General features: G+C 37.4%; 2 protein-coding genes across 2 annotated transcripts in view; one reads left to right on the forward strand and one right to left on the reverse strand.

Annotated features, from left to right (window-relative positions):
* spon1b (spondin 1b) overlaps positions 1-19,046 on the forward strand; it is a 40,593-nt gene extending 21,547 nt beyond the window's left edge. Inside the window, exons 7-16 of the mRNA XM_061036809.1 lie at positions 5,421-5,485; positions 7,344-7,545; positions 8,816-8,956; positions 9,111-9,186; positions 10,399-10,581; positions 12,308-12,478; positions 13,071-13,238; positions 13,427-13,585; positions 15,773-16,036; positions 16,866-19,046. Coding sequence (XP_060892792.1) covers positions 5,421-5,485; positions 7,344-7,545; positions 8,816-8,956; positions 9,111-9,186; positions 10,399-10,581; positions 12,308-12,478; positions 13,071-13,238; positions 13,427-13,585; positions 15,773-16,036; positions 16,866-17,029 — 1,593 coding nt within the window. The 3' untranslated portion in view covers positions 17,030-19,046. The remainder of the gene's footprint in view (positions 1-5,420; positions 5,486-7,343; positions 7,546-8,815; positions 8,957-9,110; positions 9,187-10,398; positions 10,582-12,307; positions 12,479-13,070; positions 13,239-13,426; positions 13,586-15,772; positions 16,037-16,865) is intronic.
* A 6,890-nt stretch (positions 19,047-25,936) lies between these two features.
* syt9b (synaptotagmin IXb) lies at positions 25,937-60,301 on the reverse strand. Its single transcript, XM_061036806.1, has 8 exons — positions 59,584-60,301; positions 43,161-43,336; positions 42,142-42,359; positions 41,418-41,958; positions 31,592-31,712; positions 31,248-31,419; positions 31,029-31,158; positions 25,937-26,794 (listed from the first exon to the last, which is right to left on the reverse strand). Exons 1-8 carry the CDS (start codon positions 59,729-59,731, stop codon positions 26,729-26,731), a joined length of 1,572 nt encoding a protein of 523 aa, XP_060892789.1. The 5' UTR covers positions 59,732-60,301; the 3' UTR covers positions 25,937-26,728.
* Positions 60,302-70,635: the final 10,334 nt, after the last annotated feature.

Here is a 70,635-nt window from a genome sequence, read left to right on the forward strand (position 1 = left end):
AAATGTAAATATCGAAAGTGAGCTGATAGAACACCAATGTAATGGCACACTCAAGTCAAAGTACAAGTTCCTGGGCACTGAACCATTTCCACACTTTATCCCCTAACGATGCCCTAACTCTGCCTAAAAAAGTGTTGCGATGTGATGTAAGTTTGGAAGCACATACCTGTGTGAGCAACTTTTCTGTGAAGAAGATGAACAAAACTCATACTAAGGTCGTCTCACTAATGCACAACTTCAAACCTCAAATATTAAAGAACCTGCAGCTTAAATGTCAGGAATATGGTTCAGGACAGACAAAGCAAAGTGCACTTAAATAGGTGGGTTATGTAATCACCAAGTAGACTACTTCAATACTGCACATTCTCACCAGGTATATCACATTAAAATGATCTTATTTTGCTTTATTGAGTTGAAAATGAAAAACAAATATTAATGTCTGACTGTTATCGATTGCCTTTTTTAAAACCTTTGTCATTGGAAGTGAAAAACTGCTGATAGAGATTGTACTGACATGTCTGTTAAATTTGATCATTCATTTTTCCCTTGGTTTGTTCTGTTCTTTTTGACATGTTTTGGGGTCAGTTATGTTCATATTTCTGATTAAAACATGGTCAGTTTACATCTGTTGTTCAATAAATGTTTACCCTGTTGGCCCCCCTGAGTTAGACACAGTTTCAAATGTGCTAACCCTGTGTGCTATGTAAAGTATACTATGTTATCCTATACAACTAAACCTACTGATGATGGACATGGAGGCACATCCTCAGTTATGGAGCCCTCAGTGGAATATTATCTCCAACCCAACTGCAGCTCTTTTGCTTTTCTCTAGCAGTTCCCTGAGTAGAAAATAGGAAGTACCTTGCCGCTGCAGTTTTTCCAGATGATTTTCAAATATGCAGAACAGGCTGTGACATGCAGGAGATGGGTGGTAAAAATAATCCTGGACTCCTCCCGCAGCTAATGGGGCTTGCATGCAACGTTTCATGCCTGAATAATACAAACAAGTCAGAGGCACAATATTAAGCAAAGATGAAACATTTTACCTTGAAATACATCCCACTCTGGCTGGCTTTGGTGCTGCAGTTGAAGCAGCATGGGGTAAAGTTGGGACACCAACCAGCAGAGACAGTTAGCTTGTTGAAAAACTCAACAAGCAGCCGTGCTGTGAAACACACAAGGCCATGGGGCAAGCACTTTTGCTGCAACAGTCACAACTAGGAACAGTCACCTCAGTGATGGGTAGAAGAGGCATGCATTAGGGCTGCAGATAAAATCCCATTTGAATTTGTATGCTTTATCATTTTTAACATTTGAATATATTCTATTTTTAATGGTAAAATTTAGCAGGCTACTATTTACCCTATACAATAGCTTAAGGCAATTTTACCAATTACTACGGCAAACCTTGCGCCCATACTGCATGTCATTTTCGATATCATGAAGCTTTGACACAGAATAACATTCACTTGGATGTATGCATTGCCCATTTCTATTTCCCTCTCTGTCGCTCACGTCGACGGAAGAGGAACAAGGATGGCGGAGCTCTACAAGGCACTGACACTCGCTTTTCTCACTCAGCACAGATGGTTGGCTTGTTGTAGAAAGTGGCGATAATGATGTATTGATAATATCCACATCCGTGATTGAAATGTTGTGCTTTGACAGCGGAGAAAAACTTTTTTTCTCCGCTGTCAAAGCACAATAATTTTTTTATTTTATTTACAAAGACCAAACATAACCACCATGTAAAGCGTCCTTGGGTCCCCTAAATCTATTATTATTTGTTGTTTTTATTAAAATTAATACACCATGAGCACAGCACTAAGCCATATTTAGCAAAGTTAAAGTTCAAGGACAAAGTGCCTTTAAGAGGCAGAAACTGCTTGTGTTTCTGTGTTCCAGGTAAACTTTGCTGACTCATTTTAATCAGATACAGCCAGATCAAGTCAGTTAAACCAGTATTGCTGTACGTCTTAACCACAGCAAAGTGTGAAGGTGAATAACATGCTTTGTCGCTTTGTGCCTGAAGTTTTGCCTGTGGCCTAATTTGTCCTCTGTGTTTAAGGTGGTGAAGTTTGCCAACAGGTGTCCTACAGTTAAGTTTTCGGTTTGTAAGCCATATCCATTCCTCTGAAGAAGCACAGCATTAAACCCAATGAAGTATGTACATGTGCATAAGGCCCTGATCACACCAAGACGCGTCGCTCGAAGCGCGTCGCCAGAAAAAACATTATTTTCAGATGGCGTGCGCTCTTTTCTTGTGCCGCGTGTCATGTTTTTCTAGCGGTTTTTAGACGTGCTTTAAAGTTTAAATATTCTCAACTTTTCAGCACAAGGCACAGAGTCGCACCGCTCGTCAATGTTACAGGTGGCACAGGCAGCCAATCAAATTAGTCAACAGGCAGGCCTTACTACTTTACCTCTTTCTCTCCCACGAAGAAGAAGAATGAGTAGCGTGTAGACTCACTAAAGAGATGGTGGTCTTCACCATACTGTTTCCTTTTTTTCAGAACCCGAAATCTCTGCTTATATTTTGTTTCCCCCTCCTCATCCAATATTACAGCAACGGCAAGAGCTCGGAGTCTGCGCGCTTTTGAGGCATTTTATGAGCGGCCGCGTCTGTAGCGGCACGTCTCAGTGTGATCTGACACCAGGATTCTAAAAAGAGTATCAGCTATACAGTATGTGTCAGGGGCTGATCCTCATAAAGACAACTTACTGTTCCACCATTCAACTTTAGTGGAAGCTATATACCGCATATCCTAACTATAGATATACAAGTTTGCAACATCTCAAGGATTTTGGGCTAATTCCACAAGGATTCATTTTTACATTTCTGCAAAAGCAAGCGTAGCTTTGCTGCTTAGGATAGTGAGGCATTACAGGATGTCCAAGAGCTTTGGATTAAAAATCTTGATCGGCAGTTATTTGTTAACAGAGTTCTGTGTTTCAGCAGAGCTTCCATAGTTGGCCATGACAGGTGAATGCCAGAGTCAAACATGTAAAACTGTTGTAAAAACAGTAAGTAAAAATATATATCATGAATAAATTGTGATGTAACAGCCTGGCGTGTTTAGTTGTACGGGGTTTTATCATCTCTTTCTTGTTCTCGGGACTTTAACCTTGCAATTACACCATTCAATAAGTTATCCTGGTAAGCATGTGGCCTAAATACCTACTGGACAAGACCTGACCTGCAAGCTTGCTGAAATATGTGTAATCATGCTGATTTTGAAAGACTTCAGGTGCAGATGTGTTCACGGCTCAGCACACACAGCACATCCTTGCATAGTAGCAGAGACCATACTTTTTGTTTGTTTTATTTGGCCTGTACTCTTTTATTTCATGTTGTCTCTCCTTCTGCTTTCAGCAAGCAAAATAATTGATATACATGTTCTTATTTTTGATTAAAGTAATGTATTCAAACTCAACATCAAATGAAATTAAAGCATTCTACTTGTTGATCTCACTTTGGACAAATGAGTCAGAAATGATATATTACCTAAAATACAACTCAACAGCTCACACTCAAGATTCTGGTGTGTATTAGGTTCCTGCTAAAGAATCCTTCCTTCTAACTGAACAGGCCCAGATCTTTTTTCTTTCATAAGTATTTTGAGGGTTTCTTCCCCACTTTTAGAAGATACATTAGGGGGTCCAGTAACTGTGTTACATCTGTATAGGAAAGGAGCCATCTTCTAATATTCTTAACTACAAATGACTCAGATGTTCTGTAAATGGATACAACATATTCAATCCTAGTCTTTACCAAAGCAATGATAGTAATCTTTTCTCATGTCAGTAAAAAGACAGAGTATAATGTCATCAGCGTTTATACTGAAGGAACAAAATAACATGGTGAGTTGTCTTACTAGAATTATCAACTGCAACCAAGAGTGTCTAAGTGTCATGCTTCCTCAACTCTGTAAATACAAAATATATATGTGAGCTACCTAATTATTCTTCCCTGTATATTCTACACGTAACAGAAAGCCAAAGTGGAATGGCTGTCTTAAAAGTGATTTGTATAAACTTAGAGAACTTCACACAGCTACATGATGAATGCAAGTGCCTCCATACTTATTTCTCATCCAAAATGTAAAAGTGTAGAAGCTTGCTTCAGGGTGCACTCTTTCAGACGTCTTAATGGAATTCTCAGTGGAGTTCCTCCTTTTTCATGCACGCATCACTTAGTAGTTGCTTTGTGAACTGCCTGTCATGGCTAACTGTTGTGTTAACCCATTTGACATTCTTTGTGCCCTAAAGTGTCTTAAAAACTTGAACAACTTTCAGCACAGCAGGGAACGGTCAATACCTTTTTCCTTCCTAAAAGACAAAAAGGTGATAAAAGGTCTGAGTCTTGCAAAACTGAAGATGCTAAGCACCGTATGCAGAGTAAGCAGCAACATTTCACTAAACTGAGTCATAACTTAATTGGGCCTTCAGCCCGCTCATTTGAGGGGTACCTGTACCCAATATAAACATTAGAATTAGAACGTATTGGGATCAGTGAATCTTTACAACGCTGGGAAATGTGGTTGCACCTGATGATAGTTTTCTCTACCATCAAATCTAAAGGACATATTTAACTAAAATTGGTCATCACATTTTTAATCTTCCAACACCAACAAATACAAAAATATTCCTACACACATCATCTAATTTGCACTAAGCGCTAATTTGCAATGGAGTGTTATTTGTAACCATGTTGCTCTGTTACTAAGAACTGCTGTGCTCAGGTTCAGCTTCACTGAGCAGAAACCACAGCTGTAGGTTCTTATGAAGCGTAAGAACACAGTCACTTTTTACGTTTTTTGAATTAAACTACTAATCCTTCATGCACTTTTTATAGTTGTGGTAAGGTTTGGATTTTAATCATTTGGAATTGAGGGGCTAAATTAATAAGAAAAAGATAGAAATATAGGGACATACGGATAAAAAAAGGAGCCATGAGGGATAAAGGGAGAAGAAAGGAATCTCTCATTAAGGAAAGCCAAAGCTGTAATATCTTTCAAAATGTAAGAAAGAATTGCCAATAGTTCGGTTTCGAGGCCTCTAAATAATTAAATGTTTTTGTTTTTTGTCTATGGGCTAACACAGACCTGAACATTACTTAAACTTTCTTTTGCCATAATCTATTGTTTTATGGCCACAGCAAAGCTAGTGCATGTACTATTTGCACTCTTTGCTGTGTTTCAGTGTTATTCTTATGTGGATTCAAGACACTTTTCTTAATGGGATCAAGACATCTGAAAATGAAGATGTCTGGACTTCACGTTAGTGTCCTTGGGAGTATGGCAGTATTGTCAAATTTAAAATCTGGCATTTACCTATTTACCTTTCCTTATTCCTTATTTCACTGACATCCACTTCTGTGACACAATGCTATCTTTCCCCCCTCTCTCTCTCTCTCTCAGGCAAATGATGTACTGACTGTCATTAAAACGAAGGCTCAGTGGCCAGCATGGCAACCCCTCAACCTGTAAGTATCACTAGTCATCTGTTTCACTAAAGGGGAAAGGCTTCTGGGGAAACATCTGATTGGAAATTAAACAGATAAACTTCTGATGGTAGGGGTCACGATGTAGTATCATCCATTCATACACCACCACCGAAGCAGCAATTTAGGGTTGAGTGTCTTGCCCAAGGACACGTTGCCCAGCTGGGGATTGAACCCTTGACCTTCCGGTTGAGAGGCAACAACTCTACAAACTGAGCCACAGCCGCCCACAATTCATACCCATTCACACACTGATGGTAGATGTTGCTATCAGAAGTAACAACAATCCCATTCCTTCACATTCATATGCTGCATATGCATATGAGGCAGTGGTAGCAACTTGGGGTCAAGTGTCTTGCACAAAGACACATCAGACATGTGGCTGCAGGAGGTGGAGATCACACCTCGACCCAACTCTCCGTTTGAGAGATGACCAACTCTACCAACTGAGCCGAAGCCGCCCACAACACATCAACATTTACACCTGTACAAATACACCTGTATTATTGTTACCGAAGCACCCCCTGTGGGTCAAATGGTATAAAATCTTTAAACACCTAATACACACTCTTACCACTACAGGAAAACATTTCCAATTAAATCAGATACCCCGTTATTGATTGGTGATTGATTGGTTTTCTGTCTTTCAGGCCATGATCAGTAACAAACTGTTCTTATATACATCAGATTCTATTGATCTCAGATACACACCAGGAGAGAGTTTCATGCCATGCAGACAGCAACACACTGACTCGACAGCCATACACAAGTTTGCTCTTCCCCTCCCGCTTCAGTTCTCTGATGCAGACACACACAATGTGTGGAAAATCAGTCTTACTACTCCCCTTATGCACTCTTTCTGTTTTGACCTGTCCTGTTAAATGTAAATTGTGTTGTTGTGTAAGAAGTGTAGTAGTAGTGTAGAATCGGCCAATATCGAAAGGCCTACTAAAGTTAACACTATCTAAGGAACCTGTTTTTTGGCTGGACTGCAGCAAAGCTAGGCACAAACTGTGTAAACCCTATTGTAGAGTTTCAAATTCAATAGAACTTGAACTTGTACTTAAACTCTGTATACTATGAGAATAGGCAAGCCCTCTCTCGTTGGCACATCTCCCCCTAACACTCCGCTAACACTGAGGACTTTTACAACATAACCTTACCTTCACTTTATGTAAAGTTTACAGAGACTGAATTATAGCATCCTGAAAATGTCCTAATAACTTTTTTTTTTGCTGTTGGCCTCATAACAAAATGTCCAAAGTAAACGCGTGCTGTATTGCCGTGGGGTTCATGGATGATCTGAACTCGATGCTAATACAAACAATGGAATGATCAGAAATTAAACTGTATTTTCATATGAATACAAATCCACAGTAAGTAATCCTGTTATCGACCAAAAAGTAATATATGTGAATGAACGTATGGTGCACATAAAAAGGAGAAAGCTTTACCCTTGGGATTGGAAAAAGGGATCTTACATTGCAAACTCAGTCATTTACGCTTTAATTGCCAAAGCAGATTTTGAGGTCGCAGCAATTTTTGTGCAAGTGCAAGGGAAATTAGAAAAAAAAAGTTGTTTAAAGAAATCTATATTTCACTTTATTGCCACTATGGATTTTTTTGCGATTCATTGCTATTAATTTTGATATTTGGAAAGACATAATATATAAAGGAAAATCTTAAACATGCTGTAAATTACTTTGTTGAGATTGGACCCACTAAACATGCCTTACAAATCACTACATACAAATAGCCGATCATTTTAGATTATGATGGGATTTGTCATCTTGTAAAATGTCTACATGGATTTGTTCCATTATTCTTTTTTTTTTTTTAGGAGAGCAGCTCCATCAGCAGAGTTTTCGGTGGACAAGACCCGTCATCTGATGTCGTTCCTCACCATGCTCGGGCCAAGCCCAGACTGGAATGTGGGGCTGTCAGGAGAGGACCTCTGTACCAAAGAGTGTGGGTGGGTCCAGAGGCTTGTGACAGACCTCATTCCCTGGGATGCAGGCACTGATAGCGGTGTCACATATGAGGTAATGTATCTGAAGTTTGATATTCTATGGTAGCACAGTCTTAAATAAGACAAATTTCTAGTCCATCATATTGAACACTCTACAAAGGGCTGTGGCAGAGCTTTGAGACCATCAAATAAACAAAATCAACCAATGAAATCAATCCTTTATATAAATTAAGTTAATCAAATCAATCCAACAAATTACATCAATATACTAAATCTATAAAATCAATCAATAAAATCAATCGGTGAAATCCGTCAAATTAAGCAAAGAAATCATTTAAATATATTAGATAAATCTTTTTGATAAACAATGTATGTAGGGATGAAATCCAGCTCTATCAAATCTATCAAGTTATATCAATAACTGAAATCAAAGAATGAAAATAATGCTATGAAGAAATCACTTAATTCAGTCAAACCAGACAATGAATTCAATCAAATCAAACTAATAACTGAAATAAATGGAATCAAAGAAATGAATCAACACAATCAATCAATGAAAACAAAATCGATGAATTCATTCAATCAAATCAAGTACTGATATGAAGCAAAGCAGTAAATCCAATAATAATAATATATTTGAAATGAAATTACAATGAAATGTATTAAATGAATCATATCAATGAATAAAATCAATAAGTCAATCAAATCAATCACCAAATATATCAAATCAGTCAGCGAAATAAGTCAAACATTTCTATTATGAAATCAGTGAAATTCAATCTCTAATATCTCTAATCCATATATCTCTAATCCATACATCGCTTTATCTCTAATCCATATATATATCTATATCTCTAATCCATATATCTATATATCTGTATCTCTAATCCATATATATATCTATATCTCTAATCCATACATCGCTTTATCTCTAATCCATATATATATCTATATCTCTAATCCATATATCTATATATCTGTATCTCTAATCCATATATCTATATATCTGTATCTCTAATCCATATATATATATATCTGTATCTCTAATCCATATATATATATATATCTCTAATCCATATATCTCTATATATCTAATCCATATATGTATGTATAAATGTTTTATGTCTGATGTCTAATCTTTAATGTCATCCTATATCCAGCACAGTGGGGGAACTATACAAACACCTGTCTGACTCCTCCAGATAAAAATAGTCAAGCTGAAACAGAATTATCAGTCTTTAATTAACATTTTAATCAGACTTCATTTATGTACATACAATAAAAACAACAACAACAACAAGGTACCTAACTTGTTTACAAATCCTACTTTGTTTTCCCTAAAGTCACCAAACAGGCCAACCATTCCTCAGGAGAAGATCCGCCCCTTAACCAGTTTGGACCACGTTCAGAGCCCGTTCTACGACCCTGAGGGAGGGGCTATTGCCTCTATAGCAAGGGTGGTGTTGGAACGCATTGCTAGAAAGGTAAAATATAATATACAGCGTGTGTGTGTGTGTGTGTGTGTGTGTGTGTGTGTGTGTGTGTGTGTGTGTGTGTGTGTGTGTGTGTGTGTGTGTGTGTGTGTGTGTGTGTGGTTGTTTCTCTTGTAACTGACCCTTGTTTTCCTTATGTATGCAGGGAGAGCAGTGTAATATGGTACCAGACACAGTCGATGACATAGTTGCTGATATTGGACAGGAAGAGAATGAAGAAGGTAAACAAAATGAACAGTCCTCACAGACACTCTCTATGATTGTTTATGAACCCTTTCACCAAGAAGACTTTTGATGATTTAAGGCGTGTTGGAGTTCTCAAATTATTTTGTCATGTCCTTGAAACTTACCTGCTTATGCCTTTCACTCCATGTTTGCCAAACATTAACTTTAACTATCTATTACAGCCCCAGTCTCATACAAATATCACTGCTCTACTTCACTATGGGAATCAAAGCATTACATTTCCACCATGTGCCATGTAGACCCTTTTAGGGCCTAAGTCACAATGTACTTACATTTGAAGGATCTATACGGCTGCTGTGAAGATCTTTATTTTAGACAAAGCTCTGTAAACTGGGTATTTGTCCTGATCATTCTAGAGAATTGATGCATGTGGCTAGAGGGAAATATGGGACCCTTTGAAACCATTCTTCATTCAAGCTTTCCCCTTGGTCCAACAGGAGCTTTCTTTTTTACTTACACATCAGCACAAGTCTCGTTTTACATTCCCCTTTATGTCTCCAGCTACTTTCTTTCCCTGTTTTCTCTGTCATCGCCAGTTTGTATTCCCCTAGTGCCTGACAATATACATGATCTTTTATAACCACATATTTGTCTGCCCCCTTTGACCCCAGGAATAGCAAAGTAATTGAAGCCAGTGCATCTTTTAAGGCTTGTAGCTCTAGGTTATGTACGTGTGGCTCCTTGCCGTGAGTCCAAAAACAAACTAACAAACACAAAATCTTGCAGTAGGATATGCCAATATATTTAATGATTCAACACAATAAAGAATAATAAATAAAAGAAAAGGCTTGTTTCTTGCCTCGGTATGCAACGTTTGCCACAGTGTGCCACGGTCAAAAACCATCGACCTCAGTGCTAATCGGCATCCTGCCAACAAAGTTTGGCTCCCTGGGTTAACGGTGCCACCCAGTGGTCAGCACAATATACAAAAACAAACACCCTAAAAAAGTCACTCTGTATATATACATCATCAATGTATAATTTGATCATTTTATAATGCAACGTTGTATAGTAATATACTGTATGTCCCTCATCATCTTATTAGTTACTGTGATTAAGTGAAATGAAAGACTAAAGGAATATGGCAGAAGTACATGTATCTGGTAACAGTGATCATTTTATGAATTATATATATTATTTTGGTTTATCCTCCCTAATCCAAATATTGCTGTGTATTTCTTTTTCAGATGACACACCAGAGACATGTATCTACTCACCTTGGTCCCCCTGGTCGGCATGCAGCAGTGCTACGTGTGAAAAAGGACGTAGGATGAGGCAGAGGATGCTGAAGGCCCAGCTTGACCGCAGCATTCCATGTCCACATACTCAAGACTTTCAGCCCTGCATGGGACCAGGATGCAGTATGGAGGGTAAAAATTAATGTAAAAAAAAACAGAGCTGCAGCTGCTGTCGGTTGGTCGGTCACATTTTACTCACTGACAGGAATTTAGGACAAAAAAGCATCAATACTCTTCAGACCTACTTCACAGACATGACACTTTTTATGTCTTCACCAGATCTTGATGATTGGTGATGAAGGCCACGACTCAGCCAATCATTCTTGCACTTTTATGAGTGTAGGAGCCAGGGTTTGATCTGCCCAATCTTTGATTGAGGATTACCCAATTCCTCCCTAAACTGTCAAAACACTCTCTGTGAGTGATCATTTAAAGTTATGACTGAGGAAAGAGTAGACCAACTAATCAACTATAAGCATGTCTTTCTTAAGTGTATAGTACACATGGATAATGTAAACCCTTAGCAAAGGGGTCTCATCATCTATTTATGAAATAAATAAATATTGACACAAAATATTGATGAGATATTCATTTGGTTGTTCTTCTGCTAAAAACACTCTGTAACATTCTTCAATTAGTCAGCTTAGCACCTTTAACAAACCCTGAACTGAACATTTCTAATGATGATGACGTAAGATTACCAGAAAAGGTCTGGGGGAATCAGTGCCGCACTTAATGGAGGTTTTACACCTCAATTGTCTGTGATTAGATCAGTAGTCTGTTCTTCTTAGAAACTGACTGAGAGAAAGAGCAGACATTCAGAAAGGTAACTGAGGGGCTAACCTGCCACACTGGGGAGATTAAATAATCTTAAACCCGATAGGAAATTACACTTGCAAAACTCATGTGACCAGTTGATTACAGAGATGCGGACTCGGCTCCGAGTTGCTCTTAGAGGAAGAATATGCAATTTTTTGATCCAGCAGATGTCGCACCCTTGAGCACGAGCATGAAACCAAAACAACTTGCGCTGCATTGTTGTGTTAGCATGCTAATGCTAGTGATCTTTATTATGCTCGTATCTTCACACTGCATGTAAATTTACCTGAAATGAGCGTGATCTAGAAACACAGTTAAGCAATGAGTACAGTATGTTATTCTTCTTTTCTCTAGTCCCTCAATTAAACAACTTTTATATGTGAGGGGAGGAGTCAGCCGGCCGTCCTGGCGATGTAAACAAAGTGAAGATAGGACTCTGAAAACTCTGAAAACATCACAGACAGTGGGACTCGGGTGTTACACCCATTGTAGACAGTCATGACTCACAGAGTTATTTTCAGAGGATATACTTGATTTATATTACATTTAAGTGTGAAAAATTGTGATCAAATTCACACAGTCCATCAGTATTAACTAACCCATTCATACACATTCACATGCAGCCTACCCAGCAGTGGGACACATTGACATGTGGCTGCAGGAGCTGGGGATCAAATGACTCTACCACTGAGCCACAGCTGCTCAGTGGGGCTTGTACTGTATCAAATTATCTAAACTGAAGCTCCTGAACTTAATCGTTCAACTGTCAAGTCATTTTGTTTCTCTTCTCTATAAATCTCTGCCCCTCTTTCCAAGGAAGACAACAAAACTAGCACAGCCCTTTATTTAGATTTATCCTGATAACTGAGGTCTTGGTATTAGTACACAGAACAAAACAGTTATATGACCAAAATGAGCTTGATTTTATAGTTCATTTTATAGTGCAGATGCAGAATTTTCTTATCCTAATATAACAAAGAGAGAAAAAAGTCAGAAAATCTCAAAATATTTCAATCATACTTTCTTTCTTGCTGGCCAGAGCAATCGACGTGTATGATGTCGGAGTGGATCAGCTGGTCAGCCTGCAGTGTGTCCTGTGGTATGGGGATGAGGTCTAGGGAGCGATACGTCAAACAGTATCCTGAGGATGGTTCGCTTTGCCAGCTCAACTCTGAGGAGACAGAGAAGTGTGTGGTCAATGATGAATGCTGTGAGTTCTTCCTTTTCCACTTTATCTTTTACGTGTTTGAAGATGTATAGCTCTGAAATTATGAACTCTGTAAAACTGTATTATGTTGAAGAGTAGGTTGTCATTAGATTGCCAGAACTACAGACAATTTTCTTATTTTCATTGAAGACTATAGGTATGGAAATGAACAAAGTACATCAACCCAATTGATTTTTTTTGGAAACTAGTATTTGATATATATTTGTTAATAATTTAATTTGGTTCTACTTAATGTACTGCTAATACCCTTACTAAAAAAAACTTTTTGTGAACGTCTTTAATACTAAATTAGTAAAGTGGAATTTCACACAAGTTAGGAAATGCATTTCCCTTTTCAGCCGTAGAGAAATCTCTTCAGTCATGGACAAACCCTTGTAACTTGAGACATGATTTGGTGGAAAATGACTCCTTTGATATCTACAATGAAGAAGATTGACAATTATGATTGTTATGAATGTTCTAAAATTGAGCTCTAACTTGAAGCCGCCAAGCTAAAAGTAGATCGCCCTGTAATGGAATGACTGAGAGAGAGTTTTCTTTTAAATAGCGTTCTTGGTATTTGTCCTTTCCACAGCACCCAGTAGCTGTGTGGTGACTGAGTGGGGCGAGTGGGACCCCTGCAGTGTCACCTGTGGGCTAGGTATGAAGAGACGTGAGCGCATGGTGAAGATGCCACCTATAGATGGATCCATGTGTAAGACAGAGGTAGCTGAAGTGGAGAAGTGCATGATGCCAGAATGTCGTAAGTTACCAAATATTTATGTCCTTTTATTTAAATAGTGGTAATACATACCACACATTGTTCTACATTATACACTGAGTAGACTGATGAGAGAGATTTGGAGTATGAAGTCAGATTAATAATCATTTATAACTCCAAACTAACAGTTAAAGTTGGTAATAATGACTATCTGTGTTTATCTCCTGCAGATACCATCCCTTGCATGCTGTCACCCTGGTCCGACTGGAGTGTGTGTAGTGTTACTTGTGGGCGGGGCATACGAACACGTCAGAGGATGTTGAAGTCTGATCCTGCAGGATGCACAGAGGAGCTGGAGCAGACAGAGAAATGCATGCTGCCCGAGTGCCGTAAGTAGGACAAATCCGCTGCTGTTCATTACCAGAAGAGCTGTAGACCAACCTCTGTCTGAATAGTTTAGTCCAGTGGTTCTCAAACTTTTTAGACTGCGTACCACCTCCGAAAATATTTGGCTCTCCAAGTACCACCATTATGGTAGACGTTAAAATACACTGTAGGCCTATTTCTACACACATCTTACACAGGAGGCAAATATTATTTATTATTGACTGTTGGCAGCCACACTATAGGACTACTAAGGGCTAGCGCTAGAACTGGCACTTAAACTAACACAACTCTGACATTTGCCCAAATCAAAAAAAAAGTGCAGCACAATAAAAATGACAACTTAATACCAACAACCTGTTTGACAATATTGAATCTCCAGTGTTTCCCACACAAAGACGATACCTGGGCCCATGTATATTTCCGACCTGTTCTTATTTAATTTTTAATTTATTCATAAAATTGCTGCGTGAGAGAGAGAGAGAGAGAGAGAGAGAGAGAGAGAGAGAAAGACAGAGCAGGGGAGAGAGAGAGAGAGAGAGAGAGAGAAAGATAGAGCAGGGGAGAGAGAGAGAGAAAGACAGAGCAGGGGAGAGAGAGAGAGAAAGACAGAGCAGGGGAGAGAGAGAGAGAAAGACAGAGCAGGGGAGAGAGAGAGAGAGAAAGACAGAGCAGGGGAGAGAGAGAGATACAGAGCAGGGGAGAGAGAGTGAGCGTGTGAGAGTGAGCGTGTGAGAGAGTGCAGGCTCCGTGCAACCAGAGCCTCTGTATTATAAGGCTCTGCGTTCAACATAACAAAACTCCTCGACTCCTGTGCATAGTTAAGACAGCAAAATAGAGCAGAATCACATCAGCTTCAGAGCAAGAGAGAGAGAGAGGGTGAGCGACTGTCCATACACTCTTGTAAATGCATCACAACAAAAGCTTCTCCTGGCTGCGTTTTAAAAATGTAAATGTACAGCTGCTTGCCACCGATTGTGTGCTGAACTCCAATAAATAACAGAATATCTGTTAATGTAGACCTACAGCTGCTTTCTGTTGATTCAGGACTGAACTATAACAGAATAGAGTGGAACTTTTCAAAACGCGAGGCGTACTCCTGTTGTTGTTCATGTCTGTGCGTGTGCGAACATAAATTGAGAAGATTAAAGTTGTTTGTTGCCAAAACTAGATTAATTTAGAGGGAAAAGACATTTGGAATACAACCCAATAGATACAAGACAGATAAGATAAGAGTACGACAAAAAATATATTTGGAGATTTGCGTACCACCACAGGGAGCCCGCGTACCACCGTACCATAGTTTGAGAACCACTGGTTTAGTATACCCTTTCACTCATCATCACACCTTAGTTATATGAGGCTCTATACTCTTCTATACCGAGTAGCTACTGTTTAGAAAAGAAGCTAATGGGTATCTTAAAAAACAAACAAATTAAAAAAAAAACAATAATAATAATACAAAACCAGTTGGTAAGCAAAGTGCACAGAAACTTCAAATTCAAACAATGAAACAACCTGAAAGACTCTGATGTTCACATTTCAATTGAATTGATATTGACTTAAAAAAGTGTTCAGCGTGCCTAATCAAAAATCCTGTGGGAGACTCCTCCTGACCCTTTTCTCAGAAGAGAAAAACACATGATGTTTAATATGTTAGCACATAAGTATCACGTCTAGATTTCTTCGGATTTCTTCGGATTTCTGTTTTGCATTATAGTATGTAATATGTATGTAAGTGTGAAAAATCACAAAACTACCATCAGTCATGTTTTTTTACATTTTACATTTTTACGTTTATGTTATATAATAATAATAATAATAATAATTTGATACAGCATCTTTCCTTTGACTACGTAACAAAATCATTATTTCAGATTAATTACTGGAACTAGGAATATGCACTTTTGTGAATTATGGCCCCTGTCCTTCTAAAATCTGCGTGCTAGTGTCTGTTTTGATCATCTGTGTTTAGGCCGGTCAATTAATTTCTATTCTGCTTTCATAAAGTTACACATTCATGTCATTCAGAAAAGCTTTGAATGTATTACATCATAGATTTAATAAACAGACAAGAATCTGTGTTTAAAAGAACTGATAAATATCTGTACTGCACTTTGTCTATCAAGCTCAAATGTAATTGTCTGTCACTGCTTTCCTCTTTGTTTCTAAACTTCTGTGTATCCTTTCAGCGATTGACTGCATGGTGTCAGAGTGGTCCGAGTGGTCAGAGTGCAACAAGTCCTGTGGAAAAGGACACACGATTCGAACCCGTATGGTCAAACTGGAGCCCCAGCTTGGGGGGAGTGTTTGTCCTGAGACAATCCAGAGGAAGAAATGCAAGATCAGAAAGTGCCGAACAAAAACGAGGGAGGAGAAAGGAGGTGGAGCTGGAGGAGGAAATAGAAGGAGGCGTGGAAAACAGGGAAGAGATGCAGCTGTTGAGGAGCAGCTAGGTTGGCTAAAAGTTTTAAAATCATTATTATTACAGCTTATAAATGAGACTAAAACTGACTGTCCATTGTTTTAATATCTTTATTATTATTACAGCTGATAAATGAGACTAAAACTGACTGTCCATTGTTTTAATATCTTTATTATTACAGCTGATAAATGAGACTAAAACTGACTGTCCATTGTTTTAATATCATTATTATTATTACAGCTGATAAATGAGACTAAAACTGACTGTCCATTGTTTTAATATCTTTATTATTACAGCTGATAAATGAGACTAAAACTGACTGTCCATTGTTTTAATATCTTTATTATTATTACAGCTGATAAATGAGACTAAAACTGACTGTCCATTGTTTTAATATCATTATTATTATTACAGCTGATAAATGAGACTAAAACTGACTGTCCATTGTTTTAATATCTTTATTATTACAGCTGATAAATGAGACTAAAACTGACTGTCCATTGTTTTAATATCTTTATTATTACAGCTGATAAATGAGACTAAAACTGACTGTCCATTGTTTTAATATCATTATTATTATTACAGCTGATAAATGAGACTAAAACTGACTGTCCATTGTTTTAATATCTTTATTATTACAGCTGATAAATGAGACTTAAACTGACTGTCCATTGTTTTAATATCATTATTATTATTACAGCTGATAAATGAGACTAAAACTGACTGTCCATTGTTTTAATATCTTTATTATTACATCTGATAAATGAGGCTTAAACTGACTGTCCATTGTTTTAATATCTTTATTATTACATCTGATAAATGAGACTTAAACTGACTGTCCATTGTTTTTTTGCCATTAGGTTGTAGGCTACATCCGTGGACCAGCTGGACGGACTGCACCAAACCATGTGGAGGGGGAATCCAGGAACGTTTCATGATGGTGAAGAAAAGAGGTAAAGGTACCGTGATGGCAAGCTGTAAGGACCGAAAGGAGATCCGCGCGTGTAACGTTCATCCCTGCTAGCAACAGGACTTTGAGAGGAGGAGAGGCAACAGCTGGATAAGTCCATGAGGTTTAAATATGTTTGTTTTTTGTTTTTTAAATGACCTCTATGTGCAGGGAGGTGAGATGTGCGGAAGGAATATGGGTTTGTTTGGAACTTTGGAAAATCAATCTGTGTTTAGGTAACTAAAAAGGAAGAGAGAAAGATTTATATTGTACTGTTTAGTGAAGCAACCAAGGTTTTTGTTACAGATTTTGCTGTAGATAATAATGGTCGAATTTAAGTGGAAGTTAAATTTTAAAGAAAAAAAAAAGTTTAGAGGAATGTTCCATTAAATAGTCTAACTACAGATGGTTTGTCATCAAGCTTGGTTGCATTTCTTTGTTTTTCAGAGGTTTTGTCCATGGGGTTTGAAATACGGTGTAGGCTTGAGATCTCCTCCTGAGAATTCTCACAAAAATCTTCAATTATTTTCCCAGAAAAATAGCCACACAGGAGCCTGAGATATTTGCACGTGATTACTTCTTACTGTACTGACTCAAAGATGCCTACGATACATTATTTTTACCCTTTAAATACCATTACTGCATTAAATATCCTTATCTAGGTAAGAAGTATTCTTCTAATCTTATTCAGAATAGTTTGGCAGCCTGCAGGGCTTTGGAAAATATTTTGGAGCCAGCTCAACAATCTTTGTTCAGACAAGCAGGGGGAAAACTCAGAGTTCAAGTTTGGTTTATTCAATGATATAAATCATATTGTAGGTCTGTTAAATGCTCAGAGATGTTCATAACCTGTAGAGCAGAACTGAAGTCAAACATGGTCAGATCTTCTGTGTTCATTTGGTGTAACAGCCCTTTTGGGTTATGGTCTCCTTACTTTAAGCTTTAAGACAGGCAATATGAGTATTATATAAAAGGAAAACATAACACTCAAAAGAGAGAAGATGGATCTGTATGGATGATTGGTGGAGCAAAAAGGGTAGTTAGTACTGCAGGTTATTCCCAGCAGCTTTGTATATGTGTTAGAAAGTCTATTACACTAATACTTATACATTTATGCTGATACACTTCATAGCCACATACCACTAAAAAACTAAACCATTACCTGTATTTTAGTATGTTGCTCTTCTTAATAAGTGGAGCAGTAATTGCAGAAAATCACTCCACAATTCCAGCCTAATGTTATCCAACAATCCACTTTGTATCCTTTAAGACGCTCAACATTCAAAAAGAGGATAAACTTTGAACACATTGAAAAAACTCCTCACTTACAAAAAAAGAGCTTTGGAAAAATAGTTGCAGTTCTATTACTGCATTAATGAAATCATATATAATAGAATAGAATTATGATTTTGGAGAACAGAAACATTTTGCCAAAGTAATTATTAAAGAAACGAGGATTAACTGTCAACCCAGAAGTAATACTTAAAACTGGCAAGTTTTTAAAAAGGCATCAACAGTCTGTTCTTTTTGCAAGGCAAAACCCAGAGAGTCTTTAAAGATGTATTGATAAAATGTCTATTTAGTATCTAACCAACACTTAATTACAACTACAACTAGTACTAAAAACCACTTAAGATAGAAGAGATCAATTTTAAGGGACATTTTTTATACTGTTAAGATTAGTCTTTATGTACCCTACTGCTTTGTGTCATGTCTTTACATATCTGCTGTGCAGCACTGCTGCAACGGAAGCTCCATGGAAACCTTTGCAGATTAAAAAACTGTACTGTCGCCTGTTACTGGGACCTTTCTACCAATATAGCTTTTCTTATAATTGTTGTTGTGTTTTTCTTTGTACTGTCATTAAGAGAGATTTGTAGTATAGCTTGTTTGTTAGAATTAGCAGTGTGTTTCTACTCTCTTTCTTTCTACTGTTTCATCACCAAAGTTATATTTCCTTGACTTTATAGCCTTTGCTCTTTGTAATTTTGGACATCTGTTTTTTTTCATTACCTCTGTTTCACTGACTAGTTTCTTAGATCGCTTAGTGGAATCACTTTTCCAATAAAAAATAATATAAGTGTAAAAATCATGACTTCAGTTGACTCACTTTAACCCTTTTCACACATACAGAAATCTCCTGAAAGTCCCCCCCCCACCCCGACAGGGATAGTCCCCCCCACCCCTCCCCTATGACAGGGATAGGATAGGCTTTTGAAGTGGGGCCTTACCTAACATGTCAAAGAACAGGCTGTTTAATGATGATAATACTTCATATAAAGTATGTTGGTACATATTATTATCATTAGTATCATTTCCAAGCAGGTGAAAGGATCATGTAATATATCCATCATCCAGAACTGAAATCAAGTTGACCTCTTACTGGCTCATGGCTTTCAGTTTGTAGCCTCAGCTTCCATACAGTATGTCTCATCATGTACTTACACATTCACTCCACAAGATGGAGATAGAAGAACAGAATACAGGTAACCCAAATGAAATCAAGATTTTACAGGGAGCGACACAAAGAGATAGAACTGTTTAAAGTAGTTTTCTAGTCACAGCCTGCTCTTAACAGTCCTTCATGCTGTTCATCTACGTCTACATGTCAATTGATATGCCTCCCAAGTAATGTTTGATTTCCTGGATTTGTTTATCTTTCACACACACCACACACACACACACACACACACACACACACACACACACACACACACACACACACACTATGTTCACAATGCTGTCTCAAACTTACTCTCACTCAACATAGCAACAGACAAAGAGGTGCAGCTGAGGCAGGCCTTATTTCTCTTGGCACACAGCACCCTCTTTTTATTCAGAAGAGTTCGAAGCCAAAAGCAGAACTCTGAGCCGTGAAGTCAAAGACGAGTTACAAAGCAATTCAAAAACCCTTCAGATATTAATGAGCTCTTCAGACCAAAACATTTTTTTAACCAGGCTAGAAACTTCTTTATTCGGTTGTCAAAATGGGAATTTTAACATGGATGTTGATGGTGAACGATCAAGGAACTTCTGCATTGGCTCCACTTTTCAACATTGGATCTTGCTGCTTGGTTGAACTCCTGAGTTGTATGCATCATCAATAGTGCAACATTACTGTATGTTACACCTTTTTGCTGATGTAAAATCTCAATCCGTGTTTAAGTGAACTGTTCAATAGGCGTACAACGGAAGCTGTTATGAAGTCAGCCCACATATTATGAGCAAAGGATTCCAATGAATTATAAATAATGGATAAAGTACAATAGCTTTTTATCTACTAACAATCAATATTGAATGATGTTTGTAGCAGATGAGCTGTGTGCATGGAGTTACAGCTCACACAGTGAGAGAAACAATTAGACATGCTTTTAGCTTCAGAGTATCAGGCAGAAGCACTTTGTGACAGTTCCCATTATCATGACTGAAGTCTTCCCTTTAAAATCCTCTGACAGAGAAAGGGTTAACTGAGGATGTGCGTGCATCCCTAAGTAGTGCAGGAAAGAAGGTCACTTTAGATTTGTAAACTCAACATCTTTTAATTCAGAGTTGTATTGCTCAATCTGGCAAAAATCTAATTTATAATATAAAGTAGAATATAAGGATACCAAAAAATATACTAAAATGAGTCTATACTGTGTGTGTAATATATATATACTGTATATATATATATATATTTATATATAAACAGTATATACTGTATATATATACTGTATATATATATATGAATATATTAAGGGCTGTCTGTATTAATGCGTTAATCGACATTAAGGTCCCAAATTAATGAATGAGTGGGCTAGAAACGTTTAAAATACATCAACGTGTGTAGGCTTGCGCATTTTTTTAGTGTGTACATGTTGGTGTATTTTAAATGTTTCTATCTCTATGAATAAAAGCCTTTTTTTAAACCATCCTGAGTGCCTGGATCTGGATTATTTATACCAGACAGCTCAGTTGACCAGCCAAAATTAATATCCACCTTGTGACAGCATGATCCCATCCTAACTTTTCATAGTTTCATCATCACCTTCAAACTACATGAAGTTCCTTATTGTATTTCAAAATAAATGCAGGTTTGTATTCAAACAGGAAGTAAATTACCCTCAGTCATAAGACAGTACAAAAATTTAAAAAGCCTAACAACTTATTTTGAAAAATAGTAAGGACCTTCTGGTAAATCGAAGGTGATGACATTAACTTGACTTAGGAAAAAGAGACTCATCACAGATAAAAAAAAAACTAAATGAAAACAGCCAAAATGAATGTTGAAAAAAGATGAATGTTTAATGTCAAAAGGTGGATATTACTTTTGACCTGTCAGCTGAGCTCTCTGAGTCTTTTAAAGTGAAATGAGACATTGAACGCTGCTGCAGCGTCGTTCTAGTCCATCACTACAGGGAAACACTGCAGAGGCTTATCCAAGGTGTTGCCATAGGGACAAAATAGCACGCCATTAATTGCAATTTAAAAAAATGATGTATTCATTTCAGACCTTAATTAATCACAGGCCATCAACTAGTAAATGCTGACAGCCCTGATATATATATTACTTTATTACATTTTACAGTTTCTTTTATATTTTTGTTGTCTATTGTTGTTTCCGATTGTTAAATATCACAGTTGATCATCAGGCAGTCCATTTTTAAATGTATAAAGTATCCACAGCACAAGAAGACCCTAACTATACATAACATAATACGCTGATTAAGTGCTGACACAGTCTCACAATAATCTATCATTTATTTAAAATCCTAGATTGTACATTTATCTCCCTGCCTCGTTCTTTTCTTGTCTTCTGTAAGTTAATTCTCTTAAAGAGCGGACTTTAGGGCTCTCTTGATGTTTGAAGGAGGTAAGTCACTTTTCAGGTCTATGGTCAGGTGTTTGGTCGATTCATCTGCTGACTGGTATTTTGATACCGAACAGTTGTTTTTATTGGTGTGTACAGACTTTGTTTTTGTTAAACTATTGCTGAGTAATCTCTATTAAAATCAATCTGGCTGCCTCTGAGAGTCGTATCTTTGCTCAGGAAGCCTGTAGCACATTTCAGTAAGTCTACCTTACAGACTACCCAACACAACATGATTATATGATTATGTTAGAACATTATTAGAAGATTTAAGATTATTGTTCCAGTTAATATTTAAAACCTGCAAACACATATATGTCCAACCAAATATTTAAGCCTTTAAACACAAACACACATAACAGGCCAACAAACAGTCACATTCCTGAAATCTGGTTAAAAGTCATGTACCTTTTTGTTACACACCCTTTGTCCTGTTTGAGACAAATATCACTCTGTTGAAAGCAGACTGAGTGGTTTGAGAAAACAAGAACATCTGAGTCAGAGGAAACAGCTGGATGAGTATTTGTGTCCAGAAGAGCAAGTTAAGAGTTGTGAATGTTGTTAATAATGTAAGTGTTGCATGTTTTTGTGAGATTGTTTGGAGCTTAAGCTTTAATCCACTAAAGGCATAGCAGTTTCATTCTGTTTAGTTATGGGTGACATTTCTTTTTGCTGACCATAAGATTGTAGTCAAAAATGGACATGGGTCATATTTGACACATTTTCTGCATTACAGTTTTTTGAATATGTACAATAAACACTAAAAAACAATGTTAACACGGGTCCCAGTAATAAATACATTCAAGTAGACACTGTGCGAACCATTGTGGAAAGATGTGACAGTTCACTTCTCTTGTACTGCTGAGGTGCCCTTGAGCAACCCTTACCGGCTCAGGTGCAGCAGCCATTAATGCATGTCCACAAATCCTGTTTAAATGCGTGTGTGTATTTCAGGTCTATGTGTGTCAGTAGCACGTCTCTAAATAACACCCAAAAATCCCCATGGGGATTTATAAAGTCTATGAAATTAAAACAGTCATAAGAGTCAGTCAGTTCTTATTGGCCTAACGTTGGATATGTGTTTGTTTATGTGTCTCATTAATCCTTTATTTCACTGATTTCTGTATCTCACAATCCTCATAAATGAAACCATTATGTCTGTAGAAATATTTATTAACATCTGAATGAACAGTTTAAACAGTCTCTCTTAGGATCATAATACATTGTGTGTTTACAGTTTCATTAGTAACTCACAACAGAAGTTTTTAATAATTACTCAAAAAAATAATGCATGCATTGTACCTACAAACATAGAAAGAAGTTATTTGTGACAGTGTCAAATACAAAGACATAAACAGTACTGTAATCAATCCAAATTTCAATAAACACTGGCTTATTAAAGCAACCAAAGGGTGTGGTCTAAATCAAAGGGAAAAACAAACCAGTAGGATTTGGCTGATGCACTATTTCACTCAATTCACGGCGAAAGAAAGACTAAATCCAAAAGACAAAACTGATGAGTGACTATTATTTGTTAGATTTGATGTGAAAAAGGAGCCCATTGAAGTATTGGCCATTTGAAGGGTAGACACGTGTATTGTCACAGTACCTGCTCCTTGACTCCAGACTCACTCTGCTCACCAGCATTGGATCTTCAATCAACACATCTGCCAGCAATCAACTTCACCTACAACAACCCTGCACCAACACTCATCAGTCTTTGCCGGATTGTTGTGCCAAGCATGGACTTTCTACTGACCAACTCCAAACCAACCGCCAACCACCTCCAGCTCAACGCCCAGCTTGACACCTTATCTGTCTGGTCTGTGGTCTGCATTTGGGTTCAGCTTCATTTGTGACACTGTGACTATCTGTTATTGTCTTGCAATCATCAAGCAGATTTCTTTTGTTTTGTTCATTTTGTTGTTTACATTTTTTTATACATTTTCTGTGCATGAACAAATTCCTCTCCCATCAGCAGATAGTAATGTTTTATAGACTAATGCTGGAAGACTGTGTGGTCACTTTTCATCAATTAACCTGTTGCACAGATGAATTCTTGTGGCATGTTTGATCATTCAAGATGTGTTATCTCAGCTGAAGCCCTGTTGTGATCAAACAAAGATGTGTGCAAATCTTAAAAAATAACGTGAAAACATAAGCAAATGCACTCAGTACACTTCATTTGATATCTTAAAGTCAAATCAGTGCGAGGCTTTGGTGCATTTATCAGTCTCTAATGTAGTATGATATCAGTTTAACACTCTCTAAACAACCTCCTCCTTCTCCCCTCAAACCATCACCTTATATGCCTCCATCCTAAAGATTGTGATGGTCAATGATCTCTTATCCTGAACAAAACCTGCTCAGGACCATTTATGACCCCATCAGTCTTATAGGCCAGGGGTTCCCTGCCTTTTCAGCTTGGGACCCCCAAAATAAGGGTGCCATAGACTATGGACCCCCACTGTCCCTGGAGGAGGTTAAGGTATGTAACGTGGTACACAGCCACAACCAAGAACTAATACTGTAGGCCTATCCAAACACTAACACAAAAGAATACAACAACCTAAAAGCCATATCATTATTATTTATTGTAAAAAAAAAAAGCTTGAAGCAGAATACAAGACTTAAATACTGAGTGTTCATAAAAAACGTAATAAAAAGACACTGAGGTGTGTGCATCTTTATGTTTAATGAGGAGCAGACACCTACAACGTTGCTGTCATGCGAAAACTTACATTTTAAGTATTTTTACACATTAATTACATTTTTATTTCACTTAATGATTTGTTTTTTGTATTTGAAGATAAACTTTTTTGTCTGATATATTTTAAAATAATGTCTAAAATATACAATTTTAAATTATGAAAAATTTTCAACAGTTTTATGGGAAGGCCGCTTCCCCCCCTCTTGGTGGCTCCCCACTTTGGAAACCAGTGCCCTGCAGTCACTGGTCCAATGCCACAGCCCACCCTAAAGCCTCAGCACTAACTCCTCATTATTTATACTCAGGTGTGCAGTGAGAGAGTCGTAGAAAAATAATGAATGGAACACTTTCATGACATAACTCATCTGGGAGCAAGATTGTTTCTATATATTTTAGCAAACCACCATAGGTCAATAGGAATCCTTTTTGACTGAAAAACACAACCAACCATAACACTTTAAATAAATAATCACTAGTAATTAACTGCATGTTGTCACTTACATTACTACACTAATCTGATTTTTTCTCCTGTCAATGTCGTTGTTTAAATTTATTTTAAAACATTATATCAATATACAAATATTTGTGTAGTAGGGGGCCGAACATAAGTGTTAGAGAATAAAAATAAATAAAAGGGCTACTCCCAGAGGAAATTCTTTAGATATGAGGACTGATAGAAAATGAGTTAAAAATCTGAGCCCTCATGCACAAATTGAACAAAGGGACAGCACTAAGCACTTCACACACATAGCAGAAACACACCTGTAAGTCTATGACTCAGTGACTGTAAAGATTGGAATTTGCATGGTCACTGTAATCTTTACATTCCCTTTATCCTTGCTACACACCCCATCCTTTACCTGATTCAATCATCAGCCAATTAAAAGGTGAACTTGTCCAAATCCTTTGTTCGTCTGCAAATTCATCAATGTTATTTTGTAGTTTCACATCTTAGCTTTAAGCAAAATGACATTAAATTCAAACTACCAAACTTGTCAAACCAAGCCACAAGGTCTTCGTAGCCAAAATGTACCCTCAGTCAGTTGTCTATAAGCCAGTCCTCAAATCTGCAGACGAGCCTTCTTCTTAGCACTACTAGCTCTGATGTCCTGCCCTGCTCTCCATTGGTCCGTCCAACTTCCTAAGAACTCCTAGATGTCCCTGTTGCTCTAGTTCCTCCAGCCTAGACCAACCCCTGCTTTATTTCTGCCTTGCCCCCTAACAGGCCAACTGGCAGTTGTCTGCCTGAGGATACATGATCATCCTCTGCCCTCTCCCAATGCCACCAGCCTGAGGTCTCCAGGTCTGCCCTTGTCCAGGCCTCAGGCTGTCCACCTGAGGTCTCCAGGTCTGCTCTTGTCCAGGCCTCAGGCTGTCCACCTGAGGTTTTGACCATCTGTACCATTGGTCCAATAACTGCAGGTTCATGTTGTCCTCCTCATAACAGCCATTATTTATTATTCTTTCACTGAAAAGGTTTAGACTATCAGAATTGCATTTCCCTTATTTTGACCACACCCCTGTTTACAAAATATGACAATAAACATGCAGTAAATAGTACACTTCATGTAATTTCTGTCAGTGGATTTACACATTCTTAAAGTAAATCATTTTATTTTAAATATTTTCAGGAAGTGTTAGTGAGATAGTCACCAATAGAGCTGAAACTACGCTTAATGAGATGAAACTTCATGTCTGCTATTGCTGCCAAAGAGTTATTTTAACACTTTATTGATGCAAGTTAAGCTGGAATATTCTACATCACAGCCAAACACAATTTTGAGAAGCTAATACTCTCTTAAACTGACATCTCTAAATCTTACTTCATAGCTTACCACTCAGATCACAAGTTATATCTTCAATTATCTAAAAATGATTGATATTGGTCCACAAACTGTAAGTTTTCAACATGTTAATACTGTCAGTAACAAATACAATACTGTTATAGTTCATTTGGAATGTTAAGTGTTTTTGGTTGTGAGGGGGAGGAAGTTAGTTACCTTACTCACCGTATAGCCTTGTTCAATAGTGATACAAGTTTGTGTATGGCTTTCAGCTGATGTTACGACTGGGGTTAGTCACACCTTGTATGTTTTAACATTCAAGAAGAACTTTCTTTATGTCCACCAACTAGCCGTATATCACCTGAGACTGTGTATTTTTGTCTCTGAGTTTGTGTAAGTGAAGACGTGTTTTTCATTGTAGTTGTGAGCAGTCATGGTGATGGTGGTGTCTTCAGGGAGTTGGTGGATCCACTCCCCACTGCTCCCTGTCCAACCCACTAAACCACAATACAAAGATAAGAGGGAAGATAGAGTGAGGGAGAAAATGTAAATCAGGTTAGTTACAAACACTAATATTGAATCAAAATAATAAAGCCCTTACACAAGGGAATGTGCCTGAACTTGATCAACAAAATCATAGGACATCATGTTATTATGTTATTGTTCCCTTATAGGACCAATGACATCATAACATGATGTATAAATCACAAATGATTTTACCAATCATCACCAATGACAACCCAAGCAATTACAATCAGATCAGGCAATTTTAGACTTGGTATTTACCTTTGGTCTAAATTTAGTTGATTGAACCTCTCAGTCATATGTCAAAGAGGAGGCCGTTTGTATCACTTTCATTGTTTCCTTCTAAATAGCATCAGACATGGTTTCAAATAACTCAGGGAAATTCAAGAGCATTTTGTTTATCTTAGTCATTTACAGTCCAAACTGAAGAAACAAAGCTGGTCAATTATTAATGCTCTCTGGTTGTGGTCAGCAAGGCTTACTCAAACACTTCAGAAAATACTCAAGTGGATAAACGGAGATTTGTGTGTTTTAGCAACAAAGTTTGTGTTCGTGTCCATATGCATACTTGTAAATCATTAACATTATGCATATCAATTAATTAAATCACAACATTCACACTGTGGCTCAAGTCAGTGAGACAGATATGCATGTAGGGATAGAGATGAGTAAAAACAGAGAGGTGAGAGTGAGAGGATACTTTTACATGCCATGCTCTATATTGAGAAAAGTTCTTCATAAAAAACTTAAACAAGAATGGACTTACTCAAAAACTCAGTAGAAATGTTGAGCTTTGTATAATTAGAAAACCATTCCCTAAAGACAGAGGTGCTGCTTACCAACAGGCTACTGCTTGGTAGGGGGGGCCCCAAGGGCTTAAGAAATTTAAACCACAGCAGTGAAATGTGCCAAGTTTGAAATTATAGTAGGAAACCTCCCGAAGGGGCCCCAGTCTGATAGCACTCATTCATATAATAGAAATGACTGAATGATGCCCGTCTAGCCCTAAATATGAGGGAGACACTTAAACAACATAACTTCAGCTAAAAAAAAACTGTTGTCAGATTATTATGGGGACTGAATGAACTCTGTCAGGTTGAAAACACAAAATGCAGCTCTGTGCCGCAGGAGAGGAGCTGATGGCTCAACTTCACAATCAGGAGCAAAACAAGAGCAAACTAGAGAGAGCACAAGGCATTTACGCACTTCAATATATGCATGCAACATAAGCTTTGTGATTTAAACCTTCAGACAACGGGGGCGATTGATGAACATTTCATGGAAGATAAGCATATTGTCCTAACACAAAACACTTTAATTCATGGGGAATGTGTGTGCACTCCATCATTTTCTCAGTTTCTAATATTTATTTCTGCTGGATCCTCTCCCGGTCCTGCATGTCATCCCCAACTCTCTCACCCCAAATTTCATGTCTCACTATAGTCCTATCAAATAAAGGCAAAGCCCCAAAAATAATAATTTAAAAGTGATCTACTGTGTTCTGTAGCTCCTGTGCACCACTAACCAAATGTGTAATGTGATGAACACAGTTTGAACTCCTGTAAGTGTAAGTCTTTTGCACACAGAAAATATTATTAACAAATAATTTTAGAAAAGTACAGGACTTTACATCCATATTCAAGACGGAACTCTAATCCTGGTCCAGATCAGGTTTGGAGTTCTGAAGTTATCATGTGGTTAGAGCTAGGTTCTAGCTTTAGGCCTTACATGGCTTATCCATTAATCATTCTCCGCAGTACTCCCCTGACTGTGTGGATCTTTAAAAGAAACACAAATAAACCATTAGACTAGATCTCAGTCCCTGCTGCTCAAAGATCATAAACAGTTACTTGAGAATGTTTGAAAGAGCCTCTCTGAAAGTGTGTTCGTGTGTTTTAAATCAACACAAATAGCCCTAGAGATAGCAAGAGAGCTCTTCTAGTTTAACTGTTGTTAGAAATATCAGAGTCACTGACCCATTGCAAATTCTGCCCCGCCTCTGGTAGACACTGTGTGACAGCTAGTGCTCAGTTTACTTCTGAAGCTTAATGCAGTGCTTTGATATGAGCTGAGAGAATTTAGACTCCTGGTGTTAGGATGCAACTAAAAAAAGAACCATTTCCATTTATGATTCATAAAGAGCTCTAACTGCACACTGACTGAGCTGAATTATTTGCTCCCTGTTTCTTCTCTCACATTCACTTTGGGTACACACTTACTTTAAGTCAGGAAATCTCATCATTTCAAACTGCTACAGGTTTTTGAGGTAACGTCCACACAAAGGTTACCTTGTGGTTGTTCGAAATAAATAAATGTATTCCATGAAAATAAAACTGTGCTTGATTTTAGAAATAACCAAAGAAGAGCTTTATAAGCACTGGCTCCCTATGAAATCTAGAATAGAATTTAAAATCCTACTTCTCACTTACAAAGCTCTAAATCAGTGGTGTCCAAACTTTTTTTCTTGCGGGCCAAAATTGTCGTGTTAGAATCGCTCGCGGGCCACAGGTTTTGTTTTTTAAAATATAGTTGAAAAAAGAGTAAGGCTTTGTAGATCAGAATCAAAAGGCTCGCTAAAGAAACCCTTTAATAAACCAACTTCGTTCTACTTTATTTGTTTTTTTCTCAGAATCAAGCCTGTAACGTGGTTCATCCTTTTGGAAAAGCTTTCTGCATTTAGCTCAGGTCATGTTTAAACAACAGTCCGCTTGTTTGCAAAAACTTTGCATACGTTTTTTTTCATAGTTTACAAAAAATTTTTGGAAAATAGTAAAAGCTGTAGATTTAAAAAATAACAACAACATACATGTTACTGAACATTTTCTATTTTAGGAATATTGTTCAGCTCTTGTTAACATGAAAAAGAAAAATAAGATAATGTGCCAATCTTAATCAAGGCCTTGGGCCAAAATCTTCTGATTCTTCATTTGAAATCACGGGCCGCAAAAAATCCCCTCAAGGGCCACAAATGGCCCTCGGGCCGCACTTTGGACACCCCTGCTCTAAATGGTCAGGCACCATCTTATCTTAAGGAGCTAATTGTGCCACATTACCCCTTCAAGAACATTACGGTCCCTGCTCGTGGTACGGTCTCTAAATGTACTATGGGAGGTAGAGCCTTCAGTTATCATGCCTGCTCGCGGTACCTACGGTCTCTAAATGTACTATGGGAGGTAGAGCCTTCAGTTATCAGGCCTGCTAGTGGTACCTACAGTCTCTAAATGTACTATGGGATGTACAGCCTTCAGTTATCAGGCTCCTCTCCTCTGGAATCAACTTTCCTTTTTGATAAATCTTATAGTTATGGCTGGTGCTGGTGTAGACCAGCTCCTAGTTATGCTGCTATAGGCTTAGACTACTGGCGGAACTGGCACCTTGAGCTCCTCCGTCTCTCGCTCTCTCTCTCTCTCTGTGAATTCACATCATAGTCCTGCATATCACTATCTGTAAATCTTAGTTACTAACCACATCTTCTCCTGGGAGCTCCTGAGCTCTCGTAGGTTCCACGGGATCGTTGGTGGATCGCCTGCCTGAACGACCAACCCCACTCTCACTCTTTATGTAAAATATGTTTTATAAATAAAATAATTATTTTGTTGAACTTTGATACCTGTAAAATACTGTGACACTATCATCCATACTTTTTTTTAAATTCCCACACTTTTCATCGACCACTTGTAAAGGAATAGTTCCGTATTTTTGAAGTAGGGTTAGGATAAGTAGGTACTTATCAAAAGTAATTATATATATAAGAGATGCTCGTCGGCTTGGCCCCTTTAAAGAGAGACTATCCACCTTGTGTGAATTTGCATTTGAAGGGGGGAGGTGGTCACTATAGGCCTACTCACAGCTGTCCACTTGTAATCCAATCACCCAGGAGGGATGTTAATATAAGGGGTAATTGACCAACAAGCTTTTTAACTGCTGACCTTTCCCCTCCAGTAGACAATTATCGATAATAAAATACAACGAAGAGCACATATGTAAACCCAAAAGCAGAATATTAATGAAATTGGAGGTCAAAGGTATTTTACCTCCTTAGAATTTGCAAGATTTCTTGAGACATATATTATTCATGCTAGTGGTGGCTCTTGGTTGGTTACTTTAATTGTGTAAGAAGGTTTTCTTTGTAAGAGTGTTAGTAACTTGAGATGAAATCATCTTCCAAGCTGGCATGTACCAATATATACACACAGTTGCCCATACCTCTATGAGAGGATGCCAGTGTGCAATTGGTTTCCGTGGATATGTCAGCATCTCATTCCAGTGGTCTCGCCCAAGAGTCTCTGCCTCACTTCCCACTTTGCAAACCCCAATCACTTCATTATGTCCGACCCTGCAGAATGAAAAGAACAGTTTATGAAGATGGAAAATGTTGTATTTGGTACCTTGCTGTATATGCAGTTGAGACAATAAGTTACTCACCGATCATAGTCCATGACAGCTATGAGCAGGCTGATCTGGTCAATGTTCTCAGGAGGAACATCAAACACAATGGCTTCATTGTAGACTGGGTTCAGAGTGTTACGTTTGGTTGATGTCTTCCTTTTTTTTAACCTCCGACCATCACACATCAGGGACACTTTTACATATGGATCTGAAGAAAAGTGAAATGTGGCCAGTCCAGTTAGGTTATGTCAAAATATCTAAGTATTAAATCTAAGCAAAAAATCATTTTGAGACACATTAATAAAAAAAAATCTTCAATCCCTTATATGAAAATTTGACAATTTCACCTCTCTGTGGAAACATTATCAGTCAGCACACACCTGAAGCTCCAGTGATGTCCATGGCTTTGAGATTTCTTGCTTTGATCATGGTGATGGTGAGCCGACCAGCCGTGGGGAGATAGCACAATGAGAACATCAGCTCTCCCAGGTCCACATTGTCCTTTAAAGAAAGATAGAATGAGATGAAACACTGCTGTAAAGTTCTTTCTTACATTTTTGAGAGAAGCTGTCATTTCTGATGCCATTATTCTCTGCCTTTCAGGAGCAGAGAATCATGAGAGGAGTATTACCCTCTCAAAGCATCGGATCATTTTATTAATTTACCGTTTAATAAAATCTGGATGTTTCAAAGATTTCCTATGTTCAGAAGGTTGATCTCCAAAAAAGTCAGCAAACACACGAATCATTTATTCAGGTGCTGAGTCGTCAAAAAAACACACTGAATATGATGCACAAAGACTTGCAACACCATGGCTCCCAAATATATACTTATTTATTTGCAATATGCACACCTGGTGAAACATTGTGTTCTTTAATGCATAAAGCAAATAAATATGTAACGACAAACTTTTTTAGATTTTTGCCTCAAACGAATGATACACTATTTAGCGTATACTTTTCAGAGTTGTGCAAGCTCCCGTTTTTCCTACTACTCTAGTGGATCTAGCATTATTTTTTGCTTACTTTTTTTTTCTCCAGCAAGAATATCAGTGCTTTCACATCTTGTCTAATGTACACATGTCAACCTCCTTCCCCAATTAACACATCTGAAAATAATGTGTGATGCTGTGATTGTGTTTATGAGACACAAGCACTCACAAGATTTTCTTACAGGGAAAACTCAGATTTCTGGTTTTCATTGACTTCTGCATGCCAGGCTGATTGTTTCCATAAATTAAATCAAAAACTCTCCTATGCTACAAATAATTCAGCTGCTGTATGTTTCAACAGACAAAGATGTTAAACAGGATATAAAAAAAGCTGGATGTGTCTTCATGAATTCTGTTCAGTGAGTGATTTAAACAGGTTAATGTGTTATTAGTATATCGTAACATCATGAGTCTTCACCTGAACACACACACAGACACACACACACACACACACACACACAGACAGACACACACACACACACACACACACACTGGTTTTGGTTGGTTGACTACAGTCCTGTTTTCTTATGTCTCAAAAAAGCAAGGCCCCACATTGTCCCCAACCACACCAGATTTCCAAACCATCACACACACCTATAGGCGCTAAGAGGGGCACAAACACATTTACTAGTGCTGAGGTGTTTTTAAATTGTAAGTTCTAGAGTTTAACTTCTTATTCAATAGTTATTGGAAAAAATAATATTAACTTTTGAACTCAAAAACGTAATGCACAGCTTATCTGATTTGACAAAAAAATAAAGTTCATATCCTGTCAGCAAGAGGGCAAGCAGGATAACGCAACATTGGCAAATTGGCCTTTTTAACAAGGACAGTGATGTACGTTGAGATGAGTCTGCATAAATTAGAGACAAACAGCTCAAACTGCCCATCATTATGAAGTCAGGATGGAACATTTGTCTGAAAAACTCTCACCGGTGTAATGCAATGAAATCAAGCACCTGCTTTCCCCTTATATGAGGTCATACAAATGTGCATTTAAAGACTTGTACAAACTAATATACATATTGCTGACCTACCAGGTCGAATAACTAACAGTACTCTTTTTGATGCTGTAGTTGTAAAGATACTTGTAAACAGCGCCTTGGGAACCCTTGAACGATTAACTTCATAGTGTTGGCTCTAAAAATGTACAGCTAAAGGACCCTGCACTAATAACCACATAAAGAAACACATTGTTTTTAGATGGAGAAGTGTCATTTTAATCTGTTGTCTGTTATTAAATGTTTGCATTTGGGGGTTGAGGCACACATTCTGACTCCATATAGATACTGTATATCTATTGGATGCTCTTATTGGTCATTGGAATACTGATGATTAATACATTGATCTTATTGTTACTGGTGGTTTGAGTTTATGTGATCAATGTAAGGATCAGATGTGAATAGACCTTTGTCTGTTGCATGCTGCTATGTCCCCTGTTCGTGGCAACAAACCCTAACCCTACACAAAAAGAAACTTTATTAATCCCTGAACAGAACTTCAGGTTTTCTCTCTCTGTAAAGAACATGCTACATACACATAGGGAGGAACACCTACATATTGACCCTCTGGTTCCCAACCCAACGGACTGAGCTATAGCTGCCCCTTTAGGGATGGGCTTTTATAACCACACCTGGGTACCCTAAATAAAAATCCCTTAAGCTGAAAAGCTGACCTTGTGTGTAACAGCATGACAATAAGTGTAATGAGTTGATTCATTATAGTGGCTGCTTTAGACAGGTGCCACTACTTCACCAGTTTGACTCTGAGCCCTGTATATTTATGATGTTGATTCATAAAAAAGGATCAGTTAACCTTTCAGCTCTTCAGAAATATTAAGATATCATCTCACACATACACTCATGCAGTACACTAACGATTTTAGACTCTATAGTGCCAGTCAACACTCTCATAAGCACTCAAATCAAGCCTGCGGTCAGGATTATGGTCACTTGTGCTCAGCCAATGAAATTACACTGGTGCTCTTAAGTGCCCCTATAAAGCCAGTGTGAGTTAGTATGGACAGTCCATCTTCTCCACCTCCTCTCCCTCAGGAGCAGCAAGGCTTTATCTATAACCCTTTTTGCTTTTTCCTTTCTTTCTCAATAACTTTTTTACCCTTTTGAAGCTGTGTGTGTGTGTGTGTGTGTGTGTGTGTGTGTGTGTGTGTGTGTGTGTGTGTGTGTGTGTGTGTGTGTGTGTGTGTGTGTGTGTGTGTGTGTCAACATGTTTTACTGTAAAATTAAGCAATACCTAAAACATAGGCTATTAGTGATTGACACTTTGATCCACTTTGTGTCATTCCCTGTCAATTCAGGGTTATGTTTCATGCTGTGTGGAAGGTAAGCTCAGCTCATCTGTTTCATTAAATAATCACACACTGAAGTCGAGACGCTATGAAAATGTTAAAGATAATGTGTTGTGTTTGGAATTACGTAAGGGATAATGCTGGATAAGGTGAAAATTCTCAGGTTTCTATTAATGTTGAACCAGAACCATAAGACACCTAGCAAGGAGTTTATAAAACCTGATAATGGACACCTTGAAGGGCATTATCCCACTTGGACACTTGCTGAAAAAAAATACAAGACCATTACATTACATACACAACTATACATGTTTTTCTGCATTTCGTAATTAAAATGTAAAGTTTAAGGTTATACCTCTGTGTTCCTAGCAATGGCTATGGATCTTATATAACTTATTATAACTTATTATTATATATAATTATAATCTTGCCTTACACACAGAACAATCACACAATGAATAGCAAAGTGTAGCAAAGATGGTATTTTAGGTGATTAATAGTATCAATAAGAGCGGAGACGCAGGGAATGTTTGAAGCTTTTGTGATACTGATGAGATTCTGAGGTATTCAGAGGAGTAGCTGCTGAAGGACTGCTTCAGTGTTGTACAATAGAAAGTTTGAAGACTGTTGTTGTTGTTGTAATTAGATGTTAGTTGCATACATTTTTATCAGGGCCTTTGACTGAATCCCTGTTAACAATTTATAATTCAACAATTTACTCATTTTAAACACCACTGCATTCATTTAGAATGTCGACAAAGGTATCAAGTCTTTTCTAGTCTTCTGACGACTCAAAGTGCTTTTACACCGCATGTCAGACCGACACATTCACACACTGATGTCAGAGGTTGTTATGTAAAATGACCATCAGAATTAACTCATCCATTCATACACATTCATATTCCACCAGCGGAGGTTAAGGAGACTGCAGGAGCTGGGAGTCAAACCTTCTGGTTGAGAGACGACAACTCTACCAACTGAGCCACAGACGCCCCTACATTAAACAAAGTCTTTCCTATCTTTGTTCTGCATGTTTTTGTTTGAAAATAGTTAAAGGCTGTCTCATATTGACACCTGTCCCAAACAAAGTTAAAACAATTTCATAGACTGAAGTAAATAAAAGCTGGGCTATTCATTGAAATATGATGGTACTTTAAATGTCCCTGAAGTCAGTGCAGTGCCCTACAACATTATTCACTGGTTCTCATTTTTGATAAGAGACACCTCAGGTGTTTGCATCCTCTCATTGTTGAAACAAAGCTCAATTTAAGTAAGTGAAAAACCACAAACCGACAATTTGTGAAAATAAAAAAAATACAGGCTAGTATGCTTGCTTCACCCACAGAACGTCTGATCATCAGGCTTATTCATTTAAACTCACTGAATAAATCAGAATCAATGCAGATTTCACAAAAGGATATCCTTATTCATGTTTTAACTTGACTGCAGGATAACAACTAAACACGCATAGAGTTTGTTCAGCTCACTTTAAGATTGGAGATCTTGTTACACAAAGGCCAATGAACAGTTCAGTGTATCTAGCTGACTGAACATGGTGAAAGTAAATAAATCACAGCCAAGGCTCAACTCTGACTGAATTTATCCTGACAGAATCAGGTTATATAGGCTCAAGAATCCTTCATTACTCTGAGTAAAGAATAGTGACAGATAAAAGTTACCAAGAAGTTTCAAGAACAACAGTATTGTTATAAGGGTTTGTTACCAAATAAACTTTATATCTTTAATGAACTGCTTTTTCATGATCCACTACCGTCTCAGTTAACAATAATGACAAAGACAATCAGATTTCCCTGTAAGGGAAAGTGCTTGTTATATGGTACCACTTGTCATTAATAAGAAAAGGGTAACTCTTTTAGTGAATCACACACACACACACACACACACACACACACACACACACACACACACACACACACACGCACACACTCGCACACACACACACACACACACACGCACACACTCGCACACACACACACACACACACACGCACACACTCGCACACACACAGACACACTCGCACACACACACACACACGCACACACTCGCACACACACACACACAGACACACTCGCACACACATGCACACACTCGCACACACACACACACACACACACACACATACACACACACACACACACACACACACACACACACACAAACACACGCACACACTCACTTGCACACACACACACGCATGCACGCACGCACACACACACACACACACACACACACACACACACACACACACACACACACACAAGCACACACACACTCGCGCACACACACACACACACATGCACGCACGCACACACACACACACACACTCCATTTATCAAGATCCCAATTAAAGGCCGACTTGAACACAGTCAATAGCATTGACTAGGCCTGCAGTGGCTGCAGTCTGCAGTCTTAACAATCTTTATTGTCTTTCTCTAAAAGATCTTCAGCTGCAGGAAAAGAAGAAACAAGCATGAGACAACATGACAGATGACCAAAAACCAATTGAATCAACCAGGTTCTCCTTGATACTCCATAATCATTAAACACATTATGTCTGCAAAAAGAGGGGCTAGGAAAGGAAGGGACTAGCCATCGGCTTATTAGATAGTGTGAACATCTCAGGAAATAATGTGTGTAAGTAGATGATCATAATGATTAATGACTGCATATGAAGTCAGATTATCAGTGATAATAACATAAGGACTCAGTAGTGAGTCTACTTTAACAATAATTATGCTGCTTCAATTTTACATGGACTATTATTGAAGTTCCAACAATAGAGATTTAAGACCTGGAGCTTGCATGTACAGAGCTTGGGTGAAATTGTCAATGCTGTTTGGGCTGTGATGGCCTGTGATAGGATAATTAGATATAGACGTTTTATGTGTGGGTATGATGCGGTTAAGGTAGGTTATGTAACTCATCAGTAGGACAAAGGAGCTCATTTGGATCAGGGGTGTCTTCACTTACCCTTTCATTAGGGCACCTTGTGTTTCAAATTCAAATAGTGAAAAAGAATATTGGTTAGAGTCAAACAAAAAGAGGAACAAAAACACATTAGTTATTATCAACTTGTACTGTCATTCTTTAGAATCATATTCTTTAAATGAGGTCCTTTTACTTTTTGTTGCCTTTTATTCAAATCATGTTCTACTTTTATACCTAGGTAACCAGCTCAGGTTATCTCTTTACTTAGTAATACTTAAAGGCTAATTAAGTAAAATATCCACCTCAATAATTTGTTTTTCTTGTCCAAACAAGGGTTTTTTAGTTCATTTTAACCTTGAAAATGCTATCCAAGGCCAAAAGCCCCTCACCTTCTTTGAACATTTGTATCTTTTCCATCTATTCAACTTTCCAAGTATGAAGTATTTATATTGAGAAGACATTTCTGTAAAATCCAATTTCAAATACACATCAACTACTAAAAAATGCATAACGAAACCCCCCTGAAAGAAAATGGGTTTTCAAAGAGGAGCTTATCTATATTTATATGTTTTGAAACATTTGTGATCCTAAAATCTTGGTTGGGTTGAGACTTAATTGAACTATAATTGAATTTAATGTAGTTAATAAATAAGTCTATATTGCTGGCTTTATGAGTTAGCGTCAGCTTGGCTCCTCCCCAAGGCTACACTTTGATCCTAAAGATAAACTATTGTCATTGCTGTTATTATTTTTTGCCCAACAAGGAAATAAGGCATCCTGTACAATTCTTCCATTAATTCAAACAAATAGTGTGTAAAGACTGTATTTCTTAATGGAACTATAGGTGCTTCATGAGCATTAAGATCAGAGTCAAGCTGTGTTCCTGCCCTGGCAGAGAAACATAAGGACTCTGAAGTATGTTTACATTATCTCTTGGTGTGTGGTACATCACTATAGGGAGTAATGGTTTCAGCATGGAAAGAGAAAGAATCTTGCCATGGCAATCCTCGAATTGAAGTTTATTAAAATTGACAAAACGCCCGTGCTAATTCTAAATCTCTTAACAACTAATGACAAGACAGTAACCAGTTCAGACACTATTTATGTTAGGAAAATGTCAGTTCACCTAGTTATGCACAACAGGAAACAACTTATTGATTTATGATTAATGCACACAGACTGGAGACTTGACCAGCAAGGGTCAATGTACGTGTGTGACTATGGGGGTAAGGACACAGATGAGGAGTTTTGGATTTTTAGGAATACTGAGTGAAGTTTTGGTACAATGCCAGAACAAAAGTTAAAACTCAACTGAAACTAAGACTGCCTAATGTGAGTGTATTATCCCTCTTACCCCGCTGCCTTAGGAAAAGGAATAACATGTCCAGTAGTTTGCATTGCTGATTTCAGTTTGTGTTGGGTAAATTGATGATTAATTAAAGATTATATTTAGTGAGTGTACTCAAGAGATGTTACCTCGGGAGACAGGATGGCAATAGATCACAAGCTGGGTATCTCAGAGGAGGTTCTAACCCATTTACACTGACCTTATTTAGCTGGTAAGTGTGGAAGGTGTTGGAACAGTAATTCTAAGCAAACAACAAGTCTCCCTTTCTTTGCATGCATTTGTGTGTGTGTGTGTGTGTGTGTGTGTGTGTGTGTATGTGTGTGTCTTTGTGTGTCTTTGTGTGTTGTGTGTTAAGAGGTGGCAGGTCCATGCATGATTGTAATCAGTAATGTGTGTGTATGTGTGCGTATTAAGAGGCAAACCATAAGATTCTGTTTTTGAACTTTGCTACATGATGAAAATACGCTGTGTTGTTGTTGTTGTATGCTGCAAAGTCTCTAAAAGAACAGGCACCATGTGAGCTCCTGAAACATTTGGTGATGAGACAGATTTCTATTGCTTTGAAACATTTTAAGGGCTCTCTTAGCTAAAGTCAAATGACACACCCGAACAAAGGATACAACATCCATAGACACATTTACCGATTTATAGAAAGGTAAATGTTGGATGAAGAGCCAATTTTAAGTTACAGTCCTCTAGACAAGTGAAGAATATGAAAAATAGGTGGAACAGAGAGATCTTTTCCCACACTGGTTACTTCTAGTCTTGATGTCACAGTATGCACTTTTGTCATCAGTTTGTAGTTCTTTCCGAGATGAAGACAGCTCAGACATTCTCTTTCATCTTGACAACTAAGAGGCTATTTCAGATGTTTTATTTCTGACACTGGTTATCTAAATGATATGCAGTGAATAAGGCTTAAACAATGCCACCCAAGGAAATCCAAAAGGTTGTAGACCAGCAGTGCTTTCACTTAAATACCAATGTAGTTATGGGAACTTGGCCATTGTTACATACTGATGTTAAGCAGCTAATATTTGCACATAGTCACCATCATTGTTTGGCATGTTCCTTAGCTTGCATGTTATTTAATGCATATTTATAATATACAACTGAACTGATGAAATTGTCATATTTATATTACAGCCTTTTGGTCATTATGCTGTCCTAACTAACAGTAGAAAAATACATTATTTGGTAATTTAGCAAGTTTAACATTTTTAACACATCAGTTTTGCCTCCTCCAATGAGAAGTCTGGATGTTTTGTTAGACAGAGTTAAGTAGAGGTGAAAAATGTAATTTATAAAACAGCAAAAACATTACACACAATTAAAAAGAAGTAGTTAGGTGCAATATTATATCCTCAGTTTATCTGGACAGATTTTTTTTTTGACATAATCCAATGTAATATAGTGTGATATATATCAATGTATGTTATAAGCAAGTGCCACTGTTCATATTTTCTTCAGAACATTATGCTTTTCCAACCAAGCATCCAGATGTACTAATAAAAAGCACCAACATGAAACATGTATAATATAATATGTAAAAATGACTACAGTATGATGTTTTTATGTTGCTTAATCTATTTTAGCTCCAGCTCTCTATTACTTGCATATGCCAACAACTCTATAAATTAGAAACCTGATTGTGGAAAATAATGTCAACTATTTGCATTTACTACGATTTTTGCCACACTTCTAAACTCGAACCTTTTGCCACTGAGGTTATAAAATGTACCATATACACATTCTAAAGAATCAATACAATAGCACCTTCAATGCAGCCTATGTAGACATCTGAATTAATCAAAATTGAAGCTTTCGTGACATCAATGTCTGAAAAAACATGGTTGAAGAACTGCTGTGTGAGATTTAAAAAAAAAAACATGTTGTTCGTTGAGTAATGAATCTTGAACATAGCTTACGACATTTAACATAAACATATTGAATTCAATAGTTTATCTGCTTTTATATCACACATATAACATATTTGATCATGTTTATCTCCACTTTATACAGTCAAATGCAACTGTTTGCCCATAAAAGAAAAAGAACACTTTCTTTCACATACTGAGACCTATCTGACTGCAATCTCCACTTGAAAAGACAGGTATACCAAGAGGATTCCCTGGCAGGGAATCTTACTTATTTACTGAGATACACAGTGTTCCAACACTGTAGATTTATCCAAGTGAATAATGTCATACAGACGATGTCGCTGTATCTCTGTCATACCAATCCTGGTCTAATGTCAGTGTAGATCTGGGTCACTATCCCCAAGTGTTTCCCACTGCTTTCATTAAAAATTAACTGTGTCTAAGTATATTTCTATGTCTCTGCTTCCTGAAACCTCAGATGAGTTCCACTTGGCGGGTCAATGAGAAGCAAGTCAACCAAAATTCTTCTCCAACTCCATTGTTGTTGTAATAGGGTTAGTTAGTTTATTTCTCCTTTTTTATTGGGGGGTAGGGGTGCTGGAGAGGGGTTATCAATGGACAAGGAAAATTATAGCTCAATAAAAAAATAAAAAAACGTATATCAGTGTGGTTAATGAGAATAAGACACAGACGCGTTGGGATAGAATTTAAGGGAATATGAGTAACTCACCGAGGTTACATACTGTATATCCCGGCACAGTTTTGTCTCCCGGGGAAAGTCGGCAAGATCCAGGAAGTTGTCCACCACCACTTGGCCAATCAAATCATGGCGAGAGAACCTGTCAAAGTCATATATGCTAAAATGCAGTTTGCGGCTAGACAGCTCGGCATACTCCACAGGAAAGAGAAACACCTCATCAAACACTGGGTGGAGTGTCTTGCGGTGCACCTTTGTCTGGTGCTTATTTTTGCGGTCTGGCAACAAGTAAATCTTAACATATGGATCTGAGGTTCCTGTAAAGTCCTTGGCTGGGAGGTCCTGGGCCTTGTGGATTTTCACTATCAGTTGTTCCAAGTCAAAGTCAAACTTCAGGACAAAGTGCAGACGCCCACAGCTGTCAGAGTGACGACCGTCTTCAGCATCCACAGAGCGCTGCTTGTAGAGTTCTGGTTTGATTCTGCCCAAACCAGACAGAGACTCCTGACGCTGGAACTGAGCAGGATTGAAGTCTGGATTCGACAAGTTCAACTGACGGCGAAGGGAGTTGTGCCTGCCAAAAAGTAGAATTTGGAGATACAAGTTTATTCAAATCATTTTTACTGACCATAATCTTAATACGTATGTGGTCCAAACTGTGGTAAAGGAACTCTAAATTTAGAGTTCTAATTGAATATAATTTTAAATTTTCTGTTTTAATTGATGTTTGACCTGCTACACAAAAGCATTTACTGACCGTACAGAGGAGGTGGGCTCAGTAATTTGCCTTTGAACCCTGTCCCTGGCCAGAGTGTGGATCTGGTTTTTCTCCAACTTGGCCTGAGCCTCCAGCGGGATATCAGGCGATGTGTGGCTAATCTTCAGGGCCGACTCTGGTACAGCAATAGATGGGGGTGGCCCAATGGGCTCCTTCACACAACCATCTTCACTGTACTCCCTTTCGTCTCCATCCACCTGCACATCAGACATTAGTGTTTAGGGTGTAAGTGAAACCTACAGTGAAAATGCAAAACTTTGCAACTAAAAATGTGATTGCAGATCTTAAAGATTTGTAATAAGAAAACGGATAAAAACAATTTTATTGCATTAGTCTTACTAAAAATTATGCTTACTCAAATTTCTTGAAATCTAACTAACACACGTTGATAATGAGGTTTGGAGTTGATATACCACTGCATGTATACACCTCAATTGGCAACAGGCTGTGGTGTTCTACTGCTAAGCTGCTTCTGCCAGCCAAATCTATTTACAGAAAGTTTGCCTGTGACATGCCCTCAAAAAACAAATTGTTCCATCGGAAATTGGCGTACCGTGACATCAGGCATGGATGTCAGCTTGTTACAGCAGCTCTGGCCCCCTTTCTTTGGTCTTGGTTAATTTTTTTGTTTTGGTTTATTTTTAAACTTTATTTCACTTCTTTTTACTCATATAAAAGACAATACAACTTGTGGGAATATTGATGTTGCATTTCATCAATATTGGAAAAGACCCATTCAGCCAAGCCTCCATTGATCCACTCGTTAACAACCGACAGTACAAACCATCTGTACTGTGTTACAGGAAATGTAAGATCTCTCCCACATTAACTGACTCTGGAGGTTTGTATCCTTGGAAGGCTCATCTGTGGACTGGAGGACAGGCTGCAGGGGGGGGCCTCACATGTTTGCGTTACGTGGCTGATTACACTTTTTTACCGTTTCAACACATATCTGTTTCAGATTCCTCTCTTAAAAAATTCTAATGAATTAAAGATACCTCTGTTAGGACAGGTTGTTGGTCTCCTCCCAGGAAGTGAGCCCCCTTGAGGACATCTGGGAGAAAGCGGCCGCTCAGTGGCACCCAGCACAACTTCCATGACACAAAGACTGAGACGCTGAAGAGAGCCAGACCACAGGTGGTCACCAGCAAGGACAACAGGCTCACAGATACATCTACAGAGCAGAGGACAGAGAGCACTTACAGTGTGAACACAGATTTTCTAATAACTTTTTTTCAAATGCTATAATACAGATCTTTAATGTCTGCGAAAAATAGAAACAAAAAACATTACTCCAGATTATATTAGTTAATCCATTATATTAGTTATACCACAATAAGAGACACAATCACACACTCTTTCATTTTTTTTTAATGAATCACATATTTTGGTAGAGCATCTCACAGTCAGTAGACTGCTCTATTAGAATTTCTTGATTTGTGTATTATGTGCCTTGGACATTCCATAAAAAAGGGGGACATTTAAATATGTGTGAGTATATACAGTATATTATTATTTTTCTAACTGTAGTTTCATCTTTGGGTCTCTCCTTGTTTGTTGTCATAAAAGGTTTGATGGATGGATTAAAATGTCTCTGTATGTTGTGTCTGAGCAATAACTGATCATCAATCAATTTTTATTTGTATAGCAAATTCATAATAAGTTTTAACTCGAGACACTTTACAAAAAGCAGGTAAAAGACCTTACTCATTGTTATGTTACAAAAAAAGGTAAAAAACCATACTCTTTGTTATGTTACTAAAAGCAGGTAAAAGACCTTACTCATTGTTATGTTACAAAAAGCAGGTAAAAGACCTTACTCATTGTTATGTTACAAAAAGCAGGTAAAAGACCTTATTCATTGTTATGTTACAAAAAAAGGTAAAAAACCATACTCTTTGTTATGTTACTAAAAGCAGGTAAAAGACCTTACTCATTGTTACGTTACAAAAAACAGGTAAAAGACCTTACTCATTGTTATGTTACAAAAGGCAGGTAAAAGACCTTACTCATTGTTACGTTACAAAAAACAGGTAAAAGACCTTACTCTTTGTTATGTTACAAAAAAGGGAAAATACCATACTCTTTGTTATGTTACTAAAAGCAGGTAAAAGACCTTACTCTTTGTTATGTTACAAAAAAGGTAAAAGACCATACTCTTTGTTATGTTACTAAAAGCAGGTAAAATACCTTACTCATTGTTATGTTACAAAAAGCAGGTAAAACACCTTACTTATTGTTATGTTACAAAAAGCAGGTAAAAGACCTTAGTCTTTGTTAAGTTACAAAAAGCAGGTAAAAGACCTTAGTCTTTGTTAAGTTACAAAAAGCAGGTAAAAGACCTTAGTCTTTGTTATGTTACAAAAAGCAGGTAAAAGACCTTACTCATTGTTATGTTACAAAAAGCAGGTAAAAGACCTTACTCTTTGTTATGTTACTAAAAGCAGGTAAAAGACCATACTAATTGTTATGTTATAAAAAGCAGGTAAAAGACCTTACTTATTGTTATGTTACAAAAAGCAGGTAAAAGACCTTACTTATTGTTATGTTACAAAAAGCAGGTAAAAGACCATACTCTTTGTTATGTTACAAAAAGCAGGTAAAAGACCTTACTTACTGTTATGTTACAAAAATCAGGTAAAAGACCTTACTCATTGTTATGTTACAAAAAGCAGGTAAAAGACCATACTCATTGTTATGTTACAAAAAGCAGGTAAAAGACCTTACTCATTGTTATGCTACAAAAAGCAAGTAAAAGACCTTACTCATTGTTATGTTACAAAAAGCAGGTAAAAGACCATACTCATTGTTATGTTACAAAAAGCAGGTAAAAGACCTTACTCATTGTTATGTTACAAAAAGCAGGTAAAAGACCTTACTCTTTGTTATGTTACTAAAAGCAGGTAAAAGACCATACTCATTGTTATGTTATAAAAAGCAGGTAAAAGACCTTACTTATTGTTATGTTACAAAAAGCAGGTAAAAGACCTTACTCTTTGTTATGTTACAAAAAGCAGGTAAAAGACCTTACTCTTTGTTATGTTACAAAAAGCAGGTAAAAGACCTTACTTACTGTTATGTTACAAAAATCAGGTAAAAGACCTTACTCATTGTTATGTTACAAAAAGCAGGTAAAAGACCATACTCATTGTTATGTTACAAAAAGCAGGTAAAAGACCTTACTCATTGTTATGCTACAAAAAGCAAGTAAAAGACCTTACTCATTGTTATGTTACAAAAAGCAGGTAAAAGACCATACTCATTGTTATGTTACAAAAAGCAGGTAAAAGACCTTACTCATTGTTATGTTACAAAAAGCAGGTAAAAGACCTTACTCATTGTTATGTTACAAAAAGAAGGTAAAACACCTTACTCTTTGTTATGTTACTAAAAAAGGTAAAATACCTTACTTATTGTTATGTTACTAAAAAAGGTAAAAGACCTTACTTATTGTTATGTTATAAAAAAACAGGTAAAAGACCTTACTCATTGTTACAAAAAGCAGGTAAAAGACCTTACTCTTTGTTATGTTACTAAAAGCAGGTAAAAGACCTTACTCATTGTTATGTTACAAAAAGTAGGTAAAAGACCTTACTTATTGTTATGTTACAAAAAGCAGGTAAAAGACCATACTCTTTGTTATGTTACTAAAAAAGGTAAAAGATCTTACTTATTGTTATGTTATAAAAAGCAGGTAAAAGACCTTACTCATTATGTTACAAAAAGCAGGTAAAAGACCTTAGCCTTTGTTATGTTACAAAAAGCAGGTAAAAGACCTTAGTCTTTGTTATGTTACAAAAAGCAGGTAAAATACCTTAGTCTTTGTTATGTTACAAAAAACAAGTAAAAGACCTTACTCATTGTTATGTTAGAAAAAGCAGGTAAAAGACCTTACTTATTGTTATGTTATAAAAAGAAGGTAAAACACCTTACTCTTTGTTATGTTATAAAAAAAGGTAAAAGACCTTACTTATTGTTATGTTATAAAAAACAGGTAAAAGACCTTACTCATTATGTTACAAAAAGCAGGTAAAAGACCTTACTTATTGTTATGTTATAAAAAACAGGTAAAAGACCTTACTCATTATGTTACAAAAAGCAGGTAAAAGACCTTAGCCTTTGTTATGTTACTAAAAGCAGGTAAAAGACCTTACTCATTGTTATGTTACAAAAAGCAGGTAAAAGACCTTAGTCTTTGTTATGTTACAAAAAGCAGGTAAAAGCCCTTAGTCTTTGTTATATTATAAAAATCAGGTAAAAGACCTTACTCTTTGTTATGTTACAAAAAGCAGGTAAAATACCTTACTCTTTGTTATGTTACAAAAAGCAGGTAAAAGACCTTACTCATTGTTATTTTACAAAAAGCAGGTAAAAGACCTTACTCATTGTTATGTTATAAAAATCAGGTAAAAGACCTTACTCATTGTTATTTTACAAAAAGCAGGTAAAAGACCTTACTCATTGTTATTTTACAAAAAGCAGGTAAAATACCTTACTCTTTGTTATGTTACAAAAAGCAGGTAAAAGACCTTAGTCATTGTTATTTTACAAAAAGCAGGTAAAAGACCTTACTTATTGTTATGTTATAAAAAAACACGTAAAAGACGTTACTCATTGTTATGTTACAAAAAGCAGGTAAAAGACCTTACTCATTGTTATGTTACAAAAAGAAGGTAAAACACCTTACTCTTTGTTATGTTATAAAAAAGGTAAAAGACCTTACTTATTGTTATGTTATAAAAAACAGGTAAAAGACCCTACTCATTATGTTACAAAAAGCAGGTAAAAGACCTTACTTATTGTTATGTTATAAAAAACAGGTAAAAGACCTTACTCATTATGTTACAAAAAGCAGGTAAAAGACCTTAGCCTTTGTTATGTTACAAAAAGCAGGTAAAAGACCTTACTCATTGTTATGTTACAAAAAGCAGGTAAAAGACCTTAGTCTTTGTTATGTTACAAAAAGCAGGTAAAAGCCCTTAGTCTTTGTTATGTTATAAAAATCAGGTAAAATACCTTACTCTTTGTTATGTTACAAAAAGCAGGTAAAAGACCTTACTCTTTGTTATGTTACAAAAAGCAGGTAAAAGACCTTACTCATTGTTATTTTACAAAAAGCAGGTAAAAGACCTTACTCATTGTTATGTTATAAAAATCAGGTAAAAGACCTTACTTATTGTTATGTTATAAAAAAACACGTAAAAGACGTTACTCATTGTTATGTTACAAAAAGCAGGTAAAAGACCTTACTCATTGTTATGTTACAAAAAGAAGGTAAAACACCTTACTCTTTGTTATGTTATAAAAAAGGTAAAAGACCTTACTTATTGTTATGTTATAAAAAACAGGTAAAAGACCTTACTCATTATGTTACAAAAAGCAGGTAAAAGACCTTACTTATTGTTATGTTATAAAAAACAGGTAAAAGACCTTACTCATTATGTTACAAAAAGCAGGTAAAAGACCTTAGCCTTTGTTATGTTACAAAAAGCAGGTAAAAGACCTTACTCATTGTTATGTTACAAAAAGCAGGTAAAAGACCTTAGTCTTTGTTATGTTACAAAAAGCAGGTAAAAGCCCTTAGTCTTTGTTATGTTATAAAAATCAGGTAAAAGACCTTACTCTTTGTTATGTTACAAAAAGCAGGTAAAAGACCTTACTTATTGTTATGTTACAAAAAGCAGGTAAAAGACCTTACTCATTGTTATGTTACAAAAAGCAGGTAAAAGACCTTACTCATTGTTATGTTATAAAAATCAGGTAAAAGACCTTACTCATTATGTTACAAAAAGCAGGTAAAAGACCTTACTCTTTGTTATGTTACAAAAAGCAGGTAAAAGACCTTACTCTTTGTTATGTTACTAAAAGCAGGTAAAAGACCTTACTCTTTGTTATGTTACAAAAAGCAGGTAAAAGACCTTACTCATTGTTATGTTACAAAAAACAGGTAAAAGACCTTACTCTTTGTTATGTTACTAAAAGCAGGTAAAAGACCTTTTTTTATTTGTTAATCCTTTGTGTGTATATATATTTGTTATTTTCTAGTGATATCCCAGCCACACTGTATACTGTGTACAGATATGCTAAGGGGAGCCACCTACATCAAGACAAAGGCAAACATGTATAGACATCACAAGAAATTTATTTTTTGTTGTTGTTTTAGTGTTTATACTGTTAATACAGGTGTTGTAATATCTGGTCGTAAGTGTTATGTGAATATATTGATGATATTTACTGCGGCAAAACAAGTTTATAAGTAGCCTACATTTCGTGTTAGCTAACTAACAAGCTACACAGCCTTGTGCACACTGCAGTCTTTCAATGTTACTCTGAGTGTATTCATTATATCCTGTAGAGACTGAGCACTACACTGATCTCCTTGTCTGCTAGCCAAAAGTCATCTCGCCGTCAAAGAAGTGTTTGAGGACCCAACCAGAAATCCGGAAGTAACCTTAGCCTTGCCTCTGCATTTTAAAAGAAGACAAAGGAAGGCATGGTATCCTGTTTCCTGACATCACTGTTAATCTCAACCACCCAACACCCAGAGCATCCACCTTAGCTTCCTTAAGAATGCCATGCAAGTCTTCCTCACCTAGCCATTTAATTTTAGCATTCTGACCTCCATTCCTCCTTGAATTCTTAGTTTCCTTGTAAATGATTTTGATGTTTTTTTTTTTAGTTATCTGTTTGTAACTAGGTTATCCTAACAAATCACAACAAGTTGTGTTGCCCAGATTTGTGAAATGGAGCAGGTAGAACACAGCTGGCCCTCGTGTGTGAAGCTCTGCATAGGGCACCAGCTGGGACGGAAGGAAGGCAGCTGGGACGGATGGAAAGCAGTTTAGATAAAATACAGTGAGTGTGTTGGTCCTGACACAGTGCAAGACTTCTGTTATCAGCTGGCACAGAAAGAGAATGTGTAGCTTGCTTCACTGTTCTCTTTTGATTGTATTATGCCTGTATTTTATCCATCCATAGACTAATTATCTATACCACTTATTCCCTGGTCGTGGGGGTCTGGATCTGATCCCAGCTGTCATTAGGTCAGAAGCAAGGTACTGCCTTGCCAGTCAATCACAGGGCAGAACAAAAACAACCAGTCACACTCACAGTCACACCTACAGACAATTTAAAGTCAACAATTTAACCCAATAAGCAAGTTTTTGGACTTTGGGAGAAAGCCGGAGTACCCGGAGGGAACCCACACATGCACGGGGAGAACATGCAAACTTCACATAGAGAGGCTCTGTCTCCAGGAACCTTCTTCCACTGACAAAAACTGCTGCCTCTCTTTGATCATTATCATTATTATAATATTTTTAAACAGCCCATAAGACTTTGTAACCTTATATAATTTCCTTATGCCTTTTCTAAAGCAACAGGATGTCTCTTTTTTCATGTCTCTATGCAGGATGCAATCAAGGCACCAAGCTAAACCCAGTACAGCTGGTGGCAGTTCATCAGACTCAGGATCCCCAATTATCAACAGGCTCCCGTCTTACTAAAGTAACTTGACAATTATAATTAAAAAGAAAAAATCAGAGTGTTTTTGATTAGTGTAATGGTCTGTGGCAGGGTTGCTATTCTAATATGCATGAAGGAATACTGGTACAAGCAAAAATGCCAAGGGAAGAAGTGTATCAAACAAATTAATATAAAGTGTAGATATATGGTTTAAAATGATAAGAATTGCAGTCTCATAAACAAGGAATACAAATCTGCTGGCTAAACTTGACCAACAAAATGAAAAGTGTGCACTTCTTACTTTTCTTTAAATCATGATACACTTACCCCTGAGGCTGCCTTCATTATAAATGATTTAACACAAATAGCTCTAATCCTGCAATCATTTGGTATCTGACACATCAGAAAAATTAGTTTCCGAGTAGGAAAATGCAAATGAATGCCTACTCAAGTTGGAACAACAACTCGGAAACTGGAGAAAAAATGTGGTACCTGACTTGACATCATATTCGCCATCACATGGGGGCAATCGATAGTTTGCTTATATTAAAATACTTTTTATGAAATCAAGTAGGTTTCGAGGTTTATGTTTATGTGACAGTTTTTTTAAATCAACAATAAGACAAGCCATTCTCACAAAAGATTTCAACCATTAATACCACAGAAAAAAACAAAAGCCAAATCCTGCAGTCACTCTGACTCCTACATATATCAAAGCGTCAAAGCAACGTCAAGGGACGATTTGTCGAAGTGGTTAGTAAAACTTTCATTGCCAGTATTGTAGGCTATTTTTTTGCTCAGTTGCTCCCTATCCAGAGGTTTGTATAAATAAGTATTCAGACTACTGACTACTGGACTATCAAGAATGTGTGTTAATGTCAAATGGGGAAAAAGTGTTGTGACTAAAAGTTCTCAAACCACATATACCACAACAGGTGGGAAGCATCAAAGAGCCAGGTTAATTATATTGCCTATATAATTAACCTGGTAGAGTCGTCGCCTCTCAACCGGAAGGTTGAGGGTTCGATCCCCAGCTGAGCAACATGTCCGATGTGTCCTTGGGCAAGACACTTAACCCTGAATTGCTCCCACTGCTTCGGTGGTGGTGTATGAATGGGATTAGTTACTTCTGATGGATGATACTACATAGTGATCACTACCATCAGTGTGTGGATGTGTAGGTGTGACAAGCTCAAGTCCATTTACCATCCTATAAACATACCTGTTATAGTGTTGCACAGCAAGGCAGTTGTCTCTGTATAGAAACATGTTCCTCAATCAGTGTCAATGTTTTAGTAGTGGTATACTCAGAGGTTATCCTACTTTTGCTGCAGGTGATCAAACTTGACTTACGGATGAGTCAAGCATGTCACATACAATCATTCTCCTGTACATTACTTTCACCAGAGAAAACAAAGTTGCAAAATGCGGATCAGGGAAACACATGTGGATGTTAGCAACCACATTTTTTCAGATCTGATTGATAGGAATCGACATAACTCATGGACTTTGTACAGTGTTATTAACCGTGCCACAGAGGCTCCTACAACATTTATAAGGATTTTTAAATCTGAGAAATATGGTGGATTTTTATGTCTTTGTCAATAAAGTTTCCAGCATCAGAATGCACATTCCCTCTCCTATACAGGACACTATTTTAGTTTTTAAAACTTATAATATCCTTGAGTTATTCCACACTGTATCAATTGACACCTTCACTAAGTATTTCACAAAATGAAGCCATCTTTATGTGCTCTCTTCATTATGCCAGTAAGATTTCTGTAAGATGAATATGAGCCTAAATAGCCAATATATAGAAAACTTGATGAACACATAACTGACAACCTGTTCTGTTCCTGCTGATTTTGAAAAAAAGAAAAATGTTTATCCACCCCTGAAAACAATCACCAGACCCTAAATCCTTTTAGGACAATTTTAGACCAATTTCAAAACTGCCTTTCCTTTCCAAGGTTCTTGAAAATCTTTTGACTAAACAATGAAATGCTTTGAGGAATTTCAGTCTTGGTTTAGAGCAAAGCATAGCACAAACACCCCTCTGCGTGTTAAATGATTTGCTGATTGTTGTTTCAGTTCTTATAGATTTGAGTTCTGCCTTTGATACTGTTGATCATTTCATTGCAGAGGAATGTCTGAAACACTGGGTTGGCATCTCCAGTTCAGTTTTAAACTGTTTTTATTCCAATCTGCATGGTAGATTTTCTATTGTGGCTTTTGTAAGCTCGCAGTTATCTTGTGTGAAGCTGACCTTTGGTGTCCCCCAGGGGACTATCCTTGGACCACTTCTCTTCTCTTCTATATTCTCCCCTGGGAAATATAATTTGCAGCCACAAGTGAAAGATAACCAGCAGTATCTGTCTTAACACACTGAACAACTGCATCCAAGACCTTAATGCTGGATGGCTCAACATTTCCTGCATTTTAATCTTGATAAAACAGAGGTGATAATTATTGGCCCTGGTTTCAAAAAGTGGCACAGTTGGGCTCTCTAACTCAGAATATTAGTGCCACATATAAATATTTGTGTCATCTTTTCAATAAAAGGGCATACATGTCATGTCAGTTGTGTCCTGTGATTTTATATTCCCTGCACGCGCTCCCTCCCTGCCTGTCATAGCTCATTGCTTTTTACTCGGACTCCATTATCATCAGTGAAAAGGCTTTTCATCTTAACACATGCCCAGTTCAGTAGATTACTGTAAAAGGAAGGTTTTATTTATTTTATTTAACCTTTATTTAACCAGTAAAGAAAACTCATTGAGATTAAAAATCTCTTTTTCAAGAGTGTCCTGGCCAAGACAGGTAGCAAAACATTAACAGAGTTTCACACGGACATCAAGCAGCCAATCATACAAATACAAAAATACATTAGACATTAAAAGACACAAATAACAAATCCGAACAGCAAAATGTTTGTCAAAAATCATCCACAAACACATCAGGAAGAACATCTACTGCCAGATGTGTCCTCCTACAAGTTCTATAACTTCCTCTTAAAAGCGTCCAATGAGAGAAGTTTGTTAAGTTTCAGCTCTTTTTGTAATTCTTACCAAGTAAAGGGAACAGAAAACTTAAAGGACCTTTCCCCCAGTTCAGTTCTGACTTTTGAAACAGTAATAAAAGGTCCTGAGATCATTATAAATCCCTGTACTCTTCTGACTGATAAAGGTCAGAAGGTATGAAGGAAGTAGACCTAAAATAGACTGGTAGATTAAAATAGGCCAAAAGGTTTGATGAAACACGATGACAAGATATTAAACCTACAAGATATAACAGGTTATGATTTATGGAGATAAGAATTTTACACTTGACTCAATGCATCCTATCAATGGGGAAAATATGAGACAAATGATATATGAAATGAAATAAGTTTATGCAATCCTCATCAGTTCGGTACCACGGCAAACACAATGCTGCAGATATGTGTCCGGTCTTCATCAGTAACCTGGCAACAGACCAATCCACACAAAGTGATGTTATATGGGGATTGCAGAGACTGGTTACACCTGCCAATTAACCACCTTCAGAGTCACACCGATTACAAGTATCTGTTCTCTTAGCTAACTCACAACGTAAACAACAATCTTTATGAAAACGCTGATTATCCTGCTGTGTTCCAAGCTGACAGATGCCACAATACAAATCATAATGAATCTTTTCTTCAAATGATAAAAATCTAAAAAATATTACTTATTTATATTTAGTTTACGACAGCTCCCCGTCTTGGGCTGCCTGTGACTCACTTCATTGTGTGCGCTGTAGGTGTAACTGCTAAAAGTAAATCATGTGTGGCACATCTGCTCCATTAACATGTCTACATTTTACATGTAGGGGACTCTGCATGCACATGTGTCAGTTCTATGACCATCGAAGATGATATCAAAGTTGAAAGTTCCTCATGGAAAACAAGAAAATTGGCTGTTTTTGTTGCATCAAACAACAGACAAGCAGCAGCATAACGTGGTTCAGGTCACATGATTGCATCACACTTCCTACAATATATAAACCATTGCAGTTCAGAAATATAATAATTCCTTGGAGTACAGTGTGGTGTTGACACAGACTTAAACAAAAAGCACTTTCCAGGTTCACTTATAGCTTACTCAATATGCCATAACCATCATGAAGACTAGAAAAGGTGACTTCATGAGATAAGTGGACATTCAAGTTTGGCCTATGTCAACATCCATTGTTAGATTTTTTAAAGGCTGCAACAACAAATCGATGAAACTGATAAAAATTAATTATTAAATGCAACAAAATGAATTATTCATTTGTTGTGTTGCACGATTATTATGTCACTTGCTGTGCCACTAAGCTGCTAAACAAAACGACGGCACAAGCAGACATTTTAGCAACATGTGGCCCAGTTAGAGCAGAGGCTTTATAGAAGAAGAAGATGAAACATGGCAGAGGCAGAGAAAACAGTCAAACCAAAAGAGTCTAAAGTGTAATTTGTTGTTGTTCTTTACTCTTCATCCAGCTTGACAAGCATGGAAGATTCATTATTGTCTTTTTGTATCAGCTTGTGTCAGCCTAAGCTCTATGTAAATGTGCTTTATAAATAAACTTTCACTTATAACAATGATGGTAATGATATCATGATTAAGCTTTCATTTTCAGAAATGTTGTTAAATATGATAAATGTTTGTCATCAATATTTTATTGTGAAGGAAGACAAGACCTTGATGAACTGATGGTCTTTGAAAATAAAAACGTAGTACTCCAATAAAAGTTAGGTCATTCAGTGTTTACTTTGGTTTGAAGTTAAAATGTAAGATATGATCATAGTAATGTGTTTTCTTTTATATAAATGTATTACATTTATAATATAAGATTACAGGGATCAACCTGTTGTTTGCAGGCACTTTTTTTTACTGTTGTCATTTAGAAATATTGTTCTATTTTTAAATGCAATAATGAAAATAAAACATTTTACCTTTTTGAAATAATAATAACAAATCAATGGTAAAAATGTATCACCTGATTAATCAATTATTAAAATAATCAACAATAAGAAGGGGCAGCCCAAGGTTTCTTTTTCAAGCCAGGTTTTATCCCTTTGATGAGGTCCTTGAGCCTTTGAAGAAGATAAATTATTGTCTGATCACTTCCTCCATTTAGTCCCCGAGCAGCCATAGCACTGATCAGAGACACAAAAAATACTCACAAGACTGAAAAGTAATTATTTAGAGAATAGATCTACGATTACAACCTTTATATTTATTTTTGTCTTCAGTGTTGAATAAGATCATTTGTTTATGTCAGAGAGTGGGCCCTAATCCCTAAGTGATCATAAACTCTCATGTACTCTAGTCCTTCCTCTGAGGAGCCAAGCGATGAGTCAATAAGTTGCACAGCTAAGTCAGCAGGAGGCCAATAAGAGGCAAAGAGGTGAAAGGGCATGAGTGTGGTTTTAAGAGGAGGCAGGGATGTGTTGGAAACAACTTTAAAAGTGCCAATCAGGGAGAGGGAAGTAGCTGCGCATGGATAAACCTGGAGGAATGTTCATGCAGGGGATTCAAAACAGTGTTGTGGGCAGGATTTAGATTTTGAAGAATAGAAGACAAGAGCCATTAACTATATTGAGTTAATTTTAAAATATTACCAAAGGCTCAAAGATAACTGAAACAAACATGCACAATTATGTTGCCTGGCAACAACACTTAAAATGCAATCAAGGGTACAATGAAATCTTACCTGTTTCCCTGAATATTTAATTAATCCCTCAAATTTGAGACAAAGAAATTAAAGTGCCTTCTCATGGGTAGGAGCCCTATTGGTCTCTTCTGCGTTAGAGTGTGTAAAACAATAATGCTTCATTCAGAATGTAGTCAGGTTTTCTGAAACTAAGTAAGCTCGACAAGAGCGTGCGCACACACACACACACACACACACACACACACACACACACACACACACACACACACAGTCTCTCATTAAAAAACATAAAGTTTGTTATGTGACCTTATTGTTCCAGTAAAGGCAAGCTAACCTTGGCAGCTAGCATGCTATCCTAAGTTGGAAGCTATCATAATGGCCATACATCAACCGTTCCAAAACCATGTCAGAAACTACATAAGCATATAGAACACTTATATTGTTTATTTTATTAGAATGCATTTGGCATTAACTGCAGTGTAGTTTCACTCTGAATGCACTGTATATGATTTTGCTGGAATTATATATATATATATCGTATTTTGATTTCTGTAAAGGGCTGTTTTTGGTGCCAGGTTTAAATGGCTGTAGGGTTTAGTTGGTTTCAACTGGTTTTGGATTGGCCACTAGGCTCGTTTGTCACACCGACCTGGCTACCCTGCTTATTACAGTAAGGATGCTGTGTAGCTCTCCAAGGTGGATGAGTGTCTTCAGAAAAACTTTGTTAATTTGTCAATTAATCAAATGGTAGAGGTACTGACATGATCTAGATCTATTTATTTTAGATACTTGTAACACAGAATACATCCTTTATACAAAGAATGATGATCATTTTGGGCTGTGTTACTGAATGATTTTAAAGTACCTTCATCAGTAGCTGACATGACTACAGCTAAGGGAACATCATCAGAGGCTTTAGGGGAATGCTTCTCTTAGATGACTGCAGCAGAAGAGTTCATAAATGAGGAATGACACCGCTCTACACTCCTCCAATATGACCCTGTGTGCAATGAGACATAGATGAGGAAGCACAGGCGTTGAATCCATCCCTTGATATTCCATGTCTCAAAGCAGCACAATTTGTGTATGGATTTTACAAAGATTCATGACAAAGTTATCAATTAGGGGACACCACCCCAGTGATATAGGCACACATCTTTCATCTCTTGACACATAAGAATCTAATGGACGCACTAAAGCCCCCAGAATGCACCTCATCTTTCTCATAAAGAATAACACATTTGTGAACAACAAACTTGTGTTACCATGGCACCACTGTATCATAATCTGTCCAGTGCACAAGAGAAGGTGCTATCAAAATGTCCAAGGAGGAAGAAAAAATAGGGAATAATAAGTGATGAATATCCTGTGTAGAGGGTAGATGCTACCAAAAATGTTAATATGACATGAGGATCTGTGAATGCACGTTAACCTGCTGAGAACTTGTTCAGAAGAAACAGTTGTAATATTATGACATTGACTCCAGACAGCAGTGCATTTCATAAACTCCACTGATGGACCTGAGAGTTACACAGCAAAAAGAACAAGCCTTTAGGGGTACCAGTGGCCTAGTGGTTAGTTCGTGCTACCCATGTACAGAGGCTATAGTCGTGAAAAGCGTTTAGCCATGGTTCAAATCCGACCAGTGAAAACAAAGACACCTGAATTCCTGCATGTCGTCCTCCACTCGTTATCTCTCCAATTTCCAACTCTATCCACTGTCTTTTCTTTCTAATAAAGGCCAAAAAAACAGACTGAAGGAGTAAATGTCCCGTTTTCATGTTGCATGTTCATATTGAACTGCTCTCTGTCTGCCTGCCGGTTTGTCTGTCGCTGATCTCTGTCCCTGTCTTTCTCTGGATAATATGTTCAATTCAGGTTTCCTCACATCCCGGAAACAGCTATTTTTGCATGTTCTTAATAAGCTCCAGCATGCCAAATTATTAAATAATACCACATACTATTGACTATAAAGAATTTAAAAAAGTAAAAACTTGTTAAAGCCACAAACAAGGCGTGAGACAGAGAGAAAGTTCATCATTTTACAGTCAGGATTCGGTCAAGAGGTTATGTTAAGAGCTTGACCATTTAAAACCTGTTTTCATGACCTGGGGATGGCATTGAAAAAGGCATATGGTAAAAGTGGGCCACCCTCATTTTTTTCAAAACTGCAATAGAAAATGTTGAGAAAAATAACTGTGTCAAAATCTTGTTAATTCATATTTATGTAAAGTGAGAGTACACACAGTATACACACACATACAATTTAAACACACACATACACAGAAAACCAATCTACACACACAAAAGGCACAAACACACATAACACTTAAATGCACACTATAAAACAATACATTCTTTCTTTAATTTGTTTTTGTTTTGTACAATATTTTAGATTTAAAAAAAATATATATATATATGTATATATCTGATTATTTCTCTTGTTAACATATGATTATTGCTAGTTATTATTGTTTCATTATTATTTCTATCTGCCTATTCTCTTATGCTCAGACAACACCTGTGCATATATTCTTTTACAAGTGGGATCCAGTATGAAATGAAAGGACTTTTTTTATTTTAAAGTTCACAGAAATATCAAACATATTGTACACACCTCTATCTTATTTAATAATGAAAAAACAAAGTCACCTGAATCACGTCCAACAATTGTTCTGGCATTCGTCCTTTGAACAAATGTGTTAACCGAAATGTGCAATTAAAACTAAAGCCATGTTACTCCATTGAAGAACATCTGTTTCAAGCCAGAATTTTGCAGAAGTTAAAACAGTTCCCAGATTTTTATTATTTTTTGAGAGAAATAAAGTAGCTTGGCTGAAATTATAAATGTTAAATTGACTTGAGCTTGTAAAGCATGTTTTACATCGCAGGGCACACCTACCCATTCACATGCTGATGGCAGAGGCTGCTGTGTGTGTGTACATCAGTATTAACTCATCCAATTCATACATAATCATACCGCGCCGACGAAGCAGCTGGTTGCCCAAGGACACACTGACAATATGACTTTCGGAGCTGGGGATCGAACCCCTGACCTTTTGGTTTATCGACTCTACCACTGATCCACAGCCGCTCAAGTCTCTGCCTTTTTTAGTTTGAGCAGTAGTTGTTATGGATCAGGTTGTGTTTCTGTTTGAGTGTGTGTGTGTGTGTGTGTGTGTGTGTGTGTGTGTGTGTGTGTGTGTGTGTGTGTGCGCGCGCATTCATTTAGAGCAGTCTAATACATGAGAAAGTGGGTCACAGCTCCTCAGGGGAACCACTCTGGTAGCCTGAACTTCCTCTTCATCATACATGTTTAATAATGGATTGTTACATGTTTAAAGGCAGCGGCCCAGCCTCAGCTGCTATGAGCAAAACAAACATACAAGTAAACACACACACTAGCGCATATAAACACATACACAAGGACAAGGAGAGGGAGGAGGGAAGGTGGAATCATAAGCATGCTCACCGTATGTGAACATGATATATGCTTAGGGAATAGTGTATAATATTTTATCCTAAACATTCTGATATGTATGCTTGTTTTCGAACACACTCTATACTGAGCAGTGACTGCATTTGTAGAATTACCTTATGAAACAACTGCCATGCCTAAGGGATATTACTGTGAATGTCTACCTTTTCATTTGGATTTTGGCAGTGAAATATCTGTTTATATGTAATTCATTTTTGAAGTAACTGAAGAAGCCTCTCTAGAATGTGTCAGAATATTTTCAGACTGGTTGGGTTTTTTTGTTTTTGCTTTTTTTTTAGCGGAGAAGTGTTTTTGAAATTTGCCAATATTGGTAAAATTTCCGCCACCGACTCTGGGCTGGGAGTGGATCACTGATCCTGTTTGTTTTAACTGATCCATGTCTGCAAAGTGCTGTGAGCTGTTGGGAATTACGGGTGGGGCAACTTCACTCTCTACAGCATTCCAGAGTGAAAGAGGAACCAAATCCACAATCACACACTTTCTCTGTTGATGGACGATGATGAATACTTAAGTGCATTTTGCAAACAATCACAAAACACATTCTGGTCTGCAATGTTTTAGTCTCTATGCTTCTGGGAGAAAGCAACAAGTTCACAGAACACTTTTCTCCCTTCAAGTAAACTAAAGACACATATGAGCTGTTGGAGCTTATGATGAAATCTCATTTTAAATCTTTTTTTTACACCATGGATTCGCGTATTAAAGAAGATGATATAGTTAGAATACCTATAGCTTAATGAAAGTAATCTACTTTTTGTGAGAAAATTATGGAATCTGACCTGAGTCTGTGTAACGCGGTCTAGCCAGGTCCCTGAAGTAGTAAATGAAATCCAGGCAGTTGTCATCCTGCACCTCCCCCTTGGAGCACAGGTCGGACAGCAATTCCAGCGCCTTTTGACAAATCTCATCCTCTCTTTCTGCAGGCATTGCCCTCCAGCATCCTTCTGAATGGTCGGCCACTTCGGCTGATCCTCTCCCAGCTCTCTCTCACACAATCACTTTAAGTCTCAAATAACGCAAAGCACTACCTTCACACCACTTAAGGTCCGGTGCGCTCGATGATGCGCGACAATCCAGTGAGATCCGAATTTCCGGGAGTTGAGAGGAATTTTGAGCAGATCTTTATCAAAGCGAGGAGAAGTTTTCAAAAATCGGTTTTGGCATGGTTTTGCCAAGGAAACATCAGCTCGTCTGGTCTTCTTTTCTCCCTTCCTTTTCTTTAGGTCTTTATTGTCTCTTTCTCCTATCCACTGCTTCGAGATGCTGCTGAATCACTACTGAGCCCCCAGGCTTCAGCAGCGCTGCTCAGGGTCTTTGAATGAATGCACGGCTTTCACTGCGCTCAATTATATCTCAGTGCACTGAGATGTAGAGAGACAGACAGGAAGCTCTGCCTCCATCAGCCCTCCTCCATCTATACCACACCACCGCCCTGCTGGCAGCATCCTTCCAAGTCTTCTTAGGGAAAGCCAGCAGAGATCTCTGTGTGCCTCATCTCCTCCTGATCACTGTGCAAATGTCAAGAAATCCCTTGCTGTTCCTCGTTTTCTCTTTTGCCTAATGAGTAAGCCAGTGATATGATACCTCTCACTGTGTAAGCACATGTGTAATGAAGCAATGAGCAGATGTTTAAAATGAGGCAAGAAGGAGACAAACTTGACATTTACAGATGGAGGTAATGAAGGGCAGAACAAAAATAATAAGGTCACATTAAGCCCTGCGGAATAAGATGATAAAGGGTTCCTTGCCTAAGTCTCCCTCTCTTTCTAAGAGTGATTTTGACCCCCAAGAAAACCCTTTTGCATATCAAGCAGTTCAAAAATAAAAAAGCTTTCCTTAAAATTGTTGGCGGTATAAGAGAAAAATACAACTTGCACAATTTATCATATGATTACAACTATGAAGGACCAGGATGTAGGATTAGGCTGTGTCCCAAACCACATACTTTCATTGTAATAAAAAAATTAGGCATACAAATTCAATGTTTGAGGTCTGTCTTTTCATCAATGCTAGTTTTTGTCAATACTGATTGAATGTTTGAATAGGATGTGACAAGATATGACACCTCATTGAGTATGTAGTATGCTGTGTTAGTATGCAGTATACAGTACTGGCAGACAAAGAAGGCAGTATGTTAGTATGTGGCTACCAAAAACATGCCTTAGGCACAAAAACGATTTATTAATGTGTAGAAAATGTGTTTTTTTCATTTTAAACTTCATCGAAAACAAGTTTCTACTTAAATGGATTAAAACATATTTTGAAGAAATGACCCCTTCCTTTTAATATATTGTTTAAAATTATATTGAAAGGTTTTTTTTAAATTTGTATCATATTATTGTTTGTAATTTTTACATTTGTCACATTTTTGTCTACCTGGAATCTGATTTTTGTTTTGAAAGTTATGAAACTGATTAAAAGCATTTAATTTGTCATAAAGAATATGCACCTAGAATTAGAAGCAGCCAGGAAAACAAATACACATAAAAAAACATCAGGAAATATATTTCAGACATGCCTTACTCAGTACTGGTTCAAATGGTGGCCAGGCCTTTGGGTCCAAGCTTCTAACACTTAATTCCCTACATTGTAGTGAATATAAGTATATCCTCTGAAAATAACTCTGTGAGTAATGACTGTACAATGGGTGTAACACCCGAGTCCCACTGTCTGTGATGTTTTCAGAGTTTTCAGAGTCCTATCTTCACTTTGTTTACATCCCCGGGACGGCCGGCTGACTCCTCCCCTCACGTATAAAAGTTGTTTAATTGAGGGACTAGAGAAAAGAAGAATAACATACTGTACTCACTGATTAACTGTGTTTCTAGATCACGCTCATTTCAGGTAAATTTACATGCAGTGTGAAGATATGAGTATAATAAAGATCGCTAGCATTAGCATGCTAACACAACAATGTAGCGTGAGTTGTTTTGGTTTCATGCTGGTGCTCAAAGGCGACATCTGCTGGATCAAAAAATTGCACATTCTTCCTTTAATAGTGTTTTTGAACATATATTTGGGGTCATTGTATTTAAAGAGACACACACACCAAAACAGAGCGTTCTGAGAGAGCTGGTTTATACAGGGTCACAAACCTCCTCTGTTGCTTGATTCATGTTATATTTTCACCAAAGCACAGCACAGATGTTCCATTTAGACCACAGGAGACTGTTTGAAAAGGGCTATAATATGTCCTCTTTAATCAATGCACCTTTGAAGAAGCATGGCTGTATCAAAGCTATGAATAAATATTACAAAAATATTTAAATATTCAGATAATATAAAGATTTTTAATTCAGAATATCTTTAACATTGTCTAGTATATATGTATATATTTACAATAACTCAACTTTATTTAGTGTGGTCACAAAATGAGTAAACATGACTGGTGGTGTAAAGAACTAACTATTTTTAATTAGTCTGAGCGAGTGTCTTTAGTGCTATTCCATTGAACCTTGAGCTGGTGTTAACATTCAAACACAGAGATCCAAAGCCACATTTATTTGGTACAAGGTCAAGTAGAGGGATAGACGGATGATTTTCTGTACAATAAACAAAAGGAAATCATTATATTGCCACACAAACTTCAGACATGAATCAAACAAAGGGAAAGCAATAAACTTACTTTATGTATGCATCCATTAGGTCAAACAATATGGCTTCTTCAAATTCCTATTGTACAAACATAAATTGGTACACAATCCAACCTACAGTATAACGCATTCAAATAAGGTTTTCTCACAGTTTTAGCTGTCATTAAGGTACATGCAAACATCTTTTGGCTTCATTGTCCCTCTATATTCTGTATATTGACTAAACACAGGCCATTAGTTGCCTTTGAACATAAACTATACAAAGCTTCACTAAAGATGCACTTTATGTCACGGACTCACTCAAAAACTAAACACTTCATCGAACAAACAATTCAAACAAACTGACTGGAGTGCAGTGGCAGCATGATCAGACAAAGAGAGTTTAAATAACCTGCACACTCCTCCCTACACTGATTGACTCCACCTTCTGCAGTCTCAGTGCAGCTTTAAGGCATAACAGGTGGGATAACACATCTAGATACACAACTTTCTACTCAGTTCTATCTTTATAGTTCACTTTCAATTCTCCGTTGAACCCTGTAGACCATCCAGACAAGACACTTCACATTGAAGTAACCCTCGAAATGAGAAAGATGCTTTCCTTAGAGACTGTGATAGAGATGGGCCTGATATGGATAAGTAGTGGAAACGGGCTGTTGTTTGCGTGCTGAAACTTGAAAATGTTCTTTTATAAATTCATACTTCTGTACTTCAAACAGTGTGTGTGTGTGTGTGTGTGTGTGTGTGTGTGTGTGTGTGTGTGTGTGTGTGTGTGTGTGTGTGTGTGTGTGTGTGTGTGTGTGTGTGTGTGTGTGTGTGTTTGTGTGTGTCTTCCAATATGGTCGGCTGCTTTATATTATATATATAATATATATATTTTTATATGTCAGCATGTGTGCATAATACACAGTCTTTGCATCCAAGTGTGCGGGCACATGAGTGCACTTGTGTGTTTGCTTCACACTCAGTGTATCTGTGCTCCTTTTGAATGTGGGAGATTAGATTTAAGATTATCTGCAGGATTCATCTGAGCCAGAGCCAGCACAGCTGCCTCACAGGAACAGAGGGCATCTGTTCAGCCTCCACATCAACTGCTCTGTTCCTAAAAGGTTCTCTGAAAGAACCATGCACATCCAATTAAACTCTTAACTGAGTCATATTAAACTGTGTGTGACAGCAGTGAAAAACTGTCTTTTCAGATCCTTTGTACTGTATATATACTCAATCAAATGTGTTAATATGGAAAGGGTTGGAGAAGAATTAGGCTCACTTTAGAATGACATATTTTCTTGTGATTTTTTTTTCCTGCATATTTGCAATTGTATTCGTTTTGTGTGTCATAATCTAGTAAACCCAAATGAAGAAGAAGGCAGGGGTCAAGGCACTTTGAACAAACATATAAATGTGGAGTCAGACCAATGTTCTGTCAACGTTAGGCTTTAACATCCATCTATCGAGGTTCAGCTGCCCTACTCCAGGACAGAACCTTTCCCTCTGTCTCTTCTGTGATAAGTGCAAGTAATGTGATTGGTTGTTGGTTTCTAGACTTGTCTTGAACTCAAAAGCTTTTGGGACAACATTTCTTAGCTGTACAGCAACATATACATAACAGACAGCTAATTCCTGAAGCCCTCTGTGTATTAGCTGGTTGATTCAATCATTTAAATGCTTCCCCTTGTTTAACCACAAGCCCTGACATTATCCTGAGAGTGGACATCAGCTTGTCCTCCCTGTTTTAAAAAAATGCTTTAAGGACACAGTTTCCTGTCTTTACCTTGAAGGATTTCTTTTACCACAGTAACCCATCCCAAGTTTCTTAAGGTTCTGGGACTTTTTATTCAGTATATTGAGAAGGACAGGCGGCAAACAACTGTACTGTTGCTTGGTACTGTATTGAACATTCTGTACTGTAATGTAATGTTTTCCAACTTTTAAAAATGATTTATTCAAAATTAAGAACATAGATAAAGAACATACCTCCAACTAAAGTAGACCGAAATATAAATATATACATACATTCACCCCTCTGATCTCCTTGCACGAAGTGTGTCTCGTCTCTCCTCGCTGCAGTTGCCTGATGTGGTAGTGTGCATGTTTGTCGAGCCTGCGTTCCCTTCTGTCTCACTCGAAGCTTTGCACACACACACACACACACACACACACACACACACACACACACACACACACACACACACACACACACACACACACACACACACACACACACACACACACACACACACCTTCACCTTCACCTTGTGACGGTTTGATACCTCATAGAATGAAGCACTCAGCACCAGCTTGTATAGGAAACCTTCTGATGGAAATACATTGTTACATGGACAGTTATATTACCCTATTTGTTTGGAAAAAAGTCTCTCCATCTCTCAATTCCATCCAATCCGTTTTTTACTTTCTGCATCAGATACTGACTATAGAAATCAAAGTACATATGTGGTTCACATGCTATTATTGAGTCTTACCCTTACTGTACACCAAACTTATATGTTGATGTTTGTTTTTTACAATAACTTTGTCTCATGAAGGGGCACCACCTCCTCAAGGAGGAAATTAAACAAATCAAGATTTGTTGATAATCTATCTCATTTTCTGGCTGTAAAGTTAAAAATAAAATAAAAATAATATACGGACAATAACTTTGGTAATGAAGTCATGAACAGACCATAAAAATAAAGTAGAGAAACAGAATTGGCTGGGTTCTAGTGATAAAGAAAGTATTTTCGGTCGAATATAACATAACAAAAAAAAATCCTTACAGAAGCAGATGTAAAATCAAACAGACTTTAAAGAATGAGTATTAACAGGGACATTTAAACCAGCTGACAACATCAAGAAGACTGTGTGCAAAAACACCTCAAACTTAACACAAAGGAACTAAACCAGGAATGAAACACAGCAGCCAGGTAACTCCAAAGACAGGCGTTAATTATTATCACTTTATTTAACAAACTAAATATTGGTGAAAATTAAGTGTAAAAAAATAACTAAAGAAAAAATTCAATGTCTGAGTTTAATCTGAATAGCATTGGATTGTCCAAATCGCAAGTAAACACATTCTAGACCAAACAATTGGACAATAGTGTTCTGTAATCTTAAGTTAGTGCAAATAAGAATAACATGATATGAGTGTTAAATCCTTTAATGTTGGATCACATAGAATAATCATGATGGAGTTTTGTGCTTCAGAGAATGACAAGAAAGGAAAGTCTCGACTGAACAGACTCACATAATACTATTGTATTAGGTGAGATTCAAAGCAGATGTCTTGGATGAGCCAGGGGATGGCTAATAGAAAAATCTAATTCAAATCCTTCACAGATTGAATTATAAAGTCACTCCAGGCCCTAAAACGAAATATTCGCTTTGTGGGGTGTGTCAGACAGAAGATGAAGCTCATATGAGTCCATGCTTTTCCAGGAAGTGCCTCATTTGTAGAAAAGCATGCCATCTAGTTATATTGATGTTTGTTTTTTACAATAAATTACAAAATATTTGGAAAATCTAATGCACATTTTGAATTGGATGCCAGTAACATGTATCAAAATGGTTGGGACAAGCAGCTAATATTCCACAACCATTTACCCACCGAGCAAAGAAGCGAGAGGAGTGTAACTTTAAACAAGTGGTGTGCTTTACAAGTTCAGTATAATTCCAGGAACAGGTCAGTACTACAGTATAATTTGTCAGAAAATAGCACAAAACCACATCCAGCAGCCAGATGTTTACCTCCTGTATCTCTAAAATTTGTTACTGGATCCCAGTCCACCTTACCGCTATAAATGAGAAAAAGGGCTTAAAATCATCTGCAATTATAGCATTTCTTGAAGGTTCAGGGTTCTTAGTAACTGACCAACACTATATTAAGCCTAAGGGATTTCTGGTCTTTGATCGATGTTTTGTTTGAGCAGATCTTGTAACCTTTTGTCAGTAAATGTGCACCATAATTGATGTGATTGAGTAGAAACCTTAAAGGGATACTTCACCCGTTGAAACATGAATCTGTATTAACATTGGGTCATATATGTAGTAGAAATGTGAAATACATTTTGAAGTTGGTTCCTTCTTGGCCGAGAAAAGGCAGAAAATGTATTTTTGGCTCATGTGGATGAAAGACACCAAATCCCAGAATGCACAGCACCACAGGTCACTCCCACTAAGGTCATCTAGTTCAGAATCAGAATCAGAAATACTTTATTAATCCCAGAGGGAAATTTGATCGTTACAGTTTCTCTAAAATATACAGTATAGCAGTAGAAATATAGTAATAAAAACATTTACAGACATATTTACTTCAACACATAAGACCGTTTCCTCAACTGATTCAGAGATTTCTTCCAGAATTGATCTTGGAAATTCCTGGCAGAAAACAGACTCTATGTCTGTGTCCATAGACAAACAGTGAGAGCACCGACACTACCAGTCCGCCCCAGCTCGAGCCGGCCCCGGCTCCTCGTCCTCACCGCAGCCGACAGGCAGGCATTATGTCTCGGCTGCTGAGCTGGCAGCAGCCGGCGGCGGCCAGCAATATAGCAATAAAGCCGCGAGATGGTGAAGTGTTCCTTGCTTGAGTACGGTTCAGAGCACTCACACTGGTCAAACCAACTGGACTTTAGGGGTGAAGCGTGTATAGGAACGGTTTGAGGTTTTTCGCTGCGTTTTGGCCTTTTATACACATGCGAACAACATTTTGGTCACTGAAAACCTTTTGGAAAACTAATTCCAGGATTTAGATTTTGATAAACTCTGATTAAGGTGTTTATTTTTTAGATGGATAAATGGAGTTTTGGACACATGTCACACTGTGCCGGTTTCTCTTCCGTTGACGTCATTGTTTACACATGATGGGAGCGTGCCTATGTTCCCACAGCCCTATGTTCCCACATTTAATTTTTCATAAATTTGTATCAGATTTTATCCCCCTTTCTCCCAATTTGGTAGCCAATTACACCCAACCTATTATCCAGTAGCAATGGACTACAGATGGAATGTAGCTTTTAGCTAAATCTGGTGCGCCCATCTCTTTGTTTATTGCAAACATTTAATGTAAGTGCACATTGTCCTTTTAAATAAACAAACTAAACTAAGTAGCACAGAGGCCTCACATTGACTAGCTTCCAGTCAGATCAGTCGAATGAAGCGCAGCAACTGGACGCAAACCATAATTTGCAGTTCATCAATACCTCTGGAAAAGGGGGGAGGGGGGTGCTCCTAGGATGCTTGGAGTCACTTTCCAGAAAAATCTTAGAAATGTGGGACCATTGGGCATATGATTAGTGCGATAGCAGACGTAAACAAACTAGTGCTGGTGTTAACGTTGATAACTGGACTTTTTACATTCTTACACATACATACAAACTTGCTCTCCCTCTATGTTGACGAGCAGAGGCGATCTATAGGGACTACTTTGTAAATTAAATTGTCATTGCAGAGGAATGAACAATTCAGCATGTCGAAGACGTCGTTTTTGACTCGGTGTACTCATGACAGCCGTAGCAGTGCAGGATCTCCTCGTTTCATGTCAGCTTTGCCAGCCCCTTCTGAAGAGGACAAACTCCCAAATCTCTCCTGCCCCACTTTTAAATGCTACGTAGCGCCTAGCAGAACCAGATGATGGACCCAAAAATGTAGGCTCACAAGGGGCAGGTACGATAAAAGGGCAAAGATTATTTTCAACATTCCAGGTGGGTACAAAGGTAATCAATGCAGCAGAGCAAAGAAATCCAAAGAAAACTCAGGAGAAAAACTACTAGAATGAGGTGACGGGGAAACACACAATGAACTGGCAACATGAAGGATGACACACAGGGATAATATACACACACAATCAGGGGATAAATAGAAGCAGGTGACTCCAATCAAGGCATGTGAGCACAAGGCCGTAAAACACGGAAAGACAAAAATAGTAAAATAAAGGGCCTTTTGTTTTGATATCCAAAACAGCCTCGATGCTTACTGATTAAATACTTCAAAGGCCGTACAACCAATCTCCTTCCTATCTTAAGATACTTTATCATGTTCTATGAATAAATCACAGTAGCTGCAGGATTAACTCATAAGCTTAAAAATGTATCTCTGCTATACACACCTACAAGAATAACAGCTTAAAGTTGAATAGGAAAAAGGGTCGGTAAACTCGGAAATATGTTTACAACTGATATTTTCAACACTTTTACATTTGCTTCATTTATTTCTCTTCCAGCACGTTTGACATACCTGGGGGTGTGTTAAAAAATTCAAATTGGTTAAAGACCAAACACATTCATTCCATTAATGGATCTGACCAATATTTTTTTTTTTTTTTACAGAACAACAAAACTCTTTGTTTAATTTCTTTGTAAAATGCATTTCTTCCCCAGATGGATGTCAAATCATGTAAGCATCATTTCTCTCTGCAGAAGAAGCGATTCTCTCTGTCTCACAATGTGTTTTGCACCTTGTTGAAGCGTTTAAAGGTCAAACAATTAAGCTCAAGCCTGCTGTCGATGCCTGTGGCTGGTTTTGTTGCTGAGGCAACAACATTGCAATTCCTCCACCTATAGACATCATTGAAGTCCATACATCACATAACGTCCTTCATCATGGAAGGGATAGTGGACTTCTTTGCTTTGTTCCTCATAGCCCCTCTGCTTCAAATCACATCTATAAGACTTGACATACAGTTCTTTAAATCTAGTCCCCAAAGTCATTTTGCATTGACACAGTCAGGGCTCTGTGCATTTCTTTATCTTTGGTTTATTATCTGATTTGAATACAATATTGAATTGATCCACTTGGTGATAAGACAGAATTCCCCTAGTTTTTCTCAGCACACGTCTCTGGGCTCAAGGTTTCTAATATTTATAGCCGTATGACATTATTCTGTCTAATCCTAATGCATATGTGATGTCTCCTCTGCTTTCAGAGCCTGTTTGCTGTGACGTCCTTGACTGGAGGTGTTACCTTTCCGTTTTAGAGAAATGGTGGGCACTTAAGAAGAGAAAACAAGGCAAGGAGAAAGAATAAGATTGTTACGTTGTTAAGGAAGATCCCAGATCAAACAAAACTAGACTTCCCTTGTTTGCAGAAAATAATCAAACACAAGTATTTTAGTTAAAGGTCATGATATTCCCACGTTGCACACAGCCTTGGTATGTGAGTGTGTGCTGTGTTTGTCTTGTGGATCTTCAGTCTCCTCTTGTTTTGTGAGAGTGTGCTCAGTATGTTCTGTGATGAATGACACCTGAATGTCTGGTCTAGGTCATCATTATTATTTTGATTATTATTATCTATTTTTTTAAGTTTTTTTTTTTTTTTTTTTTTTGCCATTTTACATTTATTAGATTCAAACCCACCAGTCACATCGATATCCCCTCTGCATATTGGAGACAGCAAACCCAAAACCTATGTGAGACTTTGTTTTCCCTGAATCAGACTTGATGGCAGATATTTTTTTCTAAATCAATAAAATAAAATAAAGACATCAACGGACTTTTGCACGAGTAATGTATAAATAAGTAAGCTAGTTGACAATCACCCATTCACAAGGCCGACTCGTTCTGGTGACAAGATCTATGTTATCGAAAGTGTTCTGGTTTCTGTTTGGAGTTTGAATGCTACACATGCTGTATTGGCTGTAGTGCAATCCCAGCTCCAATGGTCTAGACCTGCAGGGGTTCCCAAACTTTTCAGCCTGCGACCCCCAAAACAACAAGATACCCCAACTGTCCCTGAAAGTGGTTAAAGCATTTATCATTGAGCACAGCTGCACACACACTAGGCTTAACCAAACACTGGAAATAGAACAACACTGAAGAACACCGCAGCCTTAAAACAATGATATTATTTGATTGTGTCTTTACAAAGAGCAACAGACACTAACATGTGCAAACATACATCTTAAGGATTACACATTACTTTCTCACTTAAGGATTATGGGTATTTTTGAAGTAGAACAACTTTTGTATAATTTCACAATAATGGGTCAAATATGCAATTTTAAGTCATTTCAAATTTTCTTCTCACTATCCCCCTCTCAGAGTCTCGCAGGGGCTCCCAGGGGGGCCCAACCCCCACTTTGGGAACCACTAGTCTAGACCATGCAACTTTTATTTATCTCTATACACAGATTTTACCTAGTGGTAGTCTTATCATGTCTGCCCTAATAACATCTTAATAAAAGGTAACCTAAAAAAAAGTGGATTACTGATTGTAAAGGAATGACATTACAATAGTTTTTAC

Source organism: Labrus mixtus, chromosome 4 (assembly GCF_963584025.1).
Source record: "Labrus mixtus chromosome 4, fLabMix1.1, whole genome shotgun sequence".
Classification (NCBI taxonomy): domain Eukaryota; kingdom Metazoa; phylum Chordata; class Actinopteri; order Labriformes; family Labridae; genus Labrus; species Labrus mixtus.

Coding starts and splice junctions, on each gene's coding strand:
- syt9b (XM_061036806.1), bottom strand. CDS start 59,731: ATGCCTGCAGAAAGAGAGGATGAGATTTGTCAAAAGGCGCTGGAATTG. Junction 42,360..43,160: donor AACAACCTGTCCTAACAGAG/GTATCTTTAATT, acceptor TCTGATGTGCAG/GTGGATGGAGACGAAAGGGA. Junction 31,713..41,417: donor ATATACAGTATGTAACCTCG/GTGAGTTACTCA, acceptor CTTTCTTTAAAG/GACAATGTGGACCTGGGAGA.